We start from the raw sequence: 72,089 nt of genomic DNA on the forward strand, positions 1-72,089 counted from the left end.
GGTCTGTCTTTTTGTCCAAATAATCCTATTGATTGGTTTAGGTTAAACTTAGATCTAGAATGTTTTTTTAGGTCATTGAGACTCAAGGTGTATTTTTCTGAACAGTCCAAATCTGTGAATGATACCTCTATAGCCTCAACCAATGAGATGTTCCATGTTAGAGATTATGGGTTATATAACAAGAGTAAATTCCAACCTCCCAAGAATATTCATGCTGTTGAAACCTATATTTTACTTGTTAAAGAACAGATAGATTCTTTGAGGAAAATGCAGAGTAGTCAATTTAATCAAAGAAATCTGACACGTGCAGAAAATTTGGCACTCAAGGAATTAATGGATAATAGTGATTTAACAATTAAACCGGCAGATAAGGGAGGTGCCATAGTTGTTATGGACACCTCCCTTTATCTACAAGAAAAGACAAGACAACTTAATGATACTAATGTTTATGCTGCCTTATCGGGTGACCCTAAGTTCACATATTTACATGAGCTGGATACCCTGATCAGTAATGCATTTAAGAAAAAAATTATTGACAGAAATATACATGAATTTCTACAGGTGAAATTTCCTGTGACCCCTGTACTCTATCTCCTGCCCAAAATCCATAAGGATTCCACTCGGCCCCCTGGATGTCCTATTGTCTCAGGGAGTGATTCCTTGTTTGTCCCAGCGGCTATGTTTTTAGATAAAATCCTCAGGCAGTTTGCCATTGGTGCGGACTCCCACATCAGGGACACCTCGGACTTCCTGGTCAGGATCCAGGATCTAACGATCCCTGACCAGTCGGTTCTGGTTACCCTTGATGTGGGTAGTCTTTATACCTCAATTGCTCATCAGGAGGGCATTGATGCCTCACTTTTTTATTTGTAGAATTCGGGCTTCTCTGAGGACAAAATTGGGTTTGTTCGATCATTATTGGAATTTATTCTTGAGAAGAATTATTTTTTGGTAGGAGACACATTCTATTTACAGAAGAGAGGGACGGCAAACATTTTTATGCGGCGGATGGAGGAGTACCTTGTCTATGTGTCCCACCACTTCAGTCAAGTACTGCGGTGGTGGCGATACATAGACGATGTCTTCCTCATCTGGACCGGTTCAACTAGTCAATTGCAGGACTTTGTAATATTTCTTAATGGTTTGAATTCCACAATTCTATTTACCATGTCATTGTCCACAAGTTCTATTGAATTTTTGGATACTCGGATTTCTATTTCTGATAATAGATTGGTTTCTGATCTGTTCTCCCAAAAAACGGACAGAAACAATTTCTTACACATTACTAGCGGACATCCAAGAACGATGTTGAAATCACTGCCATATAGCCAGTTGATTACAGTCAAGAGGATAAATTATCCTCAAGACTCGACCAAATGTGTAAAAAATTCTCTGATCGGGGTTATCCGAGTCATGTCTTGGATTTTAACAGACGGAAGGTTCAACTGCTGGACAGACAGGACCTCCTCAGTGGACAGTTAGCTAAGAACAAGAATGTCTGGTTACCATTTATCTCCACTTTCTCCTCATTAAGCTCACAGATTGGTGGGATTCTGAGGAAAGATTGGAAGGTATTGGAGAGAGCCTTTCCAAAGGTTGCTGAATTTCAAGAGAGGCCTATGATGGCCTATAGCAAAGGCAAAACAATTAAAAACAGTGTGGTCAAGGCCGATATTGGGTCTTATAGGCAAAGTCAGATGTTTTTGCCCCCCCCCCCCCCCGAAACATGGTTGTTATCCATGTCTAAGATGTAACATCTGTGACAATATGATTAAGGGTGGCGTTTTTAACCACCCACAAACTGGTCAGATAATAAATATCAAGGTTTTTTTTACGTGTCAATCATCCTATGTTATTTATTTGTTGAGCTGCCCATGTGGTCTTCACTATGTCGGTGAGACCACTATAGAAGTGCGTCTCAGGATGAGAAATCATAAATCAAACATTAATACCAAGAGGCAGGACCTACCAGTGTCGAGACACTTTGTTGAGAAAAAGCATAGCTTGTCACAGCTGAGATTCAGAATCATTGATTCGGTGCCTCAGCTGAGACGTGGCGATGATAGAGGTTTGGCACTCAAAAGAAAAGAGCTAGAGTGGATTTTTAAATTGGAAACTATGTCTCCTAAGGGGTTGAATATAGAATATTCTTGTGGCCCGCATATTTAAGATAGTGGTGGTTAACTTGTCCCCCCAAAAAATATAGGTATATGATCGGTCGATGTTCTTGAAGGTATATCTTGTGTCTTTGATGTATAGCTAATCTGAGGTCCTATTTTTACCTTTTTTTTTTTATATACATATTTTATGTTTGTTTTTATATTCACAAATATTGTATATTAATATGTTTTTTCGTTTCTCTTTTTCACACTTTTTAGATACACAATTGCATGTTAAGCAATTTGAGAGGTATTGGAAAGCAGCAGAGGCCTTTTTTCTGAGACTATAAAGTCCCGTTTGGAATATATACTAACAGAGTTCTAATAATATATTCAATCTAAAATATAGCGATGCAATGTTTCAGGTATGTCTTTATGCTGATTGTATAGTTAAAATGCGATTTATATTGGTATCTTCTCCTTTGTGTCTTGAATAAATGTCCAATGTCATCTTTAATAATTGTGGGCTGTGCATTGATATTTAACGCATATCACTTATTTTGGAATATGCGTCCCTCTCCGTTAAGGGGGGTTCTTTTGGGAACATTTGATATCCCTGTTTGGGATGATAATATTCTCCGCATCATAATAGCTTCACCTGCCCTAATGGTGACTATAGTCACATTATATTGAGTTATGGCGATATTGGTTTTTGTAATGTCACTATAAGGGGGTTAGCTCTCTATTGATAGCATTGCCATTTTTTCCCTACATTCAGTTTCTCTATGTGTGGACACTGCGGTGCAAAACCCATCTAATTTCTTGGGTGATGCACTGTATAGTCCATTATAGCATCAGGGCTATGTCCAACCATAATTATGATGCTCTTTAAGACTTTTCGTTTCTCTATGCGCTTTATTTGCCGCTGGCGCATGCGCATTAGGGGTAGAACGCAAGTTCCGTCTCTGCGCATGTGCAGTGGTGATTTGCTGCTCGATGTGTTCCACCGGACTTAATATCTGGTGTGGGCGCCATCTTGGAGCATGCGCAGTGGATACGCGCGAATATGACAGGCGTACATCTTTATCTCTGCACAGACCTAACGATTTACAGTAAGTCTATCGCTATTAAAATAGAATTGGCCTCTGCCCGTTTCCAATTATCTTAATTGCCCTCATCTACATTGTTTTTTGTGATTAATACTGCACTTTATATGAATATTATATTGCTTTTATATGCCTTACATTGGAAGAAATATGTGCACTTCATGGTTCTTTTTTTGAAATATTGGTATGCATTTATCTATATGTTTTATTGGAATTGTACATATAATTGCTTTATTGTCGATTATTGTATGCTCCTCCTATTTATACCTGACACTTTGTTTAGTTTGTGATGGCTTGAGAAAGGTTCCTGTTGAACCGAAACGTTGCTGTGTTGAGGTTAATAAATCCACCCTGCTTTCATCTACTCTGAAGTCCTGGTGCCGTTACTGTGTTCTATGCTTCTTTCTATTGTATTTTGGGGAATTGATTCACCCCCAGGTAACGAGCACATGGCCTGATTTTTTGGAACCATTGGAGTGCTGTGTTCATCTATTTCTGGACTGTATATATATATATATATATATATATATATATATATATATATTATCCACTACTTCCACCGCCATGACTACATGTGCCAATGACAGTGTACATATATATTCTTTAAAATAACAGCAAAGCTGTTGCTACTCCCCAAAGGGGATCATTTTTGGACAGCTTGTTAAAAAGCCATTGCTTCTTCGGATACCACTACGTGTGTATAAACACCGACAGGGATCTACCCCCAAAAAAGTATAATTTCTGGACCGTTTTTTAATTTAAAAAAACATATAAAATCTGAAAGTGCAGTGTGTTGTTAAACAGGCTGTTTGTTATCTATCCGTTTACCCATAGCCATATATGTTGCCGTCACTTTGACATTACTAATGCTGTCTTGGCGTTAAAGAGTGTGAAAGTGGTTGGAAACAGTCCTAGAAGACCTTACAGTGTCATACACGACTTTTCAGAGCACTTTCGATTCACAATGAATTTGACCGAATCGGACAAAAAAAAATTCCAGGAAATTTGCTCATTTCTAATGATGACTGGTCTAGGTCTGATCTACAACTGTGTTACCCATCTTTGTTTGCAGATCATTTGCCAATGATCAGTTTTTAAATGGTTTTTTAATCATTGAACTAATAAAAATGTATACTTTCCTACTACATTGTGTATGATGCTACTACTGCTCTAAAAAAAAATTCTAGTATAGAAAACCCATTACACGGGTTTGCTAGCAAAAGGAATGATGATAAGTATTTGTAAAAAATATTATAAAAAAATATAAGTGTATTTTAATACCTCAAAATACCAAAATTTGAAACCTAAGAAAAATGCGGAAGCATCTGCTGAATAATAGATTATTCACCCAGGGTAAAGGTATAATGTAGTAGATGTTATCTGCAGTCCTATGTAACACCACAGATTACACAGTAATAACTCTCTGAGTACAGATCATGTAGATGTTACCTGCAGTCCTTTGTAAGACCACAGATAACACACAGTGATAACTCTCTGAGTACAGATAATGTAGTAGATGCACACACAGAAATACATACACATACAGATACATATATAGGCACTTAGACACAAAAATACACACACATACAAAAACACACATACATACATACTGGAACTTATACACACACACAAACACAGAGACACACAGACAAATAGAGGCACAAACAACAGACAGACTGAGCACTCACATCTCCTTCCTCACAGGCTTTTTGCAGGTTGGGCTGTGGGTGGAGCTAAATGTGCCTCGGACACCACGTCCTTGCCAAATATATATATGATATGATATATACAATATTAGACAGGTGGTTTTAATGTTATGGCTGATCGCTGTATAGTTCATGTATCCTCAGCCTGAAGTTACTATGGTTATTTACAAAGACAAAGCAATGATTTTATTTTTTACAGTAAAGAATGCTATGTTGTTGTTGTGTTTCCATGCAGGTACTCTGAGCATACAGGGAGCTAGGGAGAGATGATGTATTAATTTCCTCATGAACTTGTTACTGGGTGTAAACTATACACATTTATTATTTTTGTGTCAAATATAATACCTTTAACACATTGCTGAAGACTTCAGAAAACTGTTGCAAAGGAAAAAAAAGAGTTGTCCATAGCAACCAATCTGATTGTTGCTTCCATTTTTAAAAGGGCCTCTGAAAAATAAGAGTAGGACAATTGCTTCACTTTTTTTTTTAAGCAGTTTTAATAACTTTCCATTAAAACTCCATTGTGATTGAAAATATTGGGGCTTTTTATTTGATATGCCTTTCCCTTTTCATTTAATAAATAAGTGCGTGCCATCCAACTAAACTTAATCTATACTGATTGGCTTGGTAAATAGATAGATACATGAATAAATCTTTCTAAAACGGAAGGATAAAAAGAAGAAAATAAAATCAATACTATAACCCACATTTGGTCAAGTAGTTCGCCTACATGATATATACAGCTTCCCTTTTGGGATTTTCTTGCATTTAGATGAAGTACTATGCATTCCATGGTAGGATATGTATAAGTTAAATGTACAGGCTATTTGTCTACCACATGTCATGTCCTCAAATAAAACACCAAGAAATGTTAAATCTATAGACTGTAAGACCGTTAACTTGAAAACTTTGTACATAGGCCAAAAATTTTATGTTTCAGGGGACCGTGAATGCGAGACCAGCTGTGCATGGAAAAGATGAAAGTGATGAAAGAGCAAGGTTAACTGAGGAGACTACTGGCCTTTTCAACCTCTCCTCGAGAATTATGACCACTCAGCTGCAATGTATAGTCAACTTCCATTTGTTAATTGTCCTCCACTTTCCTTTGTAATAAATCAACCCCCTACTGTTATTGTTTTTACTTAGTTAAGGGAAAACTAAATTTTTACAATATTCCAGCGTCTAAAAATCGACTTGTAATGTTAGATATCTTTGCAAATACTTTGTTTTAATTATGTTGTACTCTGTACTCTGTACCTCTCCTCTATATACAGTATCAGATAGTCTCTCTCGCTCGCTCGCTCTCTCTCTCTTTTCATTATATCAGTATTTCTCTCCTCTTCTGTATATTAGACAGTATCTCATCTGGCTGATATACAGAGAAAGAGACTGTCTGATATATATAGAGAGGAGAGAGAGACTGATAAAGAGAGGGGAGAGACTTTCTGATATACAGGGAGACTGTGTGGTAAATAGCATCTCTCTCCTCTGTATATCAGACAGACAGTCTCTCCTCTCTGTATATTAGATAGTCTCTCTCCTCTCTGTATTTAAGACTTTCTCTCTCCTCTCTTTATATCAGTCCCTCCCTCTGTATATTAGACAGTCCCTCTCTTCTCTGTATATTAGACTCTCTCTTTCTCTCTTCTCTGTGTATCAGATATACAGGGAAGAGAGAAAGACTGATATACAGAGAGAAGAAAATGTATTTGCCTGCTTAGGATCAGGAGCAAGGTCTTCATAGTAGCTTTTACATAGCGCCTGCAATGACCATGCCCGAGGATTGGTTCGGCCTCTATTGCTGTTAGCAGTTGTCATGAGACCCACAGAAATTCCGTAATATATATTGATTAGCAGAATCGGCCAGTCTCAGCTTATATATCCTGAACCACTTCACCTTATTTTCATCCCTTAATTTAATAGACTCTTGAATCCTACCAATATGTCCTCTTTAATTGAACTGAGTGCATTCGCTGTGTTCCCTGGGCTATACTGTACATTAAGCACAAAAGGAAATACAAGACTGAACGATATTCTCACAACATTCTGGTGAAAGCTCTGCTCCTTGTAACACTTATGTTAAATTAAATAGAAGAGTAGCGACTAGGTAAATACAATCATTAGTAATTGTGTCAGTGAGTCATTAAGTAACATCTTTTAAGACAAGTTGTTGAACATATGACTGCCAATTATTCACATATAATACAAAATTATTTAGAAGTTTTAGAATTCTCCTATTCTCTTTTTCTTTATTTGTATTATAAATTGAATACAATCTCATCAGAGACAACCACTTTCAAATTAAAGTTGACTTCTGTGGGTCTAGGGTTGCCCTGATCCCATAAACTATTATCGCTGTAACTCTTAGACTTCTGCTTACCCATAGTGACAGCATGGAGAAGGCATTAGTCTGAGACGTTCCTTACCCAGTTTCAAGGTAAGTAATTTGACGTTAGCATAGTGTGAGTGAATGGAGCAGGTGCAGCTGGTGATAGCTCTCACCATCGTCCGTCCACAATGAAGGAGGAAGCCAGAAGAGGAGAGGAAGAGGAGCCGCAGGAGAACGGAGAGGAGTGATTTTTTTAAATTTATATAAACTAAACCTAGAAAAGAATAAATACACACTGGAACACAGAGATAATACAAGTCCCAGCATAACCTAGAAAATAATGACTACACAGGGGAACACTGTGGTACTACAACTCCCAGCACAATAAATTAAAGGGGTATACCAATCTAATAAAGTGGTGGCATATCACTAGAATAAGCCATGACTTAATGATCAATGGGGATCTGATCCTGAGAATGAAGGGGTTGCAGCACTGATTCAGGAGGGATACATCTGTTTTAGTGTAACGCACCACATAATTTTTCTGAGCAACTTTATATCCCCCAAAAAAATTAATTTATCCCATCCCACCCTGTTCATTAATAAACCTAATATTATAATATACACTGGTACAGACAGTAGCAATGGCTAGGCACAGATGGGATCTTGGCAGCAGACACCAGGCGTGATGTAAAATTCCTTTCCGGAGGGATGTTTCTAACTTGCAGGGGATTAACAGAGATGATGCAGGACAGATCAATGATACTTTGCGGAGACTCCATGGTTTCCTCTGTCCCAAACGACCTGGCCAAGGCATCGACCGTCACATTTTTGTCGGCAGGGCGGTAGTGGAGCACAAACTCGGACCGAGCAAAGAACAGCGACCACCTGGCTTGTCGGGGGTTCAGCCGTTGGGCCGACTGGAGATAGGTGAGGTTCTTGTGGTCAATATATATCAGGATGGGGTGAGCTGCGCCCTCTAGTAGATGTCTCCACTCCTCCAGAGCCAATTTGATGGCCAATAACTCCCGATCCCCAATTGAGTAATTGCGCTCTGCAGAAGAAAAAAGTCTAGAATAATAGCCACATACCACTGCCTTCCCTTTGGAGCCTCTCTGGAACAGAAGTGCATCTGCACCAACTGAGGAGGCGTCCACCTCCAACGAAAACTGTAGAGATACATCGGGATGATGGAGGGTTGAGGCAGATGTGAAGGCACTCTTAAGGCTATTAAATGCAGATTCTGCCTCTGGAGTACACACCTTGGCGTTCATACCATTCTTGGTGAGGGTAGAGATGGGAGCCATCAGTGAAGAGAAGTGTGGGATAAACTGCCGGTATAAGTTGGCAAATCCCAAAATGAGCTGTATGGACCTCAAGACTTGAGGGCGTGGCCATTCCAGGATGGCCTGTGTCTTCTCAGGATCCATCTTGAGGCCTTGATCTGAGATGATGTAGCCCAGGGAGGGGAGAGTATTTTTCTCAAACACGCACTTCTCCAGCTTGGCATACAGGAAATTCTCCCTTAGTCGCAACAGAATTTGACGAACATGTCTCCGGTGAGTATTCGGATCTGGAGAAAAAATTAAAATGTCATCGAGATAGACCACAACACAGGAATAGAGGAGGTCTCGGAAGATGTCATTGATGAATTCCTGGAAGACTGCGGGAGCATTACACAGGACAAGGACATCCCCAGGTATTTGTAGTACCCGTCTCGAGTGTTAAACGCCGTCTTCCACTCATCACCTTTAAGGATTCGAATCAAGTTGTAAGCCACACGCAAGTCCAATTTAGAGAACATCTTGGCTCCTCGTATGCGGTCAAATAGTCCGGAGATTAGGGGTAACAGATATTTGTTTTTGACCGTGACTTGATTGAGACCACGATAGTCAATGCAAGGCCGAAGAGACACGTCTTTTTTCTTGACAAAGAAGAACCTGGCCCCGGCCGGGGAGGAAGACTTCCATATGAAACCCCTCTCCAGAGCCTCCTTTATGTAGATCGACATGGACTGAGTCTCTGGCAAGGAGAGAGGGTATACCCGGCCATGGGGAGGGGACGCATCTGGAACCAGTTCAATGGGGCAGCCATAAGCCCAGTGGGGCGGGAGCGTCTCAGCCTCCTTCTTGCTGAAGACATCTGCAAATTGAGAGTACTGAGGAGGCAATCCTGCCAATGACTGAGGCAAAGGAGACTGGACTAGATGGATCTGCGACAGACCGCGATTGCGACACTTGAGACCCCATTGGAGAACCTCTCCTAAATTTCAGTCCATAACAGGAGCATGAAGTCGAAGCCAAGGCAGACCCAGCAGCACAGGGTTGACGGCTTTGAGCAGAACGAGAAATGAGATTAGCTCCGAATGAAGGGTTCCAACTTGGAGTTTCAGCGGTTTGGTCTCAGCTACGATTGGGATGGGCAGAGGCAGTGCCGCACCTACCATGAGCCGATGTTACCCGACAGCCTCAGGCGGCGCAGCCTAGCCGAAAATGGGGGGCGGCATTTTGAGCGAGGGACGGACTGGACCGGGGGGAGGGGGCATGCCTTATTTTACTTAGCAGACGTGCCGCATAATAAGCACATCTGTAAGAGAACTTCTCCTCCTCTCTGATGCTATACCCAGCACGCGCCGCCAGGGAGGAGCAGGTCTGTAGGAGAAGTGGTCGAGCAGTCAAGCGCTCTCTCCTCAAGCAAGATGACAAGTGATGAGACGCATGAGGTGAGTGGTGGCCTGTATTAAAAACTGAGCGCCGCTTACAGTGCTCACGCTTCTGCCTTTACTAATTTAAAAGGGGTTGGACGGCCAAAGCTGGGGGACCGGGACCCGGGAGTATACTGCAAGGGGTATATGGGCATTTTACTGCAAGGAAGATCTGGGCATTTTACTGACAGCCAAAGGCACTATGGGGGGAATAATCCACCCCATGGAGCCCTCATGTCACTATAATGGAAGGATAGGCGAATGCGGGGGGTGGGCTTTCTCAGCGTCTGACTTACTGCAGAGAGGGCTCTATATGGGGGGATTCTGCCCCACCCCCATTAGAGCAGTCAGTCAGGTGCTCATACCCCCCTAACTTTGCAGTATAGTAACTAGTGAGGGCTCTATGGGGGGATAATTCCCCCCTGTAGAGCCCTTTGCTGTCAGTAAAACGCCCAGACCCCCCCCCCCTGCAATATACCCCCGGCCAACCTAGCGTCGGCCGACCCCTTTAAAATTAGTAGGGGCAGGAAGCTGGGCGCAGTATAATCCTTCCCCATAAACAAGCCCCCGATAAATTCAAAAGTGATCGGCTGACGCTGAAGGGTGGGGGATTCTACAAGGGGCAGTCTGAGCATCTTACTGAGGAGAAGAATGTGAATTCTTCTTCTGTTCCATGGCATCGGAGCTGTGCACGCACGCACACTCTCACTCTTTAGCTCTCGGCAGACAAGGACGACAAGACTGATCTCTCGCAAGAGATCACACAGACTTGTACTTGCCTGCCAATAGCTGATGAGTTAGGGCATGCACGCGCACACGCTCTCCCCTCTCCAGCTCGTGCTGTGACACTGTCTGTAGCTGATTGGACAGTGTCACAGCGATGTTACACACCCCCTTGCCAATTACCGCCCCATTGACAGTTCAGGGGGTTATTTAAATATTGACAGACAAATATTACGGCACCGATATCTAAATAACAAAGGAGGCTAGGAAAAAAATGTAAAGTACCCCAGAGTTTGTGCAGCCCTGTCCATTACATGCTGCACTCAGCTGCACATGTATGGGCAGGTGAATGGTTCTTTATTTATTTTTTTATATGATATGTTTTACTTTATGGGCCTATTTTTTCTAATTATTTTAATATGTTCCCTAAAGTAACTATTTATTCATATGTTTCTACGTCTGTGGTTGCAGCCATCTTTATTTTTATTTTTCATACTGCTAATTTTTGTTTTGCAGGTTCCGCTGGACCATTTGGACTATGTCGTAGATTCGTTGAACTATTTTGCTGATTTAAGCTTTTTTTATTTTTATAAAATGGTTAAAGTGGATTGTGTGGAAGAGTTGTTAGTTCAATAAAATAATTTTTACTTATGTCTGTTTGCTTTTTAATACTTCATTACCACCTTAGTAATTGCAGCTGTCTGATTGAGAGTGTCCATTACTAAGGCAGGTCTTAGTGTTAGCCAGTAAAAAGGCTAGCACTAACCCCCTATTATTACTCTGGTACCCACCGCCACCAGGAGTTCCGGAAAGAGCCGGGTACGATCCAGTACCCGACCATCTAAAGTGAATGGCGCGTATTGGGGTGGCCGCAGGCTGGTACTATCAGGCAGGGATGTGCAAAAACCGTGGCCCTTCCCACCCTGGTAATGCTAGGCTGCTGCTGCTTTATTGTATCTGGCTGGCTATGAAAAATGGAGATCTCACATAATTTTTATTTCAATTATTTATTTTTAAAAAATGATGTGGGGTTCCCCCTATTTTTCATAACTAGCCAGATACAATAATGCAGCCACAATCTAGCATTACCAGGTTGGAAAGGGCCACGGTTTTCGTCCCTTCCCAGCCTGATAATGCCAGCCTGAGGCCGCCCTGCTACCTGTCCTTCACTTCAGATAGTCGGCTCTTCTCGGTATAATTGGCGGCAGTGGGAAACGGGGAAATAATGGGTATTAGTGCTAGCCTTTTTACTGGCTAATGCTAAGCCCCAGCCTTAGTAATTGAACGCTGTCAATCAGGCAGCGGCCATTACTAAGGCCATAATAAAGTGTTAAAAATACAGACATCATTTTATTGAAATCAGAACTCCCCCATGCAACCCTCGTTCAGCATTTTATTTAAAAAGAAAAAAGAAGTAGATAATTGAAGTAGTCCAATGAATCTACAACGTAGTCCAAATGGTCCAGCGGAACCTACCAAAAAAAAAGTTAGCAGTATAAAAAAAGAAAAAAACTTTAACTCACCTAGAGCAGTTGTAATGACAGGGGGGTAGGGAAACAGACAGTGAGCCCTAATCTACCTACCACTCAGTCCCTGCCTACTTGCAACGACCCGCCCTAGGCGACGGGGTACAACTGGGCGACGGTCCCTGCGCTCAGTAGGTGCACGACAGACAAACAGACAACGGTACACAAGCAAAGGGAAATGGGGCAGTTGCCCACGGTAACACCGTGAGCAACAAGAGAGGTGAACGAGCCGAGTCAGGGGTGAGGGGCACTACCATGGTAGCGTCAGGCTGGTTGACCCTCTGAGCCAGGGCCTGGACCTGTAGGGAGAGACCCTGCATTTGCTGAGCCAGGGCCTCAAGGGGGTCCATAGTAGTGTGAGGGACCAGGGTAGCCTAGGTATATGGGCTTGTGATTATGTAATGACAGGGGGGTAGGGATACAGACAGTGAGCCCTAATCTACCCACCACTCAGTCCCTGCCTACTTGCAACGACCCACCCTAGGCGACGGGGTACAACTGGGCGACGGTCCCTACGCTCAGTAGGTGCACGACAGACAAACAGACAAGGGGACGGCAACACCGTGAGCAACAAGAGAGGTGAACGAGCCGAGTCAAACCAGGAGTGTACGAGGTACCAAACGCAGAGCAGGATAGTAGTCAGTAAACCAGGGTCAGTATGAAGCAAGGTCAAATAGCTAGAAGCAGCAGCAAGGCCAGGAAACAACACGAGAAGAATCACAAGCAAAGGAGGAACAGGAAAGGCAGGTATAAATAGACAGAGGGCGGGAGCTAGCTCCGTCTGGCCAGGCTGCGATAGGTTCTCACACTTTTAAGCCTGCCATCCTGAGTGGTGGAAGATGGAGTCAGTCTCAGAGACATAGAACCAGGTGCAGACTGATTACCCATGGGCGTATACACAGAAGTTGTGCCTGGCAGATCCTTTACAGTACCCCCCCCCCCTTTTATGAGGGGCCACCGGACCCTTTCTAATTGGACCTGGTTTATTTGGGAAACGAAGGTGGATCTTCCTGACCAATACCCCAGCGTGAACATCCCGGGCGGGTACCCAAGTCCTCTCCTCAGGCCCGTATCCTCTCCAATGGACCAGGTACTGGAGGGAGCCTTGGACCATCTTGCTGTCCACAATCTTGGCCACCTAGAATTACACCCCCTCAGGGGTGAGAACGGGAACAGGAGGTTTCCTCGAGGGAGCCAAGGACGGGGAGCAGCGTTTAAGGAGGGAGGCATGAAACACGTCGTGTATACGAAAAGATGGGGGCAACTCCAGTCGGAAGGAGACAGGATTGAGGACTTCAATGACCTTATACGGCCCTATAAACCGGGGAGCAAACTTCTTGGACGGGACCTTAAGGCGCAAGTTCTTAGACGATAACCACACCAGATCCCCGACCATAAACAAGGGGTTAGCAGAACGTCTTCTATCAGCCTGAATTTTTTGTATGCTCTGGGACGCCTCTAGGTTCTTCTGAACCTGGGCACAGACTGTGCACAGTTCCCGATGAACGACCTCTACCTCGGGATTGTTGGAACTACCAGGTGAAACGGAGGAGAACCGTGGATTAAACCCAAAATTACAGAAAAAGGGGGAGACCCCTGACGAGTTACTGACCCGGTTATTAAGGGAAAATTCGGCGAGGGGAATGAATGAGACCCAATCATATTGACAGTCAGAGATAAAACACCTTAAATATTGTTCTAGAGACTGATTAGTCCTCTCGGTTTGGCCATTAGTTTCAGGATGGAAGGCAGAGGAGAAGGACAGATCAATCTCCAACTTTTTACAGAAGGCTCTCCAAAACAATGAAACAAATTGTACCCCTCTGTCCGAACAATATTGACAGGGACCCCATGGAGACGCAGGATGTGTTTGACAAACAAGGTAGCTAACGTCTTAGCATTGGGTAGTTTCTTGAGGGGCACAAAGTGGCACATCTTACTGAAACGGTCTACTACAACCCACACCACCGACTTGCCTTGAGATGGAGGCAAATCGGTGATAAAACCCATGGAGATATGGGTCCAAGGTCTCTGGGGAATGGGCAAAGAACGTAGTAAGCCCGCTGGTCGGGACCTGGGAGTCTTGGACCTAGCACAAACCTCACAAGCGGCGACGTAGGCCTTAACGTCTTTAGGCAACCCAGGCCACCAATAGTTTCTGGCAATGAGGTGTTTGGTACCCAGGATGCCTGGATGACCAGATAGTGCGGAGTCATGATTTTCCCTAAGTACCCTTAGCCGGAATTGCAGGGGAACAAACAGCTTGTTCTCAGGAAGGTTCCAGGGAGCTGGACCTTGATCAGCCGCAATTTCAGAGACTAAATCAGAATCAATAGAAGAAACGACTATACCAGGAGGCAAAATACAAGCAGGATCTTCCTCCGAAGGAGGGCTGGCCATGAAGCTACGCGACAGTGCATCGGCCTTAATATTTTTAGACCCAGCCCTATAGGTAACAAAAAAGTTGAATCTGGTAAAAAATAGCGCCCATCGAGCTTGTCTCGGGTTTAGCCTCCGGGCAGATTCTAGGAAAACCAGATTCTTGTGGTCGGTAAGGACCGTTACCTGGTGCCTAGCCCCCTCAAGGAAGTGGCGCCACTCTTCAAATGCCCATTTAATGCCTAAGAGTTCGCGGTTGCCAATATCATAGTTACTCTCAGTGGGCGAAAACTTCCTGGAGAAGTAGGCACAGGGACGGAGATGGGTGACGGACCTGGTACCCTGGGACAAGACAGCCCCCACTCCCACCTCGGATGCGTCAACCTCCATGATAAATGGCTCCATTTGGTTGGGCTGGACCAGCACCGGGGCCGAGATAAAGCACTTCTTAAGGATCTCAAAAGCCTGGACAGCCTCAGGAGGCCAGTGGAGGAGATCAGCACCTTTGCGAGTGAGGTCCGTAAGAGGCTTAGCGATGACCGAGAAGTTAGCAATAAATCTCCTGTAATAATTAGCGAACCCCAAGAAACACTGTAACGCCTTCAGGGAGGCAGGTTGGACCCATTCCGCCACAGACTGGACCTTGGCGGGGTCCATGCGGAATTCATGAGGAGTGAGGATTTGACCCAAAAATGGTATCTCTTGCACCCCAAACACACATTTTTCGGTCTTAGCAAACAGTTTGTTTTCCTGAAGGACCTGGAGCACCTTCCTGACATGCTCAATGTGGGAGGACAAGTCCTTGGAAAACACAAGTATGTCATCAAGGTACACTACAAGAAATACCCCCAGGTAGTCTCTTAAAATCTCATTTATGAAATTCTGGAAGACCGCGGGGGCATTACACAACCCAAAGGGCATGACGAGGTATTCGAAATGACCTTCGGGCGTGTTAAACGCAGTCTTCCACTCATCCCCCTCTTTGATGCGGATAAGGTTATACGCCCCCCGTTGATCAAACTTAGAGAACCATTGGGCCTCCTGAACTTGATTAAAGAGATCAGGAATCAAAGGAAGGGGATACTGGTTCCTTACAGTGACCTTATTCAAGTTACGGTAGTCAATGCATGGCCTAAGACCACCATCCTTCTTCCCTACGAAGAAGAAGCCAGCACCTATCGGAGAAGTAGAGGGGCAAATGTAACCCTTGGCCAGGCATTCCTGGATTTACTCTCTCATGGCTTCACGTTCGGGACAAGAAAGATTAAATATCCTACCCTTATGGAGCTTAGCTCCTGGTAACAAATCGATAGCGAAATCGTATTCTCTATGAGGAGGTAACACTTCGGAGGCCTCCTTAGAGAAAACATCAGCGAAGTCCTGAACAAACTCAGGTAGCGTGTTCACCTCCTCAGGGGGAGAAATAGAATTAACAGAAAAACATGACGTCAAGCATTCATTACCCCATTTGGTAAGCTCCCCAGTATTCCAGTCAAACGTGGGATTATGCAACTGCAACCAGGGAAGGCCTAAAACCAAATCGGACGATAATCCCTGCATCAACAGTACAGAGCACTGCTCCAACTGCATGGAGCCAACAAGGAGTTCAAAAACAGGGGTATGCTGAGTAAAATAACCATTAGCAAGAGGAGTGGAGTCGATACCCACTACCGGGACAGGTTTAAGCAAATCAATCAAAGGCATAGCAAGAGACATAGCAAATTCCACAGACATGATATTAGCAGAAGACCCTGAATCCATGAAGGCACTGCCGGTAGCAGACCTACCACCAAAAGAGACCTGAAAGGGAAGCAAGATTTTATTACGTTTCATATTTACGGGAAATACCTGTGCGCCCAATTGACCTCCCCGATGATCACTTAGGCGCGGAAGTTTTCCGGCTGCTTATTCTTACGCCTAGGACAGGTGTTCACTTGACGCTTGTAATCCCCACAATAGAAGCAGAGACCATTCTTCCTGCGGAACTCTCTACGTTGTTGGGGGGACACGGAGGCCCCGAGTTGCATAGGTACCTCCGAGTCTTCCGTGGAAGAGCGAAGCAATGGGACCTCGGGAGGCATCATGGGGGAGTCAGAGGGGAAAACACAAAAACGTTCAAGTTGTCGTTCCCTGAGACGTCGGTCAAGTCGTACCGCTAAAGCCATAACCTGGTCTAAGGAGTCAGAACAGGCATAGCTAACTAGCAGGTCTTTCAGGGCGTTCGACAGACCCAACCTAAACTGGCACCTTATGGCAGGGTCATTCCACCGAGAAGCTACGCACCACTTCCTAAAGTCAGAACAATACACCTCCACAGGTCTCTTACCCTGACGTAAGATCACCAGCTGACTCTCGGCAAAGGCAGTCCTGTCAGTCTTGTCATAAATGAGTCCGAGAGCAGAAAAGAAAAGATCAACTGAGGAAAGTTCAGGGGCGTCAGAGCCAAGGAGAAGGCCCATTCTTGGGGCCCTTCCTGGAGCCGGGACATAATTATACCCACCTGCTGGGTCTCAGAACCTGAGGAGTGGGGCTTTAAGCGAAAGTAGAGCTTACAACTCTCCCGAAAGGAGAGAAAAGTCCTCCGGTCCCCTGAGAACCGGTCAGGCAACTTGAGGTGGGGTTCAAGAGGTGAGGTGAGGGGCACTACCATGGTAGCGTCAAGCTGGTTGACCCTCTGAGCCAGGGCCTGGACCTGTAGGGAGAGACCCTGCATTTGCTGAGCCAGGGCCTCAAGGGGGTCCATAGTAGTGTGAGGGACCAGGGTAGCCTAGGTATGTGGGCTTGTGATTATGTAATGACAGGGGGGTAGGGATACAGACAGTGAGCCCTAATCTACCCACCACTCAGTCCCTGCCTACTTGCAACGACCCACCCTAGGCGACGGGGTACAACTGGGCGATGGTCCCTACGCTCAGTAGGTGCACGACAGACAAACAGACAAGGGGACGGCAACACCGTGAGCATCAAGAGAGGTGAACGAGCCGAGTCAAACCAGGAGTGTACGAGGTACCAAACGCAGAGCAGGAGAGTAGTCAGTAAGCCAGGGTCAGTATGAAGCAAGGTCAAATAGTTAGTAGCTGTAGCTGGGCCAGGAAACCACACGAGAAGAATCACAAGCCAGGAGGAACAGGAAAGGCAGGTATAAATAGACAGAGGGCGGGAGCTAGCTCCGTCTGGCCAGGCTGCGATAGGCTCTCCCACTCCTAAGCCTGCCATCCTGAGTGGTGGAAGATGGAGTCAGTCTCAGAGACATAGAACCAGGTGCAGACTGATTACCCATGGGCGTATACACAGAAGTTGTGCCTGGCAGATCCTTTACAGCAGTCTTTTGTCTTTTTCTCCTGCCCTGCGCCAGAATAGAAACTAGTGGTCAAGGAAAAATAATTCCCCTTCATGTAACTCTGCTACCTGTCAACTGAAAAGTCATCTGCTAGAGGGAAAAATGTTTCCCCATGGCGGAGTACAAGAAGGTCGCATTCCCAGGTGAGGCTTTCTTGTACTCCACCATCATGAAACATTTTTCCTTCTGGCGGATAATTTTTCCGTTGACAGGTAGCAGAGTACTTACGGGGCGGAGTTTAAGAAGCAAATTTGCCAATTGCCCAGTGCCCCCAGAATAGGCTGTTACTCTTGGGCCAGTGCTGTGTGCTTGCCCCAGGCTAAAATTTGCCAGCCAACCCCTGGCCATTGCTCCCTGTTCCGCCGTTTGCACTTGTAGGCCACAGCCTGGTTTAGTCCTGCGGCCTCCAAGAGATCGGGAGCACGCTGCTGATGTCAGCGGCTCGGCACGATGATGTCACTGCATCATGCTGTCCACGCCGGGACACTGAACTCAGTTGAGATTCAGAACGTCCAGCTGGGGTTACAAGTCTATTAGGTAATAAAAAGGGGGCATAAAAGAGGGGCATACAAAAGTGGGCATCCTTATTATGGGGGCATAAAGCAGGCATTTTTACTGAGTGGGGGTATAAAGAGGCAATATTACCGTGGGGGGAATTATTACTGAGTGTGGCAGAAAAATGGGCATTAGTACTGAGTGGAGGCATAAAAAGCCACATTACTAGTGAGTGGAGACATTATTACTGTGTGGAGATAAAGAGGGTATTTGTACTGAGTGGGAACACTATTAATGGGTGGGGCACTAAAAGTGGCTCTATCACCGGGTAAGGTGTAAATGGGACACTATTACTGTGTAAGGGAACAAAAGTAGCACTTACTATGTGGGCCCTTTAGGGGGAACAAAAGGGGGTATGTACTATTACTGTGTGGGGCACCTAGAGGAGGCATTATTACCATCTGGGGCACGATGTATAGGGAGTTTGTGTAGGGGTAGGGAATAGTTAGGAAGTGTGCTACAAAAGCAAGGACCCAAAGATATCTGTGTTATATTCTGCAGGGCCTAGGAAATTGTGGGTGGGAGAAGTTGTCATTGCGGTCTTGGCCGGATGAGGAAAAGGTGAAAGTGAACAACTCTTATCTGATAACACGTCACCTGTGAATCATTAGATATAACTATACTGCAATCACTTATATGGTCTGCAGATCTCCTGTGTATAACTGGCATCTACCTCTATAAGGTCAGTGTATGGTGGTAATATTGGTCTATATATAGTGTGTTTTATTCACTAACAATATGGTGTTTTTTCTGACACTATATTGTAGTAATACGTGATCTTGGTTCTGTTAGTTTTATTCAGTAACAGTATGATGGTATTATTCAGTCACTATGTGTTTATGGTGTGGCAGTATTATTCAGTAACAGTATGGGTATTGTTCAGAGACTATGTGCTTATGGTGTGGTGGTATTATTCAGTAAGAGTATGGGGTATTATTCAGTCACTATGTGGTAATGGTGTGGAGGTATTATTCAGTAACAGTATGGTGGTATTATTCAGTCACTATGTGGTTGTGGTGTGGAGGTATTATTCAGTAATGGTATGGTGGTATTATTGGTAATGTTGGTCTTACAATCTATGTAAATTACTGTGGTGGGGGCTGTGGGGAAGTGTGAGTGTGGCAGCAGATGATCAGGCTAAGAGACAGTCTGCAGCGTGGCATGTGATGTACTTTGACATGTAGGTGATACTTATGTGTGAGATGTGGGCCCATAACTTGTGTACAGCCCAGGGCCTAAGATCATAATAATCCACCACTTGCATCAAGCCAGCACAGGCAGACCACTACAATACAGCAGGTAGAGCAAAGAAACCAGCCCAGGACGTGTCGCTTCAAAACAGCGTTAAGCGCGATCCGTCCTGGACTGGCTGGAATGTAATTACAGACAGTGACACCGAAAATCAGACTGGCTGCCGAGGAAAGATATGGGGCTGTCCAGTACAGACTGTACTATTTACACTGCACTGCTTGGCAGTAAGAATAATTCTTTAAATATTTTCCATACTTCAAACAGCACTTTAAGAAATAAACATCAAATGTTTTCCTATTTAAAAAATGTATATATTGCGTGTTTGATGTGTAAAGCTCGTAATGAGAAAACTCGGATAGATTTGGGGGGGGGGGGCGCCTTTTTATAGTTTGCCTCAGGCAGCAGAGGGGCTAGGTTCACCCCTGGGCAGAGGCAGTCCATTCACCAACAGCCAAAGATGTCCCCAGGGGGACTGTGGGCAATGGAAGAAGATCCACTAGGTCTCTCCGGGTGAAGTTTGCTGCTGACCCTGAGTCCAGATATGCAGAGACCCGGTGCGTCTTTTCACCAGACACTATAGTCACGGGAATGGACTGTCTCGAGGAGAACTTTCTCCCTAGCGCCGTTCCACCTAGGGTTGTCTCTCCAACCAATCCTAGAACGAGAGTTTTGATTGCCTCTGCGGACACCAACGCACAATATGGCCTCCGAGGCCGCAATACTGACAAAGTCCTGAAGTGCGTATGTGGTGTCTCTCCTGGACAGACAGTTTAAAGAGGTCCACCTGCATAGACTTCTCTGGTGGGAATCTTGCCTCCCGGCGAGCCTCTTGGCATCGCTCCCAAATCCTCATGTCAATCCGGGTGGCTAAAAGTATGTGGTCATCCACGGTAGGTGGCTCGTCTTAAATCTAAGGAGACAGTCCCTGCCAGAATGTAGCCCCCAAGGCCTCATTATTCCAGGACAGCTCTGTCGCCAGGGTGCGGAACTGAATGGTATACTCGCCGACGGAGGTGTCCCCCTGGCGAAGGGTCAGCAGAGATGCAGCTGCTTAGAAGACTCGTCCAGGTTCCTCAAACACCATGCGAAAAATCTGTAGGAAACACTGGAATACCCGAGTGTCTGGTCCTGACGTTTCCAGATAGGATTCGCCCATGATAGGGCCTTGCCAGTAAAAAGAGAGACGATGAAAGTGATCCTTGCGCCGTCAGTAGAAAATGCTCTGGCATGTAGGCTGAAGTGGATCTGGCACTGGTTCAGAAATCCACTGCAGGTCCTCGCGTCTCCATCATAGCGATGAGGTAGTGGCAGAGAAAATCGGGGGTCAGCACTGCCCGGAGGTGTTGTCAGGGTGTCAGTATTGCCAGGTGGTGTAGCAGGAGGAACAGCAGAGGCAATAGGAGGAGGTGTCGGGGGAACTGCAGCTTGTGTATCCAGCCGATGTGCAATAATGTTCACCGCCTGGAGGAGTTGGTCCTGTCATAATTGGCAGACTAGTATATCTGCCTGCATGGCTTGTGATGTCGTCACGGTCTTGGGTGGACCAGTGGGGTCCATGGCCTGAGTGTACTGTCACGACCTGTGGGTATGTGGACCCACTGGGCCATATCAGGATAGCATCGGGCCAAACAGTGTACCAAGTAAAGTTTATAGTCCGAGCAAATGAATAATCGACTGCGCTATTGATTCCATAAAAACAACGGAAGCCTGTCACAACCGTGACAAACGGAAACCTTTAACAATGTTTTCGTCACCATTAATATCAATGGTGAGGGAAACGGAAGCTTAGGTTTCCGTTTGCCTTTCCGTTGAGGGGTTAACCTGACGGAAACCTCATATGGAAACCCTCAACAGAAGGGCAACTGTGATGTGAACAGGTCCTTAGTATCCTGCCTTATCTAGGCCTTTAGCAGTACAATAGAGCTGAAATTAAATCCCCCGTCCTCTGTTGACTGTTGTTCTAGTTTACTCTGGAAAGCTGACAAGTGAGCTTCGGGAAACGGAAAAATCAGCAACTTGTCACTGTTCTAGTTGTGAGTATAAAAACTGGAAAATGTCAAAAGTTTTTATTTTGATAAAATACATAAAATTTTATAAAAATATTTATAATAAAACCTGATTTAAATAACATTTCAATTGTAGTCCTTTTAATAATCAATTTGGCTGTCCTGATGCTATAAAGCCTGTTCCACAAAACTGTAAAACGCTTTCTAAGTGCCTGTGAAAACAAAAAAGTCCTGTGCTTTCTGGCATAGATCTATAACTATAGTAGTTTTTTTATGTATTTCCACAATCTTTCCAATTTGGAATTAATCCCGCCTGGTTTAAAAGTTTTAGATGGAGGGAAATGATTAATTATATTTATTGCACCAGCTTTTTAATTGGATTGTGTGAACCATTTTAAGAAGAGAGAAAGAAAAATTGTCTGTAACTGTTTTGAACATATCTGGATTAAAAGTATATTCAGACTTATTGACATGCTTAAACTCATACTTTTACTGTTTGTACTCATGCTGTGCCTGTTTCCATGAAGGTAGACTACACTCTTCATTATATCGGCAGGTGGCTGTACGGCGGTACACAGAATCCACTGCGGCTCCGTAGTTCCCAGCTATAAGAACTGAATGTGCCACCATATGGTCATCTGTGCTCACTGTATTACAGGGTTGTTCTTTTCTAGAAGCAATGCCTCCAGAAGAGAATATTTTCTAGAAGCAATGCCTCCAGAGGAGAATACAGAACAAACAAAACAGTATGCCTCCATATGAAAACAGAGACATACGGAGGCATAGAAAAGCTTTATCAAACACTATGGGTGCTGTATTACAACTCCATACAACTTGGAGAATGTACACAGTTATAATAAAGCCATATCCATGAGGTAAAAGACATACTGAAATGTTTTTGTTTTTTTTACCTTATTTCATTCCTTTCAAACTAAAGCCTCAATAAGAGCTAAGTGTTTAATAGCAGATTCGGTTGTTTGGGTAGTAAAAATTATTATTTTATGCTATTAAATGTAACTAGCAATAATAACTTATTAACAGTATTCACATAGTCACCCGGAAATGTTATCATAGGTTTCCGCACAATATATTGGTTCTTTTCACACCTTTATATTGTGACCATCTTATTTTTTTATATTTAGATGACTTTATCAGATATGGTAGAACGAAATTAGAACTCATTGTGATTTCACAATATGTTCTTTGTGATTGTCTATATGAGCGCGATATATTTTTCTTTACTCTTATCGGGATGCACAAATGTTTCAGTTCTAAAGTGTTAAATGACAAATTCAGCTACATTACATCTGTATGTACCCAGAACAATATACTGTTGCAATAAAGCATCCTATTTACTAGCATACCTCAGCAAATGCGCCACTAGATAAAATTTTATAGCTAAGTCTACTCATACCGAACAGTATCTTTTCATGCTTAGCTCGTTGTACTCCGGTCCTTTGTTGGTCTAACTTATTTTAAAAATGAAAAATGAAAAAAACTAAAGAGAAAGAATGGGGAAAATAAAAGGCTGCAAAAATCGATATTTCCCCACCACATTAAATGGTTTACACAATAAAACTATTTAACAAAATGTCTGACTTAGGGCATATTCACCCGAACAGGGGTCAAAACGTCTGTGACCTGAGTTCAAAGATCCCTCATAGACTTGAGTATATTGAGGGATCCGTGAAAACAGACAAAAATAGGACATCTATTATTTCACAGGCCGTTCACATGGTCCGTTAGAAAAATGGCCGTGTGAATAGTCCCAAAGAAGTGCATTGATTTTAACGCAGCCGTGTGATTGTCGTTAAAAGAAACGACACTCAAACTGCCAATTTTCCTGTTTGCGTGAATAAGTCCTTACTATACACTCATAGAATTACATGTCTTAGGCTTCGTTCACATCGGCGTCGAGATTGGTTTCCATCGGACTTTTTCCTCAGGGGAACCCATGAACAGAATACAAACTGAAACAAACAGAAACCATAGGTTTCCGTTTGCATCACCATTGATTTTTATGGTGACGTATCCGATGCAAATGGTTTACGTTTGTCACCGTTGTTTATTTTGACGAAATAATTAGTACAGTCGACTACGGTATTTCTTGTTTCAGTTTGGATTCAGTTCATGGGTTCCCCTGGCAGAAAAGTCCGTCAGAACCCATGAACTGAGTCCCAACGTAGATGTGAACGAAACCTTAGACATATGTCTATATTTAAAAACAGTCAAGCCAGTCTGAAAACAGATAAACATTATACAAAAGGATGTCTACAGCACAAATTATACAATGAATAATATAGCTGAAAGCAAGAGCAACCCACAGTCATAAAATTGACATTTTTGTTATAAGACGCAATATATAAACCCTAATTTAAGAGGCATGAACCTTGAAGAGAGATAAATGTTTGTTTTTAATTTTATTTAGAGAATGATAAGGTTACTGCCTACCTAGACTAGCCTCTATGCTGAGCTTGTAGGAGTGCGGACATCCCGTTACTGCAGCAAAGAAGATAGTGGGTGGTACCTTCTCTAATTTTGAGAATATCTACAGCTCAAGGTATCGATAGGGAGCAAGGCGGATCAAGGAGAATCATACTCATCCTGATCATGATCAATGTTTCATGCTTCCATGTGGTCACAGAATCATCATGATTAAGGCTAGAACCTCTACATAGTGTAATAGCTTCTTCTTTTTAGCCGTTCAGATGAGAATATTATGTATAAATGTTGTGACTAAAGTGTGGAAATGGTGCCCCATATGTGGGTTTTCTTTTCTTCTGTATATATAATTATAATTTTTTTTAATAGTACATTTTACATATGGACAAGTAAATGATTTTATCTTACTTGTTGGTTGAAGCAAGCAAACAGTGCCTATAATAATATTATTGGCATATACGCTATCATTTTATGGTTTGTGCATTCTGTTTGTAAAGGTGAATACAAGCTGCCAATTAACCAAGCAAGTCAACATAAAGTTGACATCATGATGTATAAGTTGTGCAGTCAGGCATTAAACAAATTGTGCTTTCCTCTGTGTATTTATACCCTAGACTTTCTCACAAGCATTGATGGATTATTATTTATTTGCATCTAAAGTGATTATGTAGCAGACGCAGTGAACAATCTCTAGATCCGCATAAACAGCAACACAGCCTAATTTTTCCTCCCAGAATGGCACTCAGAAATTGTATTTCCGCTGTGCTAGATGGAAATATTTTGTAACTACTATGTCTTCCTAATTACATTTCTGTATTCTTCTTGAGTTAATCATGAGAATGATAATAATTCATGCTGCTAACACAGCTCCGGTTAATGACCTCCTGATGTGTCAAAGTCAGATTATACAATAAATATGTTCTTAGATATGCTGCTTGTCATTGATAATGTTACGCTAATATGAATTGTTTCAGACTCAAATGAGTGGAACCTACAAAGTTTGTCGAGCATCCAACATTTATATTACTATAACTATAACCATAGTTACTAATAAATGGCTGACAGGTCGTCCACAATGATAGTTTATCTCCTGTCTTCTACATGTTGGCTTATCTTATATATAATCAGGAAGGACGTGGTGTCCGAAGCACAGTTAAGGACACCACGTGGTTTCCGAGGCACAGTTAATTCAACAACAGTTAAAGGGAACCTGTCACCAGCATTTCACCTATTAAATCAGCAATATCTGTTGGTAGTGGGTGAAAAATCATTTCTATATAACCTATAATTGTCTCCTTAGGCGACTCTGTAGCTTTAGTATTCAGTTTTTTAGTGTTCCCACACCGTATGCTAATGAGCATAAAAGAGTCAAATCTTCGTTTGAAAAGAGTCAAATCTTCGTTTGAAAAGAGTTTATATCTTCATTGCTCAAGTCTTTCCGAGTTTACTCCACCTCCTTACTTTTGATTAACAGCTCCTTGCCTCGGCAATGACCTTTTGATAGCAGCGGCCAGTGAGGGATAAGTAAAGTTTAATAGGCGAAATGCTGGTGACAGGTTCCCTTTAAGGACACCACGTGTTTTCCGAGGCACAGTTGATTGGACACCACATCCTCGCCCAGAGCCCATAATGAATTGTATTATGCTGTCTGTGTTTGCGGTTGAGAGAGGACAGCACAATACAATACATTACAAACAGGTTTTCCAACTGTCCGTAAATTTACTGACTGTCCACAAAAACGGGTGTTTTTTTCTGCTATCCATAGCATCCAGCAGAAAAAGGCACCGTCTGGGATTTTTCTTCAGTCTCCCGGGAACTTTGCACTGCGCATGCTCCAAAATGTACATGCGAATGTACAAAGGAATAGTAGGCTGCGGCAAGGCATATTTTCAGATTCTGCGGAATCTGAAAATATGCAGGCCGGCCGCTGCCAAGTGAGGCCGGTGCCGGGAGTGGACCAATCCAGTCACCTGACATGAGATCAGGTGACTCAGGTCAGGTGACTGGACTGGTCCAGTCCCGTGCCGTCACCGACCCCAGTCAAAAGTGATCCTCCGCCGCTTTGCCGCATGACCACCTCCTCCTCCTGACAGTGAGTCGTGTCAGGCAGAGTGGAGAGCGGTAGCCTGCTGGGTGAAGTTCCTGGGTGAAGAACTTGTCCCACCGAGATGGATAGCGATATCGAATGACAAAATTCACAAAGAAGTTCTGAGTGCAAGACAGCGAAAACTGACCCTTTACAAAGGCGCTGTTCTCTTTGCGATAGGTTGATCCTATGGAGTCATGCAATTGTTAACCTTTTGTTAGTATCGTGACATGCAATGCATTTCAGAGCCTCTTTTATTAGGCTATTTCACAAAATAAAAACACAATGGCCAATATAAACATAAAAAAGGGGTAATGCAGTGATTTCAAAGGTCAGAGATTAGATGTGACCTGAGCTGTCAGAAAACCTACTGAGGAAATATGTATAAATATGATTACCAGGTGGTGTAGCCAGATGTTATAAGAACAGTATAATATGGTAAAAGGTTAGATGTAGAAGGCGTATTCTGCAAGCAAAAAGTTTGTTTGTTGTTGCCATGGTGATAGAATGACTCTGTGTCTCTGTCAGAATAAATCATTAATATGATCGGCACACTTACTCCTATTTACATGTACTTCCAAACGTATCAGTGCAGCGGTACAACGCTGTGACACTGCCTGGATACCTGGGTGAGTAGTCAGTGCTACCGGCACTTGAGGGGGTATATTTATTGTTCCCATCGCAACGGTTTGTGGATATGCCACTACCAGGGTGAATACATATTAAGAACAGCCACGTATGTGGTTAGTTAATTGTGCCCAAGGTGCATCACTGCGCCGCTGCCTAGGTTAATGAGTAGTGCGTTCGGCACTCATAAGACCGGTTTAATACCATGCGAGCGGAGGGCAGTTTAGTTGCTGTCAGCGTATGTAAAAAAAGATTTGTGTTAGAGATTGGTGGTACTGGGGTATTAAATGAAATTGCAGAGGGGGTTAGGGAAGAGAGAAAAGGGAGTCCAAGTTAAGGGCCAGGGATCCCTGGTGCTGAGTACTTGCATAGTGGTAAGAGCAGCGCTCTATCAATTTAGTGGCTACTTCAGAGGCTACTTTAGGACTAGTAGTAGTGGCCACTTGTAAATTTGTTGTGTCACAAATGGACTCATGGTGTGAAAGTTTAGGTAATACTACAGCTGCACATAAGAAATCAGATAAAAAAAAATTGATAAAAATTTAAGTAAGATACATTTTAAAAAAAATGGTTGCACAAGTGTATAAAGTATATACTTTCTTATTGCCTTTTCTTGAAAATTCATTTAGAGTTTCACATTGTTATGTGCTTTTCAGCTTCCCTTATAGTTCACAAATGTAATTTTTCTGTGAGTTTATTTTATGTCTTGTTTTTATATGCCACAGACTACCATCTGATACAAGTAGCTGAGAGAAAGAAAACAGTAAACTTAGTAGAAACAGGTCACAAAGCAAATCTCTGTGTAAAGACATACAGTATGCACTTTTAATCATTCTACAGGGAGTTAAAAGAGCAATTAAGTTCGGAAACACTGAAGATTTTCCTAATGAAAAATCTGCAGCGGAATCTCAGAAATCTGCGGGTAAATCAGTCACAGAAATCCACAGCAAATAGTGCATTCTTGCTTCGCATATAGCTGTGGAAATGCACTATAGTTGTAGTTTTAACAGCGGAAATAGCAACAAAACACAGATGGCTATTTTTACAACAGATTTTATGCTACCCATAAAAGTCTATGGGGAGTATCCGCTCAGAATCCGCAGCATAAATTGAAATGCTGCGGCTTATATGGTCAGTGTTTGATTATTTGTTCTGTCATAATATGAAATATTTATGAATGGACAAGTTGCACCTGATTTTAGCCGCTTCTCTTTGAGCATTGTAGTTTAGCGAGATTTTGAAGTGAAATATTTAAAGGTTTAACCCTTTCAGGACCAAGGGTGATCGATGCTTCAATGACCAGCCCCATTTTTTCAAATCTAACGTGTCATTTTATGTGGTAATAACTCTGGAATGCTTTTGCCTATTCCAACGATTCTGAGATTGTTTTCTCGTGACATATTGTAGTTTATGTTAGTGGAAAAATGTTGTCAATAAATTCATAGCTTATTTGTGAAAAACACCAAAATTGAATGAAAATTTGCAAAAATTATAATTTTTCAAATTTTTAATGTAATCTACTTGTAAAACAGATAGTAATACCACACAAAGTTGTTGCTAATTAACATCCCCATATGTCTACTTTATATTTGCATTGTTTTTTTAACCTTATTTTATTTTTCTAGGACGTTACAAGGCTTAGAACTTTAACAGCAATTTCTCACATTTTCAAGAAAATTTCAAAAGGCTATTTTGTCAAGGACCAGTTCAGTTCTGAAGTGGCTTTGAGGGCCTTACGTACTAGATAGACCCTATAAATCACCTCATTTTAAAAACTGCACCCCTCAAAGTATTCAAAACAGCATTCAGAAAGTTTATTAACCCCTTAGGTGTTTCACAGGAATTAAAGCAAAGTAGAGGTGAAATTTACAAAATTTCATTTTTTTTGCGGAAATTCATTTGTAATACATTTTTTTCTGTAACACAGAAGGTTTTACCAGAGAAATGCAACTCAATATTTATTGCACAGGTTCTGAAGAAAAAATATCCCACATGTGGCTCTAGTGTGATAATGGACTGAAGCACCGGCCTCAGAAGCAAAGGAGCACCTAGAGGATTTTTGGGGTCTCCTTTTTTTAGAATATATTTTAGGCACCATGGCAGGTTTGAAGAGGTCTTGTGGTGCCAAAACAGTGGAATCTCCCCAAAAGTGGTTTTGGAAACTACACACCTACAGGAATTTATCTAGGGGTATAGTTAGCATCTTGACCCGACAGGTCTTTTGCTATATTTATTGGAATATGTCTGTGAAAATGAAAATCTACTTTTTTTCTGAAAAAATATTAAAAAAAATAATTTTTACAAGAAAGAATAAAAAGCACCCCAAAACTTGTAAAGCTATTTCTCACGATTACGGCAATACCCCATATGTGGTAATACACTGCTGTTTGGACCCACGGCAGGGCTCAGAATGAAAAGAGCGCCATTTGGCTTCTGGAGCGCAGATTTTGCTTGGTAATAGTCCTGTTTGGGGTTTTGCTGGTATTTCAGTTTATAATGTGGTGGCATATGTAAGCTGGGCAGAGTACATCAGGGCATAATAAGAGGGTATAATAAAGGGGTAAATAAATAATTCATAGATGTGTGGCCGGTGGCGCACTGATAAATGGTGCCCAATCTTATCTGCTTTTGGACACTCTGCACAATATCTGTCGCTATATTCTGAGCGCCAGAACTTTTTTTTATTTTTTCTCCACTGGAGCCGTGCGAAGGCTTATTTGTTACGTTACAATCTGTAGTTTTCATTGGTACCATTTTAGGGTACATGTGATTTTTTGATCACTTTTTATTCGATTTTGTGGCAAGCAAAATGACAAAAAAAGATACACTTTGACAATGTTTTTCATCCTTTTTTTTACAGTAATCACTGTGCGCTATAAATGATATTTTACTTTATTCCGCAGGTCGGAACGATTACGGAGATACCATATGTATATCGTTTTTTTAATGTTTTGTGGCGTTTTGCGCATAATTATTTTATTTTTCAGTCAAAAAAGCTGTGTAAGGGCTTGTTTTTTGCGGGACGGGTTGTCGTTTTTATTGGTATTATTTTGGCGTACATGCGAATTTTTGATCACTTTTTATTCTATATTTTGGGAGGGGTGATAACCAAAAAAATTGTGATGCTAGTATTGTTTTTTAATTATTTTTTGCGGTGTTCACCGTGCGGGAAAAATAATATTATAGTTTTATATTTGGGGTCGTTATGAACGCGGTGATACTGAATATGTGTACTTTTTTAACGTTTTTTTTTTCCAATAATAAAAGACTTATAGGAAAAAAAGCATTTTTTGTTTTCGTAAATTATAACTTCTTTTTACACTTTTTTAAAACATTTTTATTACTTTTTTATTCTTACTTGTTTTACTTGAAGACCTGCAGCACTGATAGCTGCTATAACACATTACACTACCTAGGTAGTGTAACGTGTTATAAACTGTCAGTGTGACGTTGACAATCACACTGACAGGAAGCCTATGAGGACCAGCTGGTCCTCATAGGCTTCCGTGTATGGCAGACTGGAGGCAGCCCGTTGCATGGCCTCCGGTTTTGCCATGCAACCGACGGCAACACCCGCAATCGGTCCTCTGGAAAGTTTGTTGTAGCAACAAACTTTCTAGTTTGTTGCTACAACAAACTTTCCCTGCGATCACATGATCGGGACCTGAACCAATCGGGTCCCGATCATGTCCCTGGGACCAGAGGCAGGGGTTAACAGCGCGATCCGTGTGTCAGCACTACTCTGAGACACCCGGATCGCGCTTTTAATACCCACTGTGAATTCACGTTGGCGCTGCACAGAGCCCAGCAAGCGCCAACGTGAATTTACTGTGGCCGGTCAGGAAGCAGTTAATAACGGTGATCATATTCTCTGTAGCCGAACCAATCGGTTCGGCTGTGAGAGAACAGGTTGCTGGGGAGCCGGGGACACTGACACAGCCGGCGTCCGAGCGCTTTTCACAGCGATATGCCGGCTGGAACAGAGATCTGTATATTCACGCCCTATGTGCGAAAAGGACGTGTATCTACAGATTGTCCGCATGAAAGGGTTAAAAGCAGTAAATCGGAAATGGGTACTTAAACCTTTGATAATTCATCCAGTGCCTTTAATTAAAAGTAAAGTGTATTGTGTGGCATCATGTTTTCCAATTCATGTTGTTGTACTGTTTGTCTTCTGCTCTTTCCTAGTTAGACACAGACAGAGACATTATAATATCACAGTATTTCCATTGTGACTTGCAATATTGAAGTATGAATCTGTCATTAGGAAACATAGCTCAGAGTAGCATCGGGTTTTGGTGACTATATTATTGGACATGGAAGGAGGAATGGCATGGCTTGAGTGTCAGCATAGAACCAATCCCAGCTTGAGCTTGTAAGGGTGTTAAACCCTAAATGTCCTCCTTTTGTAAAAGACTGTAGGTATACCACTTTAATAAAAATGTTGTTTTTTTTTGTTATACTGTTGTGCTATGTATATATTGTATTATACTGTATCTTACTGGGCCTCTACACTGTCTGTGCATTTTGTGTTCCATGGTAGAGTTAGCTTGCGAGCAATGCTACGTGGCAGCGATGCAATGCCCTTTTAGAGTAGCTGGGCATCAGGTAAATTATAATTTCCTGGCTGCTAATTTGCAGGAGTTGCAGGCGGAGGTGTCAGCATCAGTATGGGCTCAGGAAAAGCTTAACGCTGACGTAGGTTTATGCGTAGTGGTGGTGAAGCGCTGCACCACGATGCTGGGAGGAGGGGGCAGGGAGTGGTCTATTTTTTATTTTTTTTTAAAAAGGACAATTTACCCAGTTTGAGAGCTGCACTTTAGGACATAGACTTGGGAACAACTAATGTCAAATAACAGTACAGATGCTAAATGGGAGTGCTTAAAATCTACTTTGGGAAGTTATACTGCAAAATTCACTGCTATAAGTATGAATGACTCAAATTAAAGCCTAGATAGCTTACACCCATTGTAAAGGGGCAATTAATGATAAAAATGGGCATTTGAAAATTATAAACGAGGGTTCAGCTTTAGCCTTTAAAAATGACAAAGAGCTTAATAAAATCTGTAAAAAGTTAATAAAATCAACAAAAATACAAAATAAAATGCAGGTGGACAAAGATAGCAAAGCAAATACCAATATTTAGGCATAAAAATGCAAAAAAGCCAAGGTCAGAACAATGTAGGAACCAGGGCCGACTCCAGGTTTAGATGGGCCCTTTGGCGACACAGACTTAGTGGGCCTCTTTGCGTGGAAACTCACGGCGGCAGTAATGTGCCACACAGCCCCCTTCCCAGGTAGTGCCACACAGCCCCCTCCCAGGTAGTGCTACTCAGCCCCCTCTTCCAGCTAGTGCCACACAGCTCCCCCCCCCACCCACCCAGGTAGTGCCACACAGCCTTTGGGCTCCCTCTAGGAGCGGAATCCCCAATCAGAGCATTTCCAACGCTCTGGCCTGGGATTCCGCTTCAGGATACATGGACAGTAATGTAAGGGGGCAACTCCAGAGCCATAGTCCCGGGAAGAGCCCTACTAGCACTCTGCCTGGGACTCCTGCTCTGCTCCTAACATCACTGTGCATATATGGATAGTGATGTCCGGAGCAGAGCTGAAGTCCTGGGCAGAGCGTCGGCAAAGGTGCTACTCCGGGACTCCGTCTTTGGGGAAGCCCCTGACATCACTTTACATATATGGATAGTGATGTCAGGGGCAATCCCAGAGCCAAAGTCTTGAGCAGAGCGCTACTAGCACTCTGCCTGGGACACTGCTCTGCTCCTGACATCACTGTCCATATATGGCCCAATTTCTCTTATTCATACTTGTATAAGTATATAAATAGCCTGTACAGAAAATATGGTGGAAAGCTGTTTCATGTAAAATCCCTTCAAAAGATAAGGGGGCACTCGCTCCATCTGGAGAAAAAGTTCAATCTTCAGAGGCAACAAGCCTTCTTTACCTTAGGAGCTGTGAATCTATGGAATAGCCAACCTCAGCTGGGCACAGTAGTAACAGTAGATGGCTTAAAAAAAGGATTTGATAATTTCTTAGAACAATAAAATATCAGCGCCTATGTTAATGTATAGAATTCTTGTTTAAGTGTTGATCGGTCTGATCGCCACTTGGAATCAGGAGGGAAATTTTTATTCTTTAGGGCAGATTGGTTCATATCTTATGGCTAGTTTTCTTTAACCTTCCTTTATCCCCTTCCCGCACCTTGACGTAACTGTACGTCGAGGTGTGCAGTAAGTTCGCGCACCTTGACGTGCAGTTACGTCTGTGCTTTGACAGTTAACCGCCGCGCGGCGCTACACCGCAGCGGCGGTTAACTGTGCAGGGCGTCTGCCCTGCATTCCCCGTTGACGATCAGCGGCCTATCGCCGCTGATTTCGGCAGTTAACCCCTTAATTAAGGTGTTTAGCGCCGATCGGCAGCCCCCATGTGAAATCAAGGGGGCTGGCGATCGTACCCATGGCAACCGGACGCCAGACAATGGCGTCCGGGTTGCCATGTACAGAAGCCTATGAGGACCACCCGGAGGGTGGTCGTCGTAGGCTTCCTGTCAGTGTGACTGTCACGTCACAATGACAGTTGGAATGCATTACACTACGGGTGTAGTGTAATAAATTCCAGCAGCGATCAAAGCTGCAAGTCTAAGTGTCCCTTAGTGGGACAAGTGGAAAAAGTAAAAGAAAGAATAAAAATGTTTTAAAAAAAGTGTAAAAATAAAAGTTATAAGTGACATAAACATGAACTGCTTTTTTTCCTATAATAAGTCTTTTATTATAGGAAACAAAATGAACACGTAAAAAAAAAGTACACATATTTGGTATCACCGTGTTCGTAACAACCCCAACTATAAAACTATAATATTATTTTTCCCGCAGGGTGAACACCGCAAAAAAAAAAAATTAAAAACAAAGCGAGAATCACTTTTTTTTGGTCACCACCCCTCGCAAAATATACAATAAAAAGTGATCAAAAAGTCGCATGTACGCCAAAATTGTACCGATACAAACTACAACCTGTCCCGCAAAAAACAAGCCCTTACACAGCTTTTTTGACTGAAAAATAAAAAAGTTACGGCTCTCAGAATATGGTGACACAGAAAATAAATTATTTTCTAAATAAGTTATTTTATTGCGCAAACGCTGCAAAACATAAAAAAAACCTAGATACATATGGTATCGCCGTAATCGTACCGACCCGCAGAATAAAATAGAACGGTCATTTATAGCCCAGGGTGAACGCTGTAAAAAATAAATAAAAATCATTGTCAGAATTGATGGTTTTTGGTAACCTTGCTTGCTGAAAAATGGAATAATAAGTGATCAACAAAATCGCATGTACCCCAAAATGGTACCAATGAAAATTACAGATTGTCCCGCAACAAATAAGCCCTCACGCAGCTCCGGTGGTGAAAAAATAAAAAAAAGTTCCGGCTCCCAGATTATGGCGATGCAAAATGTGCAGAGCGTTCCAAAAGCAGATAAGATCGGGCGCCATTTATAATATAAGTGCAACACTGGCCACATATCAGCAGATTATTATTTATTTACCCCATTATAATACCCTCTTATTATGCCCTGATATACTCTGCCCAGCCTACATTTGCCCCCACATTATAAACTGAAATACCAGCAAAACGCCAGAGCTTCTACCAAGCAAAATCTGCGCTCCAAAAGCCAAATAGCGTCCCTCCATTCTGAGCCCTACAGTCTGCCCAAACAGCCATTTATGTCCACCGATATGGCATCGCCATACCCGGGAGAACCCTGTTAATATTTTATTTGTGGTATTTGTGGCACAAACTGGGCACAACATATAGTGCACTAAAATGGCACATCAGTGGAAAATTGCCATTTTCACTTTCCACCATCGGCTGCGAATTAAACCCTTTGCGCACCATGACTTAATAGCATGTCGTGGTGTGGGGGGTGATATATGGAGCGTCTCACGCACTGAGCCCGTGCCATACGCTGCGGGTGTCAGCTATGTATTACAGCTGATACCCGGGACTGATGGACAGAAACAGCGATCGCGCTGTTACAGGAGCCTGTAAAAATCACAATAAACTGCAATACATTAGTATTGCAAATACTTCAGCAAAACAACTGTGGGGTCAAAACGCTAACTTTACCCCTAGAAAAATTCCTTGAGGGGTGTAGTTTCCAAAATGGGGTCACTATTGGGGGGTTTCCATGGTTTTCATTCCTCCAGTGCATTGCAAACGTGACACGGCACTGAAAACTATTCCAGCAAAATCAGAAATCCAAAATCCAAATGGTGCTCCTTCCCTTCTGAGGCCTGCTGTGGGTCCAAACAGCAGTTTATTACCACATATGGGGTATTGCTATAATAGTAAGAAATTGCTTTACATATGTTGGGGTGTTTTTTCTACTTTATTCCTTGTAAATATTTAAAATTTTTAAGTTTTTTCACAAAAAAAGTAGATTTTCATCTTCACATACTAATTCAAATAAATTTAGCAAAAAAACTGTGGGTTCAAAATGCTAACTATACCCATAGATAAATTCCTTGAGGGGCATAGTTTCCAAAATGGGGTCACTTTTTGGGGGTCTTTACTGTTTTGGTACCACAAGACCTATTCAAACCTGACATGGTACCTAAAATAGATTCTAAAAAAAGGAGGCCCTAAAATCCACTAGTTGCTCCTTTGCTTCTGAGGCTGGTGCCTCAGTCCATTACCGCACTAGGACCACATGTGGGATATTTCTAAAAACTGCAGAATCTGGGCAATAAATATTGAGTTGTGTTTCTCTGGTAAAACCTTCTGTGGTACAGAAAAAATGTATTACAAATTAATTTTCGGAAAAAAAAATGAAATTTGTAAATTTCACCTCTACTTTGCTTTAACTCCTGTGAAACGCCTAAAGGGTTAAAACACTTTCTAAATGCTGTTTTGAATACTTTGAGGGGTTCAGTTTTCAAAATGGGGTGATTTATGGGGACTTTCTATTATATAAGGCCCTCAAAGCCACTTCAGAACTGAACTGGTCCCTGAAAAAATAGGCTTTTGAAATTTTCTTGAAAATATGAGAAATTGCTACTAAAGTTCTAAGTCTTGTAACGTCCTAGAAAAATAAAAGAATGTTCAAAAAACGATGCAAACATAAAAGTAGACATATGGGAAATATAAAATAGTAAGTATTTTGTGTGGTATTACTATCTGTTTTACAAGTAGATGCATTTAAATTTAGAAAAATGAAAATTTTTGCTAATTTTCTCTAAATCTTGGTGTTTTTTACAAATAAATATTGAATTTATCGAACAAATTTTTTCCCTAACATAAAGTACAATATGTCACGAGAAAACAATCTCAGAATCGCTTGGATAGGTAAAAGCATTCCGGAGTTATTACCACATAAAGTGACACATGTCAGATTTTAAAAATCGGCTTCGTCCTAATGGCCAAAACAGGCTCAGTCCAAAAGTGGTAAAACAGAGTTCATTAGTTTACCCATTTCCCTTCCCTTTTTCCAATCCCTTGGTTGTATACATTTTCCCTTTGAATATGGTCATCTAAATTGTCTGTCTAAACCTACTTTTTCACTACTTGAGACAAAAATTTAATTCTGCACTTTATGTTAAATAATTATAACCATTACAATATGAAGAATTTTAAGTCTGTGTTAAAAAGAATAAAATAAGCGACTTCCACATCGTTTATATGATTGCTTTATAGAACTGTTGCCTGGAGCTAAAATACCCTTTGGTCGTATCTACTCTCTTTCTGAACCAGAACCATACAGTAAGATTTGGATGAGAATTTTAAAATAGGTTTTATCCAGCTATCTACATCTCTTGCTGGAGTACCTTTGTTCTTTGATGAGTAGAAATGATTTTCTATTTTAGAATTATTGGAGTGTCATAGTCTCTGTTTCGTTATTGGTTATTCTTCTCTAATTTGAGCTAAATGACATTATTTGTTATTTTTGTCTAATATTAGGCATTTATATACCTCCACCTACATATTGGTTACAAATATGGGATATTTCTCGTTATGGTAGAGGGGGTCTTTTGGTTGATCTCTGCTTTAGGTTTAATATTAAGCCCTTAAGGACGCAACCTAGTTTGGGCCTTAAGGGTCAGAGCCCATTTTTCAAATCTGACAATTCAGTTTATGTGGTAATAACGTCGGAATGCTTAAACCTATCCAAGCCTATCCAAGCGATTCTGAGTTTGCTTTCTCGTGCACATTGGGCTTTATGTTAGTGGCAAAAATTGGTCGATATATTCAGTGTTTATTTGTGAAAAATTGATAAACTTTAGAAAAAATAGCATTTTTCTGAATTTAAATGCATCTGCTTGTAAAACAGATGGTTATACCACCCAAAATAGTTACTAGTTCACATTTCCCATAAGTCTACTTTAGATTGGCATAGTTTTTTGAACATTCTTTTATTTTTCTTGGACGTTACAAGGCTTAGAACTTTAACAGCAATTTCTCATATTTTTAAGAAAATTTCAAAAGCCTTTTTTTTTAAGGTACCTGTTCAGTTCTGAAGTGGCTTTGAGAGGCCTATGTATTAGAAACCCCCATAAAACACCCCATTTTAAAAACTGGACCCCTCAAAGTATTCAAAACAGCATTTATAAAGTTTTTTTTTAACCCTTCAGGCATTTCACAGGAATTAAAGCAAGGTGAAATTTGCAAATGTCATATTTCTTGCTGAATTTCAATTTTATATATTTTTTTACAGAAGGTTTTACTAGGGAAACACTACTAAATATGTATTGTCCAGATTCTGCAGTTTTTAGAAATGTCCCATATGTGGCTCTAGTGTGCTCGTTTACTACAACACAAGCCCCAGAAGCAAAGAAGCAGCTAGTGCATTTTGGGGCCTCTTTTTTTATTAGAATATATTTTAGGCAGCATGCCAGATTTGAAGAGGTGTTGAGGTGCCAAAAAAGTAGTAATCCCCCAAAAGTGACCCCATTTTGGAAACTGCTACCCTCAAGGAATTAATTTATGGTTGTTGTTACCATTTTGACCCCATAGTTTTTTCACAGCGCGTATTTGAATTGGGCTGTGAAATTAAAAAGATGACATTTTTTCCAATAAGATGTAGTTTTGGCTCAAAATTTCTTATTTTTACAAGGCATAAAATACCCCATTTTGTTGCCTAATTTGTCCTGAGTGGGGCAATACCCCATTTGTGGCGTTTGGGTCCATGGGGCGGCTCAGAAGGAAAGGACCACCATTTGGCCTACTGGGGATTTTCTGGTGCTAAGTCATGTATGCAGAAGCCCCTGAGGTTCTTGATAACCACCTCTTGAAATTCCAGGAAAGTTCCCGTCTGGCCTGTACATCGATGTAGCTTGTACGCATTGTACAATGCCGTCTGTATGATGTGCACGGCCAGATTCTTTAACCGCACCACATGGCGCTGTAGGGCTTCAGGACTTGATCTGACAAGTCCACCCCTCCCATGGACCTATTGTAGTCCAGGATGCAGTCTGGTTTGGGGGTCTCTGTACCGGTACCTCGTCCTGGTACTTGGGTACTGGTATGGCCATGTATTGTTTTCAATACAAGGACATCTCTCTCGTCCTTGTACTTGACACACAATATGTTGCTGCTAGAATGTGCCCTGCTCTCATCCCTTCTGAGTGTTTTCCCAAGCAGAGTCTTAGGGAGGCCTCTCAGATTTCTTCTAGCAGTGCCGCATGCCGTAGTACTTCTGGAAGCGACGCGCTGGTATAAAAATTATCCAGGTAGAGGTGGTAACCCTGGTCCAGCAGTGGGTGCACCAAATCCCACACAATTTTTGCATTAACTCCCAGTAAGGGGGGGCATTCTGGGAGCTGAATACTGGTGTCCTTCCCTTCATATATCCTAAATTTGTAGGTATACCCTGATGCACTCTCGCACAGCTTATACATCTTCACGCCATACCTTGCCCTCTTACTCGGCAGGTACTGGCGGAATTGAAACCTCTCATTAAAATGTACCAAGGACTCATCAATGGAAATACAATTCTCGGGGGTGTATACCTAGGGGTCTCCATTTATACAAATGGTCAAAACTGGGGTCATCTCGGGGTGGGTGCTGCTCATTATCAGTGTAATGTAAGAAGCAAAGTATTGCCTCTTTTTATTTTTTTTGGGTTCCAGTTCAGTTCTCAAGAGGCTTTGAGGGGCCTATATATTAGAAACCCCTATCAAACACCCCATTTTAGAAACTAGACCCCTCAAAGTATTCACAACAGCATTTAGAACGTTTATTAACCCTTTAGGTGTTTCACAGGAATTTAGCGCAATGTAGAGGTGAAATTTACATATTTCTTGTTTTTGTCAGAAAATCCTTTTTATTCAATTTTATCATTTAAATTAGGTTTTACCAGCGAAACGCAACTTAATACTTATTGTCCAGATTCTGCAGTTTTCAGAAATATCAGACATGTGGCCCTAGTGTGGTAATGGACTGAAGCACCGGCCTCCGAAGCAAAGGAGCACCTACTGGATTTTGAGGCCTCCTTTTTATTAGGCACCATGTCCGGTTTGAAGAGGTCTTGTCGTGCCAAAACAGTGAAAACACCCCAAAAGTGACCCTATTTTGGAAACTAGACCACTTGAGAAATTCATTGTAGTTTTCATGGGGTGCATGTGACTTTGTGATGAGTTTTTATTCTATTTTTAAGAGGCGTGGTGACTAAAAAACAGCAATTCTATTATTGTTTTTTATTCAATTTTTTTACAGCGTTCACCGTGTGCTATAAATGACATTCACTTCATTCTGCGGGCCGATACGATTACGGCGATACCAGATGTTTATAGTTTTTTTATGTCTTATGGCGTTTGCACAATAAAATACTTTTTTTTTAAAATCATTTACTTTTTGTGTTGCCATATTCTAGGAGCCATAACGTTTGTTTTTTTTTTCATCAAGAAAGCTGTGTGAGGACTTGTTTTATGCGTAACGAACTGCAATTTCGATCAGTACCATTTTTACGTACATGCGACTTTTTGATCTCTTTTTATGCAATTTTTTTGAGAAGTGAACTGACCGGAAAATTGTGATTCTGGTATGGTTTATTATTATTTTATTTTACAGCATTCACGGCGCGGGATAAATAACAAAATACTTTTGTAGTTCAGGCCGTTACGGACGTGGCGATGCCAATTATGTATAGTTTATTTGTTTATTTATTTTTATTAATAATAAAGGACTGATAAGGGAAAAAGGGGGATTTTTATTTTTGTTACTTTTAAAACTTTTTATTTTCTTATTTTTACACAACTTTTTTTAAACTTTTTTTAGCTTTATTACTTTGTCCCACTAGTGTCCTTGAGGGCAGGAGTCCCTGATCGCTATTCTAATACACTGCACTACATGTGTAGTGCAATGTATTAGAGCTGTCAGCTACTCACTGACAGCAAGCATAGTGTGTCCTGACGTAGTCAGGACCCACTAGGCTTCCGTAGATGGCATAGCCGGACGCCATTGTTAGGCATTGTTGTCCGGTTGCCATAGCCACCATCGCCGGCCGCTATCGTGTAGCGAGCCGACGATTGTAGCTTAACCCCTAAGAAGCCACGATCGTTATCGAACGCGGCTTCCAAGGGGTTAATCAGCGGGGTCACAGCGATCGGTCCCCGCTGAAGGAGCTGCGGCAACTGCTGTATGAGACAGCAGCTGTCACAGCTCCTGTATGTGTCGGGAAGATGGCCGAAATGGCCGTTCCTCCCACGACGTACTATTACTACAGTACAATGACTTTGAAAGCACTGCTTATACATTAAACTTGAGAAATGTGAGTTTAAACAGAATACAATTGAATTTCTTGTGTACGTTATATCTGTAGAAGGTCTGAGTATGGACCTATGTAAAATCAAGTCTATTGTTGATTGGCCGGACCCTAAAAATGAAAAAGAAGTTAAGAGATTTATTAGTTTTGCTAACTTCCACAGAAATTTCATTCAAGACTTCTCCGAGATAATAGAACCAATCACTCAACTCACAAAGAAGAATGTATACCTGATCATCAGGATACTTTCTTTAAATTAAAGACTTTCTTTACATCAGCGACCATATTAGTTCATCCAAATCCAGAGTCAGCTTTCATTGTTGAGGTTGATGCATCTGATTCTGCAGCAGAGGCAGTTATGTTTCATTGGTCAGGAGATAAGATGGTGTTGCATTCTTGTGCTTACTCTTCCCATCAGATGTCCTCAACTGAAAAGAACTTCTATATTGGAAATAAACAACTGCTAACGATTAAAAATGCATTTTCTGAGTGGAGACAACTTTTAGAGGAATCTGGTAATCCTATAACTTTTTTTACTGTTCTTAGAATTCTGGATTACATCTCTGATGCCAAAAGATTATCCCCCATACAAGCAAGCAAGATGGAGTTTATTTCTTTTGTGATTTAATTTTGTGATTACTTATCGACCTGTTTTTACAAAATGGTAAAGCTGATGCCTTATCCAGGAGTTCTGTGAGTCTTTAAATTGCGTGACAGCATAATTTTATCTAAAAAGAACTTTGTAGGGGCTACTTATTCAAAAGAGTTTCATAAAGATGGCCTATATGATTCCAATCAATGATATACCCTCTGCGGAACAAACTGCTGAACTAATGATTCGGGAAATATTCAAATTACATGTAAATTTTAGATAATTCTGATCGAGGGGTACAGTTCACTTCCAAGTTGCGGAAATTTTTGCTCTGCTCTTTGGATAAGAGTATTTTTTTTCTTCTGCCTTTCATCCACAATCAAATGAACAAACTGAAAGAACCAATTAAACTCTTGAACAGTACAGTACCTTCGATACTTCATTATTTATCTTCAGGATGTCTGGTTGGATTATTTAATCACAGCTGATTTTGCATATAATAACTCAGAGCACTTCCAGCGGTGACTGAACGCTTGACAACACAAAAGGTTCAAGAACAGATTGAGACTTTGCACAATGCTCAAAAACAATTTAAACAGGCTGCTGATAAATACCGGAGAGCAACTCCTGCTTTTAAAGTGTGGCGTTCCACAAAAAAATACCTTCCCCAAAATTGGGCCAGATATATATTGGGCCATTTCAAATTTCTGTTCAAATTAATGAAGTTCATTTTCATTTCAAATTTCCTAGGACTATGAAGGTGTATCCTGTTTTTCATTGCTCTGTCTTTAAACTATTTAATGAGAATCCTTTTCCAGGACACAATTTGCCTCCTCCACCACCAGTGATCGTGTAATGTGAAGGTGAGTATACTGTATTGTTGACAAGATCTTGGATTCCAGAAATTATTGGAATAAGCTAAAGCACTTGATCCAGTAGAAGGAATATGACTGACGATAAATCTTGGGAACCAAAAGAAAATTTTTTTGCTTCTAGAAATTTTCATCATAGATAGCCTAACAAACCAGCCCTTAGTAGTAGCACATCTCACGGAGCCTTTAGGGATGTTGGATAGCTCCACTGCTGAATCTATTGTCTAGCTTCTCTTGATTCTTGCCTCTTGAGATTACTTGCTTGATTACATAATTACTCTAATTTTTTTTAGGCCTCCTATATTAGCCTGGACATTGAACTTACTACTTGTCAGACTATGGAGCTTCCTGCCTCCATTTTAGTACCTTGCTTCTTTTCTACAAACAGTTGCTGCTTATTTGCATACCGAACTTGGATTGTTTCCTGACAACGTCTCTGTCTCACGCTGCAAACTATTGCCTCTTATCTGTGTACCAAATCTGGTCGGTTATTGGAATATTCTTGCTATCATCCTCCTTCTGCCTGATCGTTTCAGCCACTGGACTCCGAATCTGCAATAGATTTTGACAACAACCCTCATGGTAAATATAAAAAGAGTTCATTGATATACGTCAGAGGATGAACAGTTATGATATTGAAAGGTTTCTCCATACAAATGTTATAAGAAAAAGACATTTAAAATGCATGTGCATTTTATTTTATAGTCTTAAGAATACAACAGATAAGCACAAATTGTTGAATGTCACATTTAGGAGCGGTGGGTTTGATCCAAGAAGAACTATTAACACATTCATCTTCAGAGGAGCTCATGAAAGTGAAGTATTGAGATATTAAAGCTCTAATGTGACATCACGCTGCACTTTTAATGCCTTGAGTTGTCACACAGTTCCAGACTTTCTACATAACAATACTGCTTTTCCCACAAACAGAATGAACATTATTTTAGTTTGTGTCCAAGAGGCCTCTAATGTATTAAAGTAAAATGTTTCTACAAAGCAATTTTCTTGTATTACAACTGTACATAAAGTTCCAGGCCCTAGAAATTTACTTTGCAGAAAATGTTATTTTACAGACGTAAACTATAACATATACGCATATCCAGAGGTAAAGCAGATAGATGATCTGATCCAAAATGTAAATATTTATATTTTTAAATGCCCTATTTAGGGTGTCAACACAGACATCTCTTTAACTAGATGGAGTTTATCACAATAAATGACAAACCATAATTTGCAAAAACGAAGGTTATTGTCTAATGTCTTAGTAGTTATAGTGGAAACAACAAAGATCTAAAGAAATGGGTGGGCATTGTTGAGCTTTGTTATTGCTACAACAAACTGTTAGACAATTGGACCTTCAACCACTATGGATTTCAAGCCCTACCAGGTTTTAATTTCTACTAACAGTGTCGTTAGCCCATACATTGTATGAATAATTGATCAAGCTGGTTTCTCACAGACAATAGTACTTGGACAACGCAAGAATGACTAGGAATGGACATAAGCATATAGAGTTGTCTCCCCATGGTATCACAGCACCCCTTTCTCTTTACTTTTCTTTTATATTTTCTTCCACCATTTTTTCATGTATACTGTAGGTCCCCCCTCTGCTTTTCTATCTTTTGTATTCTACTTACCAGAGCACCTATATGAAAACAAATACAGCACACATATTTATACATGAAAAAGTAACACCTTTATTAATCAGATTTAAAAACATATAAAAAGATGCAAGACGCATACACCTATTATGCCCTTCCAAGTTTATGTCCCAATGGTTTATATAAAATCCAATATACACATGGACCGATATGTTATCCAATATTAAAGTGCATGAAATGTATACAATAAAGTGCATGAAATGTATATAGAACACAGTATACACCTGGACAGCTACTTTATCCCATAATAAAGTGCATGAAATGTATATAGAACACAGTATACACCTGGACAGCTACTTTATCCTATAATAAAGTTCATGAAATATATACACATACAATGATAACAATAATGGGCGAGTCCCCAGTAGAAAAGCAACAATAGTACACTTAGGCTGGGTTCCCACAGTGCAGATTTGCTGCAGATTTTGCATGTGTTTTTTTAAGCCAAAACCAGGAATGGAACCTAAACAGAAGAAATATATATTAAAAAAAAAAAGGCCTTATAGGTCTGCTCTACTGGATCCAATTCTGGTTTTGGCTTAAAAAATGAAGTCAAAATCTGCAGCAAATCTGTCCTGTGGGAACCCAGCACAAAAGCACATAAATTCAGCACATAATCAGAGCCTAACTAAGCAGTAAACGATGCCCTCATGTTCTAAAGCATTGAGACAGCATACAAGGTACAAATACCGACCAGGGAACATATAGTGCCTCAACGCACATTTAGTGCATCAGTATTCATGGATCTGCAACAAAAAAAAAGGAAGACTGGAATTGATGTCACCAGTTTGTCCCAACCCCCTGATTAGATAACATTATCTGAAAATGCGGAGAGTAAAATTAATTTCGTTTTTGCAGCCCGGACTCGCAGATCCCACACTAATCTGTGAAAATCACTGTTGCGTGCATGGGGCCATATATATGAATGAGCCATACATATGAAATGCGGATAGCACATGGACGAAAAACTACAGTTGTGTGCATTAGGCCTGAGGAGGTCGGGACAAACTGGTGACATCAATTCCAGCCTTTATTGCGGAATGACACATGACTGATGAAACACGGATGCACTATGGCAGTTTTGGACCACAAATTAGGACAACGGTTCCGTGGTTTTGCATATGGTGTGCATTAGGCCTTACACTTATTTGCATGAATGATATTACTAAAGGGTTATAATGTGTGACTTGTATTGAGAGGTTTGCCAGCATTGACCCCATACAAAAAAAAAAAAGTTGTACCAAAACTTCAAATGTACATGACCCTAAAGTTTTTTATGTCCATTGACAAAGGGACTGACCTACAAGTTGCAATGTAACTTTATTACATTTTTTGTCAAGTTTTTTTCCTTTCCTCGCCTGATTATATTTGTAAGACAATAATGTTCTAATATTTAGCAAGAAGTGGGATATTGGGGTAAACCCCAGACACACTTTTGAAGTTTGTGAAATGGGGTGGAGCAATATTGGCATATTTACCAACAAGTTTACACCTACAGATGTAGCCAAGTTTATCTTGACTCTGATAACTTGCTGCAGCGTGTGTATTTAAAGAGGCTCTGTCACCACATTATAAGTGCCCTATCTCCTATATAAGGAGATCAGCGCTATAACGTAGGTACAAAAATAGGGGAAGTGTTACAAAAAGTTCGCTCACCACATATCCACTGTGTTTCCATTGCGTTTCCACTGCGTTTCCATTGCATTTGAATGATGCAAGTTGGTATAAATGAATCCAAGTACTGCAGGTGCTCGTAGATATTCCCAAACTGGCCCTGTGTCGACAGCAGGTAATCAAGGCAACAGTGGTGTATAGTGTAGGTATATCCAGCACTCAAGATAAAAGTTATAAGGTTTATTAAGTCATGTTTAAAACAAAGAGGTTAAAACAAAAAATCCCGGGACCACGCTTACGCGTTTCAGACCAGTGGGGTCCTTAAAGGAAGGGTGTCGAGTGTTAGGGATCTGCCAGGTACTACGTCTAGGTATACTCCTGGGATTAATCAATCCACACCTGAGGCCAGACCTGTTCGACTGACACCATCTCCCACCAACCAGGGTGGCAGGCTTAGGAGTGGGAGAGCCTATCGCGGCCTGGTCAGTCGGAGTTAGCTCCGCCCCCTGTCCTTTATTACCTGCCTTGTTCTCCTCCTCAGTGCTTGTAATTCTTCTGGATTCCTGGCCCCACTGCTGCTTGCTCCAGCCTGCTTCTGCCGTGTTTCTGCCTTGCTGCAGTTCCGCTTAACCTGCTTTGCTTTGCCTCTGGCTTGCTTCCTCCTCCGTGCCCACTTGGGTGTACTCCACTTCATCCTGGTCCGGACTACTCATTCACCGCTCCGTTTCCTCGCGGCGTTCCGTGGCTACTGCCCCTTCCCTTGCATGTTCCCTGTTTGTTCTCCCGTGCACTTAGACAGCGTAGGGACCGCCGCCCAGTTGTACCCCGTCGCCTAGGGGGGGTCGTTGCAAGTAGGCAGGGACAGGGCGGTGGGTAGATTAGGGCTCACTTTCCCTTCACCTCCTTCCTGCCACTACATAATTACAAGCCCTTACCTAGTCTACCATCTCTCCTACGCTGACGCTATCATGGACCCCCTTGAGACCCTGACCCAGCAGATGCAGGGCCTCTCCCTACAGATCCAGGCCCTGGCCCAGAGGGTCAACCAGGGTGACGCTGCCTTAGTAGTACCCCTCACCTCACCTCTAGAACCCGACCTCAAGTTACCTGACCGGTTCTCAGGGGACCGTAAGACGTTTCTCTCCTTCCGGGAGAGTTGCAGACTGTATTTCCGCCTAAAACCCCACTCCTCAGGTTCCGAGAACCAGCGGGTGGGTATCATCATATCCCGACTACAGGAAGGGCCCCAAGAGTGGGCCTTCTCCTTGGCTCCTGATGCCCCTGAACTTTCCGCTGTTGATCGTTTTTTCTCTGCCCTCGGACTCATTTACGACGAGACTGACAGGACTGCTTTAGCCGAGAGTCAGCTGGTGACCTTACGTCAGGGTAGGAGACCGGTTGAGGAATACTGTTCTGATTTTAGAAAGTGGTGCGTAGCTTCTCGGTGGAACGATCCGGCCCTAAGGTGCCAGTTTAGGTTAGGATTATCTGACGCCCTGAAGGATCTGCTGGTTAGCTACCCCTCTTCTGACTCCCTTGACCAGGTTATGGCCCTAGCAGTACGACTTGACCGACGTCTCAGGGAACGTCAACTTGAACGCTTCAATGTGCTCCCCTCTGACTTTTCTGCGATTCCCCCCGAGGTCCCGTCTCCTCGCCCCTCCACGGAGGACTCGGAGGTACCTATGCAACTCGGGGCCTCCATGTCCCCTCGACAACGTAGGGAGTTTCGCAGAATGAATGGTCTCTGCTTCTACTGTGGGGACGACAAGCATCTACTGAACACCTGTCCCAGACGCAAGAATAAGAAGCCGGAAAACTTCCGCGCCTAAGTGATCATCGGGGAGGTCACTTGGGCGCACAGGTATTTCCCGTTAATGTGAAACGCAATAATATTTTGCTTCCCTTTCAGGTCTCGTTTGCTGGCTGGTCTGCCACGGGTAGTGCTTTCGTGGATTCTGGCTCATCTGCTAATAACATGTCTGTGGAATTTGCTATGTCTCTAAAGATGCCTTTTATTGATTTACCTTATCCTATCCCTGTAGTAGGTATCGACTCAACTCCCCTTGCTAATGGTTATTTTACTCAGCATACTCCTGTTTTTGAACTCCTGGTTGGCTCCATGCATTTGGAGCAGTGCTCTGTACTGGTGATGCAGGGATTATCGTCTGATCTGGTATTAGGTCTTCCCTGGTTGCAGTTGCATAATCCCACGTTTGATTGGAATACTGGGTATCTCACCAAATGGGGTAGTGAATGTCTTATGTCATGTCTTTCTGTTAACTCTATTTCTCCCCGGGAGGAGGTAAACACGCTTCCTGAGTTTGTTCAGGACTTCGCCGATGTGTTTTATAAGGAGACCTCCGAGGTGTTGCCCCCCCATAGAGATTATGATTGCGCCATCGATTTGGTGCCTGGTGCCAAGGTTCCTAAGGGTAGGATATTTAATCTTTCATGTCCTGAACGTGAAGCTATGAGGGTGTATATCCAAGAATGCCTGGCCAAGGGTTTCATTCACCCCTCGACTTCTCCTGTAGGTGCTGGCTTCTTCTTCGTGGGGAAGAAGGATGGTGGTCTTAGGCCGTGCATTGATTATCGTAACCTGAATAAGGTCACCGTAAGGAACCAGTACCCACTTCCTTTGATTCCGGATCTTTTCAAATCAGGTTCAGGGAGCCCAATGGTTTTCTAAGTTCGATTTACGGGGGGCATATAACCTTATCCGCATCAAAGAGGGGGATGAGTGGAAAACTGCGTTCAACACACCCGAGGGTCATTTCGAATACCTGGTCATGCCCTTTGGGTTGTGTAATGACCCTGCTGTCTTCCAGAATTTTATTAATGAAATCCTGAGAGATTACCTGGGTTATTTTCTTGTTGTGTACCTTGATGACATACTGGTGTTTTCCAAGGACTGGTCCTCCCACGTGGAGCATGTCAGGAAGGTGCTCCAGGTCCTTCGGGAGAATAATCTGTTTGCTAAGACTGAAAAATGTGTCTTTGGGGTACAGGAGATACCATTTTTAGGGCAAATCCTCACTCCTCATGAATTCCGCATGGACCCTGCCAAGGTTCAGGCTGTGGCGGAATGGGTCCAACCTGCCTCCCTTAAGGCGTTACAGTGTTTTTTAGGGTTCGCCAACTATTACAGGAGATTTATTGCCAACTTCTCGGTCGTCGCTAAGCCTCTTACGGACCTTACTCGCAAGGGTGCTGATGTCCTCCATTGGCCCCCTGAGGCCGTCCAGGCCTTTGAGACCCTCAAGAAGTGCTTTATCTCGGCCCCCGTGCTGATTCAGCCCAACCAAGAGGAGCCATTTATTGTGGAGGTTGACGCATCCGAGGTGGGAGTGGGGGCCGTCTTGTCCCAGGGTACCAGTTCCCTCACCCATCTCCGCCCCTGTGCTTACTTCTCTAGGAAGTTTTCGCCCACGGAGAGTAACTATGATATTGGCAACCGCGAACTTCTAGCCATTAAATGGGCTTTTGAAGAGTGGCGGCACTTCCTGGAGGGGGCCAGACACCAGGTAACGGTCCTTACGGATCACAAGAATCTGGTTTTCCTAGAATCGGCCCAGAGGCTTAATCCTAGACAAGCTCGGTGGGCACTATTCTTTACCAGATTTAATTTCTTGGTTACCTATAGGGCTGGGTCCAAGAATATTAAGGCTGATGCTCTGTCACGTAGTTTCATGGCCAATCCTCCTTCCGAGAAGGATCCTGCTTGTATTTTACCCCCTGGTATAATAGTTTCTGCCACGGATTCTGATTTAGCTTCTGATATCGCGGCTGATCAGGGTGCAGCTCCCGGGAACGTCCCTGGGGACAAACTGTTTGTTCCCCTGCAATACCGGCTAAGGGTACTCAGGGAAAACCATGACTCCGCTCTATATGGTCATCCTGGCATCTTGGGCACCAAACACCTCATTACCAGAAACTATTGGTGGCCTGGGTTGCCTAAAGACGTTAGGGCTTACGTCGCCGCTTGTGAGGTTTGCGCTAGGTCCAAAACCCCTAGGTCCCGACCTGCGGGCCTACTACGTTCCTTGCCCATTCCCCAGAGACCTTGGACCCATATCTCAATGGATTTTATCACCGATTTGCCTCCATCTCAGGGCAAGTCGGTGGTGTGGGTGGTAGTAGACCGCTTCAGCAAGATGTGCCACTTTGTGCCCCTTAAGAAGCTACCTAACGCCAAGACGTTAGCTTCTTTGTTTGTGAAACACATCCTGCGTCTCCATGGGGCCCCAGTCAATATCGTTTCTGACAGAGGGGTACAATTTGTTTCCTTATTTTGGAGAGCTTTTTGTAAAAAGTTGGAGATTGATCTGTCCTTCTCCTCCGCCTTCCATCCCGAAACTAATGGCCAAACGGAAAGGACTAACCAATCCCTGGAACAATATTTAAGGTGTTTCATCTCTGACTGTCAATTCGATTGGGTCTCATTCCTTCCCCTTGCTGAATTTTCCCTGAATAACCGGGTCAGTAACTCGTCAGGGGTCTCCCCATTTTTCTGTAATTTCGGGTTTAACCCAAGGTTCTCCTCCGTTTCCCCTGGTTGTTCCAATAATCCTGAGGTAGAGGATGTTCATCGGGAACTGTGCACTGTCTGGGCCCAGGTTCAGAAGAACCTAGAGGCGTCCCAGAGCGCACAAAAGATTCAGGCGGATAGTAGACGTTCTGCTAACCCCCGGTTTGTCATCGGGGATTTGGTCTGGTTGTCGTCCAGGAACTTGTGCCTTAAGGTCCCGTCCAGGAAGTTTGCTCCCCGATTTATTGGACCTTATAAGATCATTGAAGTCCTCAACCCTGTATCCTTCCGTCTGGAGCTGCCCCCATCTTTTTGCATACATGACGTCTTCCATGCCTCCCTCCTTAAACGCTGCTCCCCGTCCTGGTCCCCCTCGAGGAAACCTCCTGTTCCCGTTCTCACCCCTGAGGGGGTGGAATTCGAGGTGGCCAAGATTATGGACAGTAGGATGGTCCAGGGCTCCCTCCAGTACCTGGTCCATTGGAGAGGATACGGGCCGGAGGAGAGGACTTGGGTACCTGCCCGTGATGTTCACGCTGGGGTATTGATCAAGAGGTTCCACCTTCTCTTCCCTACTAAACCGGGTCCTCTTAGTAAGGGTCCGGTGGCCCCTCATAAAATGGGGAGTACTGTTAGGGATCTGACAGGTACTACGTCTAGGTATACTCCTGGGATTAATCAATCGACACCTGAGGCCAGACCTGTTCGACTGACACCATCTCCCACCAACCAGGGTGGCAGGCTCAGGAGTGGGAGAGCCTATCGCGGCCTGGTCAGTCGGAGTTAGCTCCGCCCCCTGTCCTTTATTACCTGCCGTGTTCTCTTCCTCAGTGCTTGTAATTCTTCTGGATTCCTGGCCTCACTGCTGCTTGCTCCAGCCTGCTTCTGCCGTGCTTCTGCCTTGCTGCAGTTCCGCTTAACCTGCTTTGCTTTGCCCCTGGCTTGCTTCCTTCTCCGTGCTCACTTTGGTATACTCCACTTCATCCTGGTCCTGACTACTCATTCACCACTCCGTTTCCTCGCGGCGTTCCGTGGCTACTGCCCCTTCCCTTGCGTGTTCCCTGTTTGTTCTCCCATGCACTTAGACAGCGTAGGGACCGCCGCCCAGTTGTACCCCGTCGCCTAGGGCGGGTCGTTGCAAGTAGGCAGGGACAGGGTGGTGGGTAGATTAGGGCTCACTTTCCCTTCACCTCCTTCCTGCCATTACATCGAGAAATTATTTTTTTTTATATCAATTTGCTTTTAGTGTTTTATTAAAATAAATTTTATTTATTTGTGTGTTTGTGTTTTACTTTTTTTTTTTTTCTAACTTTTTCTTCACTATGGGGGCTGCCATTTTTTTTTTTCCATCTCTGAATGTGTCGATTAACGACACATACAGAGATGGAATACGGCACATACATCCCCATAGAGAATGTGAACGGGAGCCGTTCCATTCACTATGGTGTACGCCGTCTGTGTGGGAACGGTGCATGCGCCGCTCCCACACAGTCCAAATGAAAGGTCTTCGGCCGAGCGACATCCGGCGCCATTTTCTTGTGAACCGGAAGCCGCGGCCGGACAGTAAGATGACTACTTCCGGTTGCGGCTTCCGGACATGTGATTAGAAGTAAGCACTAGGAGCGGACGGACCGGAGGGAGCGGCGGCAGCGGTGGCAGCGGCGGCGGCTGGAGCAGGTAAGTTATGTTTGTGTATGTTCGTGTTTTAGTGTGTGATTACCACTGTATGTAAGCCTACTACACTGTGTATTCGCTCAAAAAATGACGGCACACAGTGTAGGAGGTTTGAACATTCAATCCCCTCCTTTCTCCTGGCACTAGCCAGGATAAAGGAGGGGGGATTGTTTGAGGATGCTAGAGCGAGTGTGTCTTCTCAAATTTTGCAGCATAAAGCAATGTGGTTGCTTTACCACATGCCAATGCTGCAATTATGGGAATTGCTCCCTCTAGTGACCAGCACAGGGAAATGTTATAAATTAGAATCTAATTTATAATATTTCCTGACTTGTGAAAAAATGTAAAAAATTAGAACAATGTCTAATCATGTATATAATAACTGTTTAACTAAAAAAAAATTCTAGCGACACATTCCCTTTAATCATAGCTATGATTAAGGACCCACTGGTCTGAAATGTGTAAGCGTGGTCCCGGGATTTTTTGTTTTAACCTCCTTGTTTTAAACATGACCTAATAAACCTTATAACTTTTATCTTGAGTGCTGGATATACCTACACTATACACCACTATTGCTATAATGTAGGTGACAGCAGTGCTTTTTATTTTAAAAAAACTATCTATTTTCACCACTTTATTAGCAATTTTAGATTTATGCTAATGAGTTGCTTAATGCCCAAGTGGGCGTGTTTTTACGCTGTAGATGATCGGTTACAACGAGATTACGCTTCCTCTGCTGTAACTACCACAGAAACAGTAACGAAGTGCAGAGATTGTGAATAGCCATCCCGTGGAATGTCTATTCACTGTCTAAACACTTCAGTATCGTTAATGTGTTAGTATAAGACAGCACATAGAGATCTAAAAGGATCCCTATGCGCTGCCTAAATTAATGGAGAGGAGTGCATGACGCTGATTGGTCAGCGTCATACACTCCTCTGTACAACGCCCACTTGGTCTAAAGTAAAAACACGCCCACTTGGGCATTAAGCAACTCATTAGCATAAATCTAAAATCGCTAATAACGTGGTGAAAACAGATCGTTTTTTAAAATAAAAAGCACTGCTGTCACCTACATTACAGCGCCCATCTCCTTATGTAGGAGATAGGGCACTTATAATGTGGTGACAGAGCCTCTTTAATGCGTTAATAGTCAAGATAAAGATGACTACATCTGTACCTGCTTTCTCTGCCTTCAATTATAAATGCTCTGATTAAGTATAGTTTAAAACTATTAGGTGTCACTCGAATACAGTACAACCAGCACAGTTCATATGGGAAGATTTTTGTATTCATCTTAAGGGAGGATTTACACAAACGTGTAATACGTCTGTGCAACGCACGTGATTTTCACGCGCGTCGCACGGACCTATGTTAGCCTATGGGGCCGTGCAGACAGTCCGTGATTTTCACGCAGCGCGTGTCCGCTGCGTGAAACGCACAACATGTCCTATATTTCTGCGCTATTCGCGCATCACGTGCCCATTGAAATCAATGGGTGCGTGAAAATCACGCGCACCACACGGAAGCACTTCCGTGGGACGCGCGTGATTCTCGCAACAGCAGTAAGAAGTATGATTGAAAACAGAAAAGCACCACGTGCTTTTCTGTTTACAAACATACAAACAGAGTGTCATAATGATGGCGGCTGCGTGAAAATCACGCAGCCGCGCATCATATGGTGATGACACACAGAGCTGTCAAATGCCTTTTGCGCGCACAAAACGCAGCGTTTTGTTCATGTTGTTTAAATTTTTGTGGCACTAAATCCTTTTGTAAGAATTTCTTCTACCCTGACTCATTACAACAAGCACTTAGACACTTGTGGATATTTTAATAAAATAATGGTAACAGAAGAAAGATGCCTTTTTACATGGTTAACATCTGCAGAAACAGCATACCCTGGAATGGTTTTCTTTTAAACTGAATTCTTGAACCTGAATGAGTAAAGGTGAATTCTGTAAAAGTGCATAGCATTTCTTGAATGAGTAAAGGTGAATTCTGGGAAAGTGCAAAACAATAACTTTTTCTAAATAACTCCAAAGGGAAAAATATTAGTTTCATTGCCCTATTGTTCTTTTTATATAACGCTAGTTTTCGCTGTAAAATATTTATACCTAATAGATGTAGCTATACTGCTGCATTCTTCTTTAAAAGCATTTCATTTCTAAGATTATTCACATTTCTCTTCAATGTTTTCAATTGTAAAGCTAGTGCAATTTTAGGCATTTTATACAGTTATTACTCATGTATCGTGTGCTGAGAAAGTAAGATAACTCTACACTATCAGCTTGTCAAGAAATTGAAAAGATAGGCTTGGAGTAATCCGCACATTAAAGATGATAAGATTTAATAGTAAAGTTATTTCTACCGGGAAATGTTTTTACTTTTGTAAATTTTCTTTCCTACAGTCATGCTATATATTGGTTCTTTTTCTAAGCACCTAGTGCATACAAATATATTTAAGCTGTTCTAGATCTGTGTCGACCCATCATAATGTTCAAATCTAGATTGAGTGAACTGAAACAATTTGCCAGAACTAGCTGCACATTGAGAGTAGTCCCACTACTTTCAATTATTAGGCAATGTATTAATACTAAAGAATAATCAATTGGTAAATATAGAATACATGTGCTCAAATGGATGAAGTTCTTGAAACTGAATGGTGGTCTTCCAAAATGTTTTCAGGCTGACAGCAACAGAATCCTAGAGCTGGATATTTATGGGTCAATACATGACCAAGATGGTGTGGACAGTTCATAGAAATATCTTTACATAGTTACAGTTGCAATAAAAGTAAGTGAACCCTTTGGAATTACCTGGATTTCTGCATTGATTCATAAAAACATGTCGTCTGATAGTTATCTAAGTCATAATTATAGAAAAACACAATCAAGCTAAGCGAATAACCAGTGGCGTACTCAACAAAGAGGCAGACCACATGGCTGCTATGGGGCACATTGTGCAAAGTAGGCCCAGTTCTGTACTCCTAATTTCTGACATACAGCAATAGCATTTTCTTGCAGCAACCACTAAGGGGGGCTCAGTGCTTAGGGACTTTAACATCTTCCATCGAGTTCAATGGTAGATGTATAAATTTATATGTACTGAGACCCAATAGAGGTGGCAGCAGGCAGTCCGTTTTATCATGTACTGTGTAGAGGGAAGCAGGGGATTTAGAGCTCAATGGAGAAAATTTGTCAATGTATTTATGTAAATACATTGAAAAAGATGAACACTAAAAGAGTATTTCATTAGAACATGTTATCAAGTATCTACTGGATAGGTGATATCTGCTAGTTCAGCGGCAGTCCAAACCGCTGGGACCTCTACCGATAGACAGAATGGGTGTCCCATTTCCCCAGCTCCCAACAGTCACAAGCCCTCTGCCAGGAGGAGTTGAATGCAGCGGTGGCAATCCACTCAAACACTGTAGCACTGTCGGTAACTGCCGAGCAATCAGCAGCTTCCATCAGTGCCATAGACTTTGAATGGAGTGGCAGGGCGCAAGCTCGACCAGCGCTCCATTCAACTCCTCCTGGCAGTCCTCCTTTTTCCTTCTAACATAGCGTTGTGCAATTGTGCTAAAAAGTTCCACTTTTGTCTCCTCTGTCCATTTTCCCAGACGCATGGTGGCACATCCAGGTGGTCTCAGGCAAAATTGAGAAGGGCCAAAGTGGTTTGTTTTTTTACAGCAGAAGGCTCTTTTGAGGTGTCCTTTCATGCATACCATACTTGTTTAGTGTTTTTCTAATAGTGGACACATACAGTTTTTTTTCAATTTGTAGAGACTTCAGTAAGTCTTTTGCTGTCTGTCACCCATGGCTTCTTTCTGACCTCTTATAGAAATGCACGTTGTGCTCTAGGAATAATCTTAACAGGATGCCCACTACCATGGATTGATGTACACCCAGGTGCTTAGCAATGCTTTTCCTGCTTCATTCATCTCTATAACACAATTTCTGAGGTTTTCTGAAAGTTGTCTGCCTCGAGGCATGGTTCACACTAACCAACCTTTCTTAACAAGAACACTTTGTCTGTAACCTGGCTTTGTGTGCCTTTATTTAATGGGCAAAGCACCTGTGAACCCCACACTTACAATCACATCTCCCTATTTGAAAAAACCTTTTTCCAATATGTCATTAACACAGACGTACACTTAACTTTTCTCCCTGCACTGCTTACTCAATGTGCTGAACAGAACAACTTTTGTTGTGTTATTTTTTTTGTTAGATTGTGTTTGTCTTTAATTTTGACATAGTACAATCAGAACACATTTTATTAGTAATCAATGCCGAAATCCAGGTAATTCCAAAGGGTTCACCTAATTTTCTTGCAACTGTACCGTTTGGGGTAGGGCATTCAATAGTTGAATTATTCTAACTATAAAGAAACCTTTCCTCCAGAAATGAATAATAATATGTAATTAGCATACCCACCAAATCGTTCAGCAGATGACAAATAAACAAAAACAAATAATCCCACCCAGAGGCAGATAAATAAATAACAAGACAACATATAATAAGACTAAGTCCACATCCTCCAATGTAGCTTCATTAGTTTGTCAAAAAAAATTACAAATAAGAACATTTAACTCCATGTTAGGAGCTTATTGCTTTTTTAATCTGATAGGGACAGTACACAGGAGGCCCACGATGCATTAGTCAATGAGCTGTTGCATTCCCCCTGTATATTCCATCTCCATTGATTGCTGAGCAACATGTTCTCTGAGTTCCTGTTTGTTGCAAAGGTATACTCTTGTTTTGTGTCCTATCTACCCGTTACCGACCTGGCCTGTTTTGGCCTCATTTTGCTATCTACCTGTGTCTTGCTGAACGTTGCTCAAGTCTCCGGCTTGTTTGACTGTGAATCTGTACTGAATTGTTCAGTCTCTTTTCAGATATTGCTATTAAAGACTTTTCAGGGAGTTGCGACCTAAGGACTTTCTCTGGGAAAGTCCATACCTCTGTGAATGGTAGAATAGATAATGCCCTAGACTCTGCATCCCTGTCTAGCCCTAAGCAAAATCGAACAAAGACCCAGTGTGTCCATATCCCAGTCCGTTACAATGAGTATTAGCACTAATCTGAATACCAAATATTGCTGCCAATGTCCCTTCACTGAAACAAATACTTTTTTCATTGTTTTTTTTTGTGGTATTTTTTGTATAAGAAAAACTGTTGCATTTCTGGAGTAAATGTTTATGCATGTTAAGCACAAAAGGGATGAGCCCATCATTCATGTTTTTCCAAAGCTCGATTTACCCAAATACAAAACAATAAAGCAATTAAAAAGGCAGGGCAATAATTACTGTGTATGAATAATAAGGCTTGGCATGATTTATGATCTGGGTGGTAAAAATAACATCATTACTAAGCACATGCTCTCATTTTCTTTACTGTAAGTCATGTGCTAACACATCTCCTGTATTTGCTGTATATACACTTTTCACTTTGAAATAATAAAGATTAAGACAAACTGAACAGTTATTTATGAATTATGTCAGCATATACAACATAGTCTACTTCTTAAAATTATTTAAATATAAGAGGCTAATCTAAAAATCAGGAGGCTGGTGGTGTCCAACTTGACAGATCTGGGGCACTCAGATGCAGCTGTGTAAAGAACCTCACAATTTAGCCCCCTTAGTTTGCATTAGTACATGCATTTAACTGCAGTGGTTAAATAGACCAGTGATTGGCTGCAGTGATCATCTGGGTATACAAGCACATCATCGCGGCAGCTATATCAATACACATCGGCGGGAAGGAACGGACAGCCGGCCCTGGAACGATGGTAATCCGTGAGGTAAGTAATGGCTCTTTTTCTATTTCATTTTTTTGCATCAATCCTACATTGGCCTATTTTTTAAATAACTCTGAAAACCCCTTTAAGAGTAATGGTAATGACAATTGGCTAGTGTGAACGCAGGAAAAGATCAATTATAAGCAATGAAATTATAATGATCTTAATTGATTGTCATCATTATCGGTGGCACGATATAGTGACTTGTATGAGAGCTTTCGCTAGACAATAATGATTCTCCCCACCAGGCCAGGAGGAAATGCCCTCCCACAGGCAGTGAGGAGAGTAATGATGGATATATCCATCAGATACTCTGCAACTGATATTTAAACCACCAATCGTCTGTCAATGGTTAGGAAAGGTGTTGTTTCACTATGACAACCTCTATGCATATGCCTGATTAGGGCATATGGGTGTCATAGAGAGTGGTGTCCTGCCTGGGAACCCCTTTATGTACCAGAATGGAGCCCAATTATGGGGGACCCCATGCGTCCATATATTACATTGACGACCATACATTTCAATGGCCGGCATGTAATGCTGTATGTGTGGCTATCAGTTCCTTCTCTCTGCACGGATTGCTAAAGTTTGGAGCAGCCGGACATGGTACACTCAACTGTGCTGACTTCTTTTTAAAAAGGATATGTTTCCATGAGACAACCCCTTTAAGAAAAACAGTACAACCAGTAAGTCAATAATAATGTCATCTGAACCAGGGCTTCTTAATCTTTTTTAATGGGGCCTCGCCAGTCAGAGCGTAGTGATAACTGGGCTTCACCATTGGCCGAAGACTACACCAAAATTAAAAATGAATTTTTCATTTGTCTCCTGAACTCAGCAAAGCCTTACAACCAGCACACAAGGACTCAATCATGTCGCTAAACCAGATGCTGGTGCAGTCAGAGATTGTCCTGTGTAGCAGCCATCCATGCCTCACCAACTGGGGAACCAGTGAGTCTATCGTATAATAATCACATAGCCACTACTGACCTGCTTGTAAAGCCACCTGATTATGTATATATTGATATATACTGGCTCATTCTATCCAAATGTCATGACAACAGGGTTGGGCTAGAAGATGTAAGTGTAGAATGAAGAAACCTGAATTGCACATTCAGAAACAAAAAATGCAAACAGAAGAAAAAAAATATTTAGCTATTGCTATTACTACTGATGTTTCCATGGTTTATCTTTATTGTGCTTATATTCAAGTATAAGACTTTACAAGAAGAAAAAACACAAAAAATATTCATGAATAAGAGTCACCATTCAATGCTTAAGCCAACATTTTTCCAGAATTCCACATGTGTTAGTCTATCAAATATTCATGTATGCCATGATAGGGTGATTCAGACCATATGTATTCTGTAGTGTAAGATGTGTCTATATTAAAAACTATTAAATGAATTAAACTAATTTGAATTCTTTCATATCCTAATGTAATGCATAGTAATGATCAAATTTTTTCCATAGCACTCGTTCATTGTACAGTATGTTATTAAAAAACAAAAGGATGTGAGCAGTAATTTACAATGGTGCAGATGTGCTTAGTCTAATGACACGACTTTAATTTATTGTTGCACATCTAACCAGTAAAGGGCAGTGTATTATTTCAAACTACAGTATAGAATGAAATGGAATGCACATGCCCTATCTTGACACATCTGAGCAATAAGAGTAAAGTGAGATAACTTGCCACCCCTTCTGGCCAACACACGTTCAGCAAGTTGGACCTGTTAGGTGGATTGCTTCAGAAATAATATTCAGTAATAAAGCACCCAGAATACCTTTTATAACCAGTGATAACAAGTTAGATGGCTAATTCTGTGTAATAGAATTTTAAGTTACACTTTTACACCAGTTTCACCAACATCTAGTGCCAAGTGGTATTTACTGTCCTGATCTTTGTTCTCCTACTTTCTTTATACATTTGTATGACATTGTTGCCCAGTCCCCAGGTTAAATTCACTGTATAGTTTGATAAAAAATCTGATTGTGCTCCCACAATATGAAAAAATTAATTATAAGGTTCACTGAAGTGACAACTGAGTAAAATATACCTTTTAATAGTAACTTGTTTTAAAAACAGGGGTAACACACCACTGTGACATAAGCCCCACCGTGAAAATTAAAAAATGTATTAAACAAAAAACACTGAGTCATTATGATACATATATCTCAGTGTTTATAACGATATTTGTCTAGAATCAGCATATAACCAGGGCACAACAGTAGTACAATCCCCAAAATAAAGCACAGGTGCCCGAGAAAATCGGATCTCCTAGCGCTGGGTGTAACACAATATGACTGTCCCCAATGCAGACATTCTATAAACAATAGACGACCCTACGCGTTTCAGATACTCATCCTCAGGGGTCCGTATCTTGGTAACTCTGGCCTCATCGCCAGCGATAGTAATGTTCAACAGCAGATATTCTGCTGTGCGTCACGGGAAGATGCACGTATCGATGTCAACGGCATACTTCATTGCAGGCGCTGGGTTACTATAAACGCCTAAACTCCACCCCTCGTATTGGCGGCAACACATGAACTGACCAATCACAGCACCCTCTCGATTCGTGACACCTGCCCATGTGACCCCCCGCCGTCAGCTGACAACCAGGGGTCATCATCGGCCGCATCATACCGAACGCGCAGGCGCAGTAGAAGCCAAGGACGTGTCGCCCGGACTGCCAAACACGAGGAAGGTAAGCGCTGCACGATAATGTATTATAAGTATATCTTGCGGGACAGTTAAACACCGCAAGTGGACTACCTCACAAAGCAACTCCAGAGTAAATAAACACATGTAAGGTGGACAAGATTACTAAGTCCCTCATATTAAGAAAAACTGACAAACGATCTCTTTAAGTGTCGGCTGACCAAAAATGGCTATCTCAAAAAATAGTACAAAATGCAGATAAAGACTCACCCACCCTAAAGGCAGCCCAGTAGAGGTAAGCCACCTACAGGGGAATGGTATCGCATATTAAATAAAACATGTATAGTTAGGCCTCATGCACACGACCGTAAAAACACCCGTTATTGCGGGTCGTTATTACGACCCGCAATAACGGGCTCATAGGCTTCTGTTAGCCACGGGTACCTTCCCGTTTGCTCACGGGAAGGTACCCGTGCCGTTAAAAAAGATAGAACATGCCCTATTTCATGCCGTAATAACGGCACGGGCATCCCATAGAAGTCTATGGGGCTCCCGTAATCATGGGTGGCTGCGTGTGTTCACCCGTGATTACGGGAGCGTTGCGAGGTGAGGCGAGGTCAGGGGACTACCCGGTCTGCAGGCCACAGCCCAGTGGCGTAACTACCGCCGGGACTACAATGAAAACTATGGCAGAGCGGGGAGGTATCTCCCCGCTCTGCCATAAACAAGACATGTATCCCCTATCCTGTAAAAAATAAAAATAAAAGACGTTCATACTTACCGACAACTTCCTGCTTCCTCCAGTCCGGTCTCCCGCCCGTTGCCTTGGTGACGCATCCCTCTCGACATCCTGGATGACGTTTCAGGCCATGTGACCGCTGCAGCCAATCACAGGTCAATCACAGGCTGCAGCGGTCACATGGACTGCCGCGTCATCCAGGGATGTCGGGCTGGATGTGAAGAGAGGGACGCGTCACCAAGACAACGGCCGGGTAAGTATGAATTTCTTTAACTTTTATTACAGAAAAGGCTGTCCCTTCTCTCTATCCTGCACTGATAGAGAGAAGGGGCTGCCGATTAGTGCAGTGCTATTTTGCTGCCAAAAACGTGCTCGTAAATACGGGTGGAATACGTGTGACACCGGACCCATATTTACGAGCACGGGTTCGTAAATACTGGTGCAAAACGGGTGGAATACGTGTGACACCGGACCCGTATTTACGCCAGTATTTACGGGTGTGAAAAAATACGGTCGTGTGCATGAGGCCTTAGTCTGCTCATTTAGACCAGCTGGTTGTAGACATTCCAGTCTATGGATCCATTGTGCTTCTTTACGTAAAATCAGGTTGTCCCAGTCCCCTCCTCTTTTAGGGGGTCTAACAAGTTCAATTGCTTGAAACTTTAAACATGCTGCCTGGCCTTGATGTTTAGCATGCACGTGCTTAGATATTGGGGTGTCCCTAACATGGATAATATCTCCAACATGCTCCCTAATACGACGACGAAATTGTCGTGCTGTTTTACCCACATAATTTAGGGGGCATGGGCATGTAATTAGGTAAACCACTCCCGCTGTCTTACAATTGACATAATCCCGAATATTGTATTTTTTCTGTGTAACAACACTGGTAAAGCTATTCCCTTTGAAAATGAAATCACAGGCTTTACAGCTACCACATCTGAAAGTGCCTGGTATTTGTCTGTCCAGCCACGTACCCCTAGGTGAAATGGGGTCAAAACAGCTGTGCATGACTCTGTCCCTAATGTTTTTCCCTCTCCGATACGTGACAGACGGCCTCTGTGTGATCTGATCTGCTAAATCTACATCCGAACTGAGAATACGCCAATACCTATTCAGTATCTGCATAATATCATTTTGTTTTGAATCATAGGTGCCTATGAGTCTCGTAACCTGTTCTTCTTTCCGTTTTTTAGGGACCAGGAGACATTGCCTATCTGCATCCCTTGCTCCCTCATAGGCCTTCCTAATAACACTCTTGGGGAAGCCTCTATCCTTCAATCTTGTTTTGAGTTCCTGGGCCTGGAACTCAAAATCACCCATAGAGCTACAATTCCTGCGTACTCTCATAAATTGGCCTTTCGGAATGCCACGTTTGAGGGAATAAGGATGACAGCTATTCCATTGCAAAAAACTATTAGTTGCTGTTTCTTTCCGATGTACCTTAGTGCGGATAGTGCCTTCTTCTGTTTTTGTGATTTTCAAATCTAGGAAAGACAATTCTTTCTCACTGATCTCACATGTGAACTTTAGTCCTACATCATTCTTGTTGAGGGCTGCTACAAAACTATGGAACTCATCCGCTGTAGAGTTCCAGAGAATCAGCACGTCATCAATATATCTAATCCATAATCCAACGGATGAAGTCCATTTGACAAATTTGTCCCCAAAGACAATTGTCTCCTCCCACCAGCCAAGAAATAAATTTGCATAGGTGGGAGCAGCAGGACTCCCCATTGCAGTACCACATTGCTGATGAAAGATTTTGTCTTCAAAAATAAATATATTTTTTTCAAGAACAAACTGTAATAGCTGCAAGACAAATTGGTTATGGGCTGCAAACTGAGTGCCTCTTGATCCCAGATAATACTCGATCGCTTTATAACCACATTTGTGAGGTATGGATGAATACAACGCCTCAACATCCAGACTAGCCAGGATTGTATCCTTCTCCAGAGAAATACCGTCAATCTGTTTCAAGACATCCATAGTGTCACGTACATATGATGTGAGACTCAAGACAAAAGGGCGCAACACCTGATCAACATATGTACTCACATTTTGAGTTAGATTATTAATGCCTGAAACAATGGGTCTGCCACGTAAGGGAGGATACCCTTTGTGGATTTTGGGCAGGCTATAAAAACACGCCATAACAGGAAATTGTGGGTACAGGAACCCAAACTCAGCTGCACTAATCAAAGATCTGCTCTTTGCATCACTCAGAATGCTCAGCAACTCTTTCTTGAATAGTGCTGTAGGGTTATCCTTTAAAATGGTGTAACAGTCATGATTAAATAAAATGTCCTCACACATTCTTTTATAATCATCCCTACTCATGACCACAATGTTCCCACCTTTATCAGATGCCTTTAGAACAATGTTCTGTTTTTTCTCTAGAGTGGTCAGAGCTAATCGTTCGGACCAAGACAAATTGTTGTCCATGCCCCTGCTGTCCTGACTAAGATTTTTAATCTCATCTCCCACCATCTCCACAAATAAATCCACATTGGTAAAGTCTCCTATAGGTGGCAGCTTCCTACTCTTCATTTTTAGGTTGGTGAAAGGACCTAAGCCTGGAGCTCTTCCAGATTCCTCAAATAACCCCTCCAAGGCTACAAGGCCTTCCATATCAGACTCTTCTAACCCTAGTTCCATACATTTTTTCCTATTATGGTGTTTGAAAAATTTGATCCATTTGAGTTTACGAGCAAATAAACCAGTCCCCAGGTTCTCAACAATGGTACATGTACTCAGGGTTGGGATTCAAATTTTTAACAACAGGTTCCCTGTTTTTTGGACGAAGACATGTGGGGGGGATGGGTTCAGTATTTTGCGGTGTATCGCGCCATTGAAAATTATTCTAATAGTAAAATCAAACAATTATGATATTCCAAATAGCCCCTACATTAAAGTGGACTCTAAATAAAGAAATTCCCTGTCCAGAATGTTTTAGTGTGGATTGCCACACTATTTATATAATTACATAAGCGTACAGACCTACCCACACATTATATTAAACTCACCCATTACGTACAGGCACATTCAATATCCTAAGCGTGCTCAGCCCATTTAGTTGGGCTGTGCACATGGAGGACAGTGCGGCATGCGCAGTAAGCCACGACAACTCTCCCGGCTAATGCACAGATACGGTGACAGGAGCAACTCAGTACATATATACAGCACCAGAACGAAGCTCAGTACATATATACAACACCAGAACAAAGCTCAGTACAAATATACAGCATCAGAACAAAGCTCAGTACATAAGTACAACACCAGAACCAAGCTCAGTACATAAATACAGCCCCAGAACAAAGCTCGGTACATAAATACAACACCAGAACAAAGCTCAGTACATATATACAGCACAAGAACAAAGCTCAGTACATATATACAGCCCCAGAACAAAGCTCAGTACATATATACAACACCAGAACCAAGCTCAGTACATATATACAGCACAAGAACAAAGCTCAGTACATATATACAGCACCAGAACCAAGCTCGGTATATATATATATATATATATATATATATATACATACACACATGTTTTGAGCTTGGTTGTTCTGATATATATGTACTGAGCTTGGTTCTGGGGCTGTATTTATGTACTAAGCTTTGTTGTGGTGCTGTATATATGTACAGAGCTTGGTTCTGGTGCTGTATTTATATGCGGAGCTTAGTTCTGGAGTTGTATATATGTCCTGAGCTTGGTTCTGGTGTTGCATATATGTTCTGAGCTTGGTTCTGGTGCTGTGTATATGTACTAAGCTTTGTTGTGGTGCTGTATATATGTACTGAGCTTTGTCCTGGTGCTGTATTTATATGCAGAGCTTAGTTCTGGAGTTGTATATATGTTTTGAGCTTCTCTTTGGTGCTGTATATATATATTGAGCTTGGTTTTTATGATAAATTTACAGCCCCAGAACAAAGCTCAGTACATATATACAACACCAGAACCAAGCCCAGTACATATATACAGCACAAGAACAAACCTCGGTACATATATACAGCCCCAGAACTAAGCTCGGTATATATGTATAAATATATATATATATACACACATGTTTTGAGCTTGGTTGTTCTGATATATATGTACTGAGCTTTGTTCTGGTGCTGTATATATGTACTAAGCTTTGTTCTGGTGCTGTATATATGTGCAGAGCTTTGTTCTGGTGCTGTATTTATATGCAGAGCTTATTTTTGGAGTTGTATATATGTTCTGAGCTTGGTTCTGATGTTGTATAAATGTTCTGAGCTTGGTTCTGGTGTTGTATATATGTACTGAGCTTGGTTCTGGTGCTGTGTATATATACTAAGTGTTGTGGTGCTGTAAATATGTACTGAGCTTGGTCCTGGTGCTGTATTTATATGCAGAGCTTAGTTCTGGAGTTGTTTATATGTTTTGAGCTTCTATTTGGTGCTGTATATATGTATTGAGCTATCTATTGTGTATGCACCACACACAGTACCCCCTGTAGATAGTGCCCCTCATAGAACCCTCTGTAGATAGCGCTCCCAGTAGAGCCCTCTGTAGATAGTGCTCACAGTAGAGCCCTCTATAAATAGTTCTCCCCATAGAGCCCTCTGTAGGTAGTATCGTTCCCTGTAGATAGTGCCACCTGTAGTGTTCCCTGAAGAAAGTGCCCCCTGTGGCATTCACTGTAGCTTTCCCTGTATAGTGCCCCCTGTAGTGTTCCCTGTATAGTGCCCCCTGTAGCTAGGCCCCCCTGTAGCGTTCCCTGTGGATAGAGCCCCCTGTGGCTTTCCCTGTGGATAGAGCCCCCTGTGGCGTTCCCTGTGGATAGAGCCCCCTGTGGCGTTCCCTGTGGATAGAGCCCCCTGTGGCGTTCCCTGTGGATAGAGCCCCCTGTGCCCCTGTAGCGGTCCCTGTAGATAGAGCCCCCTGTAGCGTTCCCTGTGGATAGAGCCCCCTGTAGCATTCCCTGTGGATAGAGCCCCCTGTTGCGTTCCCTGTGGATAGAGCCCCCTGTGGCGTTCCCTGTGGATAGAGCCCCCTGTGGCGTTCCCAGTAGATAGAGCCCCCCTGTGGCATTCCCTGTAGATAGGGCCCCCTGTGCCCCTGTAGCGGTCCCTGTAGATAGGGCCCCATGTGGCATTCCCTGTAGATAGAACCCCCTGTGGCATTCCCTGTAGATAGGGCCCCATGTGCCCCTGTGGCGGTCCCTATAGATAGGGCCCCTTGTGGCATTCCCTGTAGATAGAGCCCCCTGTGCCCCTGTGGCGGTCCCTGTAGATAGGGCCCATGTGGCGTTCGCTGTAGATAGGGCCCTATAGCAGGACGGAAACGTTGCAGCTGTTGACTGAATAAATCACATACTTTTTGGAACCATCGTATAATCCACGGATCTGGATTACCTGCTTGCACCCATTACCGTGTTGGAATCTGTCGCAGAGTACTGCTTATTCGTATATATATTCATGAAGATTCTATTAAACTTATTTTTACATTATATTTTAGTCCCACTAGAGGTCTTAAACATGCTATCACTTGATCACTTGTTCAATGCACTACAATACTTATGTATTGCAGTGTATTGTCTTTTTAACATTCTCCTATTAAGCCCTGCCTCTGGAGGACCAAGATAGCAAACCTTTTGAAGACCCTTGGCTGCCGTGATAATCCATTGACCAGCACCCCGTGATCCAGCATTTATGATGTTCATAAAAAGGAATCCGAAGGTGTTATTAATAGGACTTTTTTTTATATTGATTGAATATACATTATAACTCTTTTACATAACTAAATGATGATACATACCTTAACTGTATATACTAATCTCTTATTTTATGAATCCTCTATACTTGTGTGAACCTGCATGCATTTTATTAAAATTTTTAAGCAATAGTTTTGTTGGTGCTGATTGTTTATGGTATTTTTATAGCTATGTACAAGGAAAAGCTGGAAAATACACAAATGCTGTTTTTCTAGTATGCTCCAGGGCCCGAAAAAACACTGTGACATCATTATGAAGTCTCAGGTTTCCAGCGGCAGCAGTTGAGCACTGTGATTTGGCACCGGATTATTTTTTTTCAACACTAATTAGGTAAAATTGTTTTGTGGAGACCTGGTGCTGCTCAGCTGTCTCTTCTCGGTACTGGCTGCTGGCTGAAAGGGTTCACTGAGAGAAGTCATTATAAATGCTCAGAAACATTAGGCCCCCTTTTTCAGCCCTTTGTGGACTAGTTTAGTGGGTGCAGCTACAATCACTGTTGCAGCAGTAGATTCGCATCATACAGAGTAATTCCAGAAGTTTTTATGGGTGGGTGTCAAGGTACTCGGACCCACACCATTTAAAAGAACCAAGAGACTTAAAGAGGCTCTGTCACCACATTATAAGTGCCCTATCTCCTACATAAGGAGATGGGCGCTGTAATGTAGGTGACCGTAATGCTTTTTATTTAAAAAAATGATCTTTTTTCACAAAGTTAGGAGCGATTTAAGTTTATGCTAATGAGCTTTCTTAATGCCCAAGTGAGCGTACTTTTACTTTCGACCAAGTGGGTGTTGTACAGAGGAGTGCATGACGCTGACCAATCAGCATCATGCACTCCTCTCCATTCATTTACACTGCACTAGCGATATAGTTATATCACTATGTGCAGCCTCATACACAAGCCCTAACATTACTACAGTGTCCTGATAATGAATACACATGAAATCCAGCCTGGACGTCATGTGTACTCAGAATCCTGACACTTCTGACTCTTTTTTGTGAGATTCCAGCAACGGATACGAAATCTCGCGAGATCTCGGAGCTAAACGAGATTTGGTTTCACTTGCCGGAATCTCACAAAAAAAGATTCAGAAGTGAAGGCTGGATTAGATACAGCGGCTCAGCTCTATGAATGATAGATGTAAATAATGCAGTCACCAAAAAATGGTCAGATACCAGCAAAAAGTCTTCTCTGATTGTAGTTATTCACTTTCCCTTTTCTTCTCTATCCAGGCTCAGACCACCATAAAGACTTCTTCCAGTCACGACTCATCTTTGCACACAAACTTCCCATCCTGCTGCTTGACCAATGCCCTTTTCTGTGCCCCTACACAGTAATAGTCCCACCTTTGGTGCCCTCACAAATAGTGCCACACACAGTAATAATTCTCCCATTGTGCCCACCACAAAATATTATTGCCTACATTATGCCCCATAGTAATAGTGACCTCCTATGTGACCCCACACAGTAATAACACCTTTTTTTACCCCAACACAGTAATAATACCCCCTTGTGCCACCACAAAGTGATAGCTGTCCCTTTGTGCTCCTACACAGTATAAATTCTTCCTTTCTATTATTTTTCCCCCAAAGTAATAATCTCTAATTTGTGCTGCACAGTAAAAGTGCCCTTCTTTGCGCCACCACACAGCAATAATAACTACTTTGTGCTCCCCATAGCCGCTAGTCGATTATTCCTGACTATCCAATCCCCCTTGCCACACTTAAGACGGACTGTACCGCTATTCTTTAACAGGTTCCTTCTTTACACAGCATGGCATATGGCAGCGCATGTATCTTAAATAATCTTTTGCCTCAGAGCACCAGAAACGAGAAGACAGGAGAGAAGGATTCATGGTACAGTCAGATTAAGGCCTGATTTACACGAGCGTGTGCGTTTTGCGCACGCAAAAAACGTGGCGTTTTGCGTGCGCAAAATGCACTTAACAGCTGTGTGTGTCATCAGTGTAAGATGCGCGGCTGCGAGATTTTCTCGCAGCCGCCATCATTAGGACACTCCGTTTGAATGTTTGTAAACAGAAAAGCACGTGGTGCTTTTCTGTTTACATTCAGAGTTTGACAGCTGTTGCGCAAACCACGCAGTTCGCACGGAAGTGCTTCCGTGCGGCATGCGTGGTTTTCACGCACCCATTGACTTCAATAGGTGCGTGATGCGCAAACAGCGCTCAAAGAAAGGACATATCGTGAGTTTTACGCAACACACTCGTGCTGCGCAAAATTCACGCACTGTCTGCACTGCCCCATAGCCTAATATAGGTGCGTACGAGACGCGTGAAAAGCACGCGCGTATATTACGCTCGTGTAAATGATGCCTAAGTATGTTGAGGGGGGCCTGTGGGCTGTTGCATACCCTATGGCTACGCCACTGCCAACAAATAATAATTTTATGAAGAAGGAAAGGTCAAGTAATTTGTTTTATGTAGGGGAAAACCCCTTTAAAACAATTGAAGTTTTTTTTTTACAGTAATTGCTTTCAACTAACCTCTATAAAATGAATTTATCATATTGCAAAATAAGTATTGCATGATGCAATATTTAGCTTTTATCAGCAGAATTCACTAAGAACATGTCCAAAAAATAACTATAAATAATTTCTGCAGGCTTACATCACATTTCATCCCCAGTGTAACTGGTCAAGGGAAAAGCATAAATAATAAAAAATAGAAATATTTTTGTAATGTATGTAATTTTGTTTATATAGCGCCAACATCACTCAAATCAATGTAATTCCCTATCTCAGGCACACACATTAAAACTGGAAATACATGTAAGAGAAAAGTCAGGTGAACCTGCCAAAGTTGAAAAGATAGACTGGTGGTCTTGTGAATGGTGGATTACTAACGGTCCCCTGACGACAGATATCAGAGGCTATATAATATATATTATTTGTACATATCTCTATTCTATCTATCCAATCAGATCGATATAAATTTGTGTGTGTGAATGGTCTATTCATCTGATTGAAATCTGCTTGATCTGCCAGAAAACTGATCTGACTTAGGCCCCATGCACATGAACGTAAAAACGCCCGTAATCACGGGCCGTAATAACAGCCCGTAATTACGAGCCCATAGACTTCTATTGGCCACGTGTACCTCCTCGTATGCTTACGGGAAGGTGCCCGTGCCATTGAAAAATATAGAACATGTCCTATTTCAGGCCGTAATTACGGCACGGGCAGGCGTAATTACGGGAGCGTTGCTAGGCGACGTCAGTGTATAGTCACTGTCCAGGGTGCTGAAAGAGTTAAACGATCGGCAGTCACTCTTTCAGCACCAGGGACAGTGGCTACCGATCACAATATAGATAAAGCTGTAAAAAAAAAAAGAAGACGTTCATACTTACCCAGAACTCCCTGCTTCTTCCTCCAGTCCGGCCTCCTGGGATGACGTTACAGCCCATGTGACCGCTGCAGCCAATCACAGGCCAATCACTGGCTGCAGCGGTCACATGGACTGCGCATCATCCAGGGAGGTCGGACAGGGTGTCAAGAGAGGGACGCGTCACCAAGACAACGGACGAGTAAGTAAGAATTTATTTTACTTTAATTACAGAAAGGGCTGTTCCTTCTCTCTATTCTGCACTGATAGAGAGAAGGGCTGCCGATTACTGCAGTGTAATTTTGCAGCGAAAACGTGCCCATAAATACGGGTGGAATACGGGTGACACCGGACCCGTATTTACGGGCACGGGTCCCTAAATACTGGTGCAATACGGGTCGAATACGTGTGACCAAGGACCCGTATTTACGCCAGTATTTACGGGTGGACAAAAATACGGTCGTGTGCATGGGGCCTTACTTGAAGGGGTTTTCTGGGATTAACTTTTTATATTTCATTGGTCTCCCAACAATGCAAAGAATAAAGCTCCTGTTAAAAGTTCCAACCATTTCCACGTTTCAGTTCAGCATCACACAATCCAGAATACGCCGTTATTCTACTCCATCTCTGCAAGCCCAACAGCAATGCGAGTCACTGTGTCCGGCAGCATTTGTTGGTTACATATAACTGGTTCTAGAAGGAGGAAGGCACCAGTGGATTCCCATGCATGTGACCAATAGGCAGGGAAGGAGGAGGCAAAAAAGTGTAAAGGGTGGGGATGAAAGTTTATAGGAGATATAGTGTTAGGGTGCAGAAAATAGCTAGATTGCAAGTGCATTGCAATCTTGGAATTGTAGTAAAGAGCTGCCAGGAGACCTATGGACACACCTTTAACGAATTGTCCAAGCAGAATGAACTAAATGCGATGCAGCAATGGGGAGTCCAAAGAAAGCTCAAAATAAAAATAAACCTATTGTATTTGCTTTATTAATGCAAGAAAAAGGAAAACTCAAGGAATAACCTCTTTAAAAATGTCTGCCAATCGTCAATACCATGATTGTAGTGTGTGAACAGTATCTCAAAGAGATCTGAGAGACTGCTCTATTATAGGGAATAGAAATGGTTTATTGCACGAATATCAAAAATTCTATCCTCACAAATTAGTGTGTGTAAACCAATTTCACAGATAATGAAATTAATGTAAATGGTCAGATATCTGTTTGAATAAGCCCAGTCATTCATATGAGCTGAATAATAATATTGGCCATAGCAAAAAATCTAGAGAGTGTTGCAAATGATGGCTAGGCCAGTACTCTTGTTTTCCAAAGTGGCACTATAACCGTACTCCGCTATACCAAGTGTTTTGGGAATGTGCAAGACAAGGAGGGGGCTGTGTTCAGCCAGTAATGACTCCCCTTACCTTTCTTGCTTGAGTCAATATAAATGTAGGTGTTGCTGTTGACAGATTGTTGAATCCCTTGTTGACAGTATGCACTTGGGTACCAACATTTTTCTAGCCCTCTGGAGCAACAGCATTTAAAGAGATTCAAACAGAACCAATTATTATTCAGAAGTAGAGTTTCACTTTAAGAATAGCCAATATTTATCAGCAGCTTATCAATACTTATTTGAATTGTTTTTTGTTTTCACTTATTTGATTGCTTTAGACTTAGTTCACAACTGCATTGGTTTGTTCCATTGTTCTGCTCTGGAGAACAAGGGAATGGCAGAAGCAATGGTTCCATTGCACAACGGACACCGCCGATCAGGGGCGTAGCTAAAGGCTCATGGGCCCCGATGCAAAAATTCTTACTGGGCCCCCCCCCCCCGCAAACTTCTCATGGCCGACGGTCCGCCGCTTTCAACTGCATCGCTGGGTCTCCTAAGTTACCCAACAATGCAGCACTAGCAGCCGGGGCGTCACTAAGGCTGGGTTCACACACCCTAATTACGGACGTAATTCGGGCGTTTTAGCATTGAATTACGTCCGAAAATGCGGCTCAATAGCATAGGCAAACATCTGCCCATTCATTTGAATGGGTCTTATGATGTTCTGTGCCGACGGTCATTTTTTTTTACGCGCCGCTGTCAAAAGGTGGAGCGTAAAAAAGACAGCCGCGTCAAAGAAGTGCCTGTCACTACTTCAGACGTAAATGGAGCCGTTTTCCATGGACTCCATAGAAAAACAGCTCCAATTACGTCCGTA

This window comes from Rhinoderma darwinii, chromosome 3 (assembly GCF_050947455.1).
Source record: "Rhinoderma darwinii isolate aRhiDar2 chromosome 3, aRhiDar2.hap1, whole genome shotgun sequence".
NCBI lineage: Eukaryota > Metazoa > Chordata > Amphibia > Anura > Rhinodermatidae > Rhinoderma > Rhinoderma darwinii.